Source organism: Macrosteles quadrilineatus, unplaced genomic scaffold, assembly GCF_028750875.1.
Source record: "Macrosteles quadrilineatus isolate MER2022 unplaced genomic scaffold, UCM_ALF_1.0 Scaffold_8__2_contigs__length_117827958, whole genome shotgun sequence".
NCBI lineage: Eukaryota > Metazoa > Arthropoda > Insecta > Hemiptera > Cicadellidae > Macrosteles > Macrosteles quadrilineatus.
Window position 1 is genome coordinate 77,361,935 of NW_026542601.1, and position 62,801 is coordinate 77,424,735.

The window sequence follows — 62,801 nt, forward strand, 5'->3', positions numbered from 1 at the left end:
GTACATACAGTATTTTTTTTAAATAAAATCCAACAGAATAAATTATTTATAACATTCATAGCCATAAATTAGCTTTTACACACTTTTTCTACACAAACCACATTTTACTCAATTGTTTACTCGTTAATTTTATCTGCTAATCACCAAGTGTTTATACATCTCGAGAAACAAGACGGTACACAAGGTAGAGCTCCAAGGAGCGGTGCAGCACGCTCCCCCCCCACCAAGGGGGAGGGGCCGGCCCGCCCGCCAATAAAAAACCCCTCATCAACCACCAATACGAGGCGCGCTTTCCAATAGCCGGCCGCGGCGGTCAAGCCGAAATCAAGGAGGAAATTAACAATAGCGTTGTCATAAAGTCTTCGGTGAGTGTGGCGGAAGGATTTGATCGCGAAGCTCCTCCCTACCTCCCCCCCTGTCATCGGATTGATCCCCCCTCGCGATCCCGTAACTTTTCTAATCCGAGCGGAGTGTGGAAAAATGGCAGCAGTTTGCCGCCGAGCGTGGCCGCGTGTGTGAGTGGCGTGTGGAGACATGGAAGGATGATGGACGAGTGTTCTCTGAGGCCAGGAGCCACAGACTTCTCCATCGCCGCGATCATGGCAAGACAGGACAGACCGAGGACCAAGAGGAGTTCCAGGAAGGAGGACTCGTCTCCAGGTAAACTATGAATAAGTTACCTGGGAAATCATCGGGAAGATGCTTTAGAAATGTGATAAGTATTCTAAAAGGAATGACAATCATAATACCATAGAAGTGATAAATCAACATGCTAAGTAATTATCAGGTAATTAGGAAGTGAGAAAGGATATTCAAAGACTTCTTAAATTAAATTAAACTAATATTAACCACAGAAGTGATAAGATCAACATGTGTAATTGATAAGAAGTGAGGACAGAGATTCATAAAGACTTCTTAAATTTAATTAAATTAAACTAGTAAGAACTTCTTGAATATTGTACAACTAGGCTATCAAAGTGAGGAAGGATATTCGTTAACCACAGAAGTGATAAGATAAACATGTTAAGTCAAGTATAATTGATAAGAAGTGAGGAAGGATAAAGAAATTAAACTAGTAAGACCTTCTTGAACATTGTACGTCTGAAACTAAATTATACTAGTGTTAACCATAGAAGTGATAAGATCAACATGTTAAGTCAAGGGTAATTGATAAGAAGTGATGAAGGATATTCATAAAGACGTCTTAAATTAAATTAATCTAGTAAGAACCTCTTGAATATCCATTACACAACAATGAAAGTGAACATTTTTTTTTTACAGCACAGTACCTAGAAGATGTCAAAACAATATACCATAGTTTGACACTCGTCAGACCACGTGTAGAGAGCATGTTATATGTTATTCTGTTGTATACATAGGATAGGCTTTATGTTATTGTATACATAACAGTATTGTCAATGGATCTCTTGCAACTCATTGGAGTAAGTTACTAATTCTAAATGTATACGTTTGGTTAAGTAAATAAAACTCTCACGATGAGATGGATAAAGCTGGAATCTTGTCGTTGTTAATTTTAACTCATAATTTACGTACTTATATACATTTAATAATAATTGTTATATACATTTAATAATAATTGTTATATACATTTAATAATTGAGTTTATACATTTAATAAACACGTGTGTGTCTATGAAAAACTATTAGGCAAAATTAAAAAAAGGTTAACTAGTGCCATAGCACATACACTGTTAATGTCATCATACCAGGTAAAGCCTACCGGGAATTCATAGAAGCATAAACCTTAAAATGTTGACAACTTTTAAATTTAGAAAACTTGATCATAAATATTCGTTTTAACTGTATATAAATCACATTGTCTTTTAACATCATCGTTTCAAATGATATGGGGCATGGCCATAATATTCATTAAAAAAGTGCAACAACATCCATTTATAATAATAATAAAAAAAAAAAAAACAATAAAGATAATAAAGATAATGCAGCAATATTTTTATTTCCAAAGAGTTCCGCTGCATATTGTATAATAGTATAACCACGATACTTTAAATAGACAAACGCATTTAAACCACTCCAGTAATTGTATTGCTTGCAAGTAGTTTGAATTTTAACTAAAATTGTAATCTAAAGATAAATCAATAATCTTTAAATTTACACGATTGATCATTATTATTAAATTTGAGTTTATAAATTAATGCTCTCATTATCCAATATGGCATATATGATTAAGATAATTGCAATTTAATACCCATAGGTCTACGTGGATACATTTTATCACTGTACAAATTGTATACATGTAACTCACTTGCGGCCTTTACACTATATGTTTGATAAAAAAATACAATGCACACAATATTCCAACAATTATTGTATGAATATTAAGCTAAAATACATCACTTCTGGCATAAAACTAAATAAGATACAGTCCTTAGTCTGTAGATGTAATGATGTTATCATTACATTTAAACCACAAAAACCAAGCTCTACATAGTGTATTGCTCAATGTGGCCAAAAGTTTTTTACAATCAAGTGTAAGATAAAAAGTGTATATAATTATTCTTAGTCATGTACTTACAGTACTGCAAAACTAAGCTATAACTATTTATGAAAAAACTATCAGTTTAAAACTAATATCATATGCACCAGTATGTTGTCATATTTGTTTATCAAGGAATTTCCAAAAGTAAAACATTAAAATAGTAAATTCAAACAAGAAAGTACGAATATTTACAAATTTCCACATATACTGTATATATAAAAAACCAATCTTTTGAAACCAGACAAGTAGTTCAGCAGAGTTGCCACACGCGTACAGTGCTGCGCTCGCGGTAGCTGCGGCGGCGAGCGGAACTACGATGTTTGTTGTCAGAAGCCCGGCTCTACCACAGATCACAGAACCTGCACAAACAACATATGTTTGTTGAACAATGTGAAACCTGAAAATGTCAAAGCTAATCTTCTAAAATAATACAAAAATTGGGCGGTCGATTGACTAAACTAAATTTTGCTCGATTTCGAGTGACAAACATAGGCCTACTAATTGTTATATCGTTATAATACTATTGTTATAAAGTTGTAGTTTACTAAATCTTTCACAAAATATTCGGTCATTGTATAATTCTTTGAAATGTAGCGGTACATTTTTGAAAAAGTAATATTTGCAATGGAATGTAAGGAATTTTGAACGAATGCTAAACAAAATGTTTTAATCAGCCTTCTTAGATGAACCAAAAGAATACCGTTTTTTTTAATTCTTTATCATTGTATTATTATTCATAGTATCAATTTTCATTATAATTGATGAGATCGATATGCCACATAGGTGTGTATTTTAACCCAAATATGAGTGAAGGATGAGTGTAGAATGGTGTGAGATGATCTGTGTAGATTTGTTACTGCCTAAGATCAGCTGTTTCATTAGTCAGGATCATTTATTCAAAGCCCAATGATCAGGGAAATATTCATAGTTACAGCTTTTTCAGTATTTTTTTTTTCATATATTCACTCTATCATCATTATTAAACACCAATTTATTCAAATTACTGTTTCACTTTCTGTATTTAATTGTTTAAGTACATTTTGAATTTTTAGCAGCATATGTATTGTGTACAAATAAATCAACGTACTTACTCTCTTGGTTTGTTGGTTTATTTGAATCGTTACTACCAGTATTTTATGATATATATAAACCTCTTCTGTCTACAGTAGGCTACTAGAATCTACCATTTAAAAACTAAAATACAGTAATCTCTTAAATACAAATTTAAAAAAATTAAAAATTAATTAAGCTTTTTAAGTATGAGGTACATGATACATATTCAAGTTTTCTATTCATAAACAGCTGAATCTTAAATAAAAAAGGTTAACGCGTATCTAATTTCTTATCGGTCCGGAGCCGTCGATGTTTAAAGGTTCATAATAAATCTACAGCTATGTCTATAATAAAACGTCATTTCATTTACACAATTCAAAATTTTCCAATATACAAGTTAAAAGGTTTTATAGAACGGGCACTCCCTTCTACAAAAATAATAAACTATCGCATACAGTACAGAATTTTTTTTTTCATTTAAAAATGTAGTTTGATCATTTAAACATATACTTTAACCCCTATCTCAAACTAAAGCAATGGAATAGGAAATGCCAAGTCGAACCTTGACAAATAACATTTAAACTTTTAATTTATGCGACCCACTTTTCAACAGAGTAAATAAGAAAAGTCGCCTCGCAAGAAGTTTGTTCATAAACATCTGATCTTGTGTTCGTTCTGTTCCACTTCCTTTATGACCACCTGATAAGAAAACATGCAAGAGCTTAATGAATCTAATGAAGCATTTATTCTGCCCCGAATAAGTGGGTAAAGTGCAATATATCACTTCTTTGCTTTTTATGGATCTTAGCCTGCCTGTTTTAGCCTTGTGGTCTAGTGTTTGTTATATACGCATTGAAAAAGTAAAAAAAAATATATTGAAAAAAAGTAAAAAAACCCGTAAAGTTTATGAAATGTAATAAGTCATACCATTTTGGAAGTTACAATTTTTTTGTAATTTTATTTAAATTTTTATAAGGTGAAATACAATGAAAATAATAACATTCTGTCACTACAGTATTTTTAGCATACATATTTCCATCGATGTATATAGATACAGTAGAATAGCCACCAAATGTTAGACAATATATCAATGTACACCCTATTACTGTTATAAAAGTTATTACTGGTTTATGTGAATTTTCCATATATGAAATAAATTGTAGATGCATGAATACATATATAAATTCAATTGGGCTGATTTTAGTAGGGATAGTATTACTGGAAAGGAAAGTTCGTCTAAAATTAATTATTAGAACAGCAATTAATTATGTTTCAGGCCTTCAACATATTTATTCTTTATTCATTTTTAACATAATTATTTTATTTTATTTTCAACATAACGTGCCAACGCACCAAATAAAATAGTCTACACCTAATCATTATGAAAAAAAAACCATAAGTATAAAAAAAGTATAAGTTGTAGTATTTTAGAGCTAGCACACTATTTGTATAGTATTCCGATTATAAGACCACTATAAAAATTACATAATTTTATTAATTCAGTTGTTCAATATTAAAAATAAATTACACTTGTAAAATTCACTACATGGCTTTGATGATAATCCATCTGTAATATAAAATATATATATATATGCATACATTTAGAACACTAAATAAAAATGTATTATGCGCCGATATTTTTTTAAGGTAATTTTGCTAGATGGAAGTCTAAATTAGTTGTTCAATCTAAAATTAAATTCAACAACAGAAGCTGTAACGCTGAGTATAATATAAGTTGTTATACTGTATAGTTGTGGGTTATATTTATTTGTGGACGCTGGAAAGCCTAAATGATTAAAGGAAATAATATATATAATATACCTATATTACACATACGAGACGCTTAAATTATTAAGTACGGCATGTTAAGCTTTGATTAACAATTAACTTACGGAGAATATTCCAAATATTGCAAATTAAAATTTGTCATGATATTCTCATAGAAAGTATTGTAAAATGTTGTAGTTTTTTTTATGAAACTTGGCGAATCTATTTATTTTATACTGAGCTATTAATATTTTACTAAAACACTCCTTATTCGCCTCCCTGTAACAGCAAACATAAATAGATAAATTAAATAGATTTAATTGTAAATCAATTCAGGAAATATTCTTAGTCTGCAGGTTTGCTGCAGCACGGGCATTATTGAATTTTACGGCGATGCACTCAGATAAAAAAAATCAATTGCATTACTAAGCCCACTAGACGGATAGATCCTTTGATAATTTGAATGTAATGTATAGATAGATATTTTGCTTAATTTACTAAGGGTCCTATATTTTTTAAGGAAAATAGATGAATGTAAACTTGTGTATTATTTTATAATTTTAAGTCTTACACCGTAGTCGATTTCATGTAGCTTAACAAATTAAGTTAATAATTTTGTGTAAACAATAGATTTTTAATTGAATAACTAACTTCACTTGTTTCTTAAATTTGTGTAGCACATTTGGTCGTGTCCCATCCTATAATTTGTACCCCCTTGTAATAGACCTCTTCATTTATCTGTATATTTTTTACCTAATCCTTCCTGCATACAGGGGGAACTACGCTGAGACTGCTATAAGAAATAAATATCACTAAGTTGTACAGCTAAGATCATTAAATTTTACGTATTTATAACAAATAAACAGGATCAAAATATTAGCTTATATTATGTATGTTTTTGTAAAATCCTGCATGTTAGATATTCCAAGTTTTTATCTCAATACTTTGTCCACGCCACTGCGAGTTCTATGTTTCACATTCAAATAAAAATCTTGTAAAAAAACCTAACAAGGTCCTTTTTTGTTTTTTAAATTTTCATATTCATTCTCACCCACTGCAGTTGGCTATTGATAGTGTGGGTGGTCTACTAGTAGCTGTTGTTGGGTGGCCTACTACTAGTAGCTGCTGGTAGCACATTCTATATCCCACGTCTATAATCACCGTGCTCCAATAATGAAGCTTATGCAATCTTGAAGATTAGAGCGAGCTGGTCGATCGTGTACTTAGTTACCTGTGTCTAGAGAAACTAAGATATCAAAGTGAGTGCTCAAAGTTAGAGAAATATTACTGTTGTGACAGCTGATTAAATAATACTAGCTGATACACACCATCGTTATACCATACTGTAATTAATTGTTGGGTGAAAGATTATTTAGACAAGGCAGTAGAAACGGTTTAGAGTATTTTTTAAATAACACATTAGTAACTAATCATAAGTTTACACATAAGTTTTTTTATCTATTCAAACTCTTAATGTCCCAAATACATTTAACAAGAATAAACCTAAGATGTAAGAAGAGTTTTATAACACATGAATTATTTTAAGTTTGATTATCTATATATTAATAGGCAAGCATGTTTCTTTAAAACCTTTTTTCTCAGCTCGTGTGCATCGTAGGGAAAATCTACGCATACCGTTGGAAAGCTATTTTCCTGTAGGTGTGCAGAATCCCTTTATAAATTTAAATAGGCTCAAAGATAAGCACAAAAAATGAGTTTAAAAATTTGAAAAAATTAACATGGATCTTATGCGTTGCTATGCTGGTTACGAAATAACAACGAAATATAAACAGAAAATCAAAACAAAAATGGAGGAAACTCCAATCACATGTTTTATTTACAGTGTGGGGTGAAAATAGATAAGTGAGTACATTAGATATTTTTGGTCGAGTTTCGACCACTGGACGACCTCTCGTTTAGTTTAAACCGTGCTGAACAAAGTAATGAAGTAATGTATTGAATAATACATTATATTTATAGTTTTTATTGTCTTATCTAGTAAATGTATATAAACTAGGAAACAATGCTAATTTTGTAGTTTTGCAAAAGATAAAACACCGTTAAACTATATCTACCTGATCAATATGAAACTATAGTCTAAAATACATTTGTCTGAGAAACATTATCAAACCGCAAAGTATTTAAATTATTATCTTTCCATGCCAAAGCTGTACTGAAGCCACGTTTAGAAGGGAAATTTTCTATTGATACTTCACTGATGGAAGTTGTTGAAAAAGTTTTAACTTTTCACCACGCCGAACCGAAAAGGGAAATCGTTGTAAACCATAGCATACCTACCAACTATCGTAGTGCGAAAACCCAAAAGAGAAAATACACATTAACATTGTTTAAGACAGTCTCATCCATACAAGTTCTCTTGAAAAAAAGCTGGCTACAGATGGTAATATAGATGGAGTACTTCAACTTCAAGTCAACAATACAAAGTAGAACTAGTGGAAACTTTATGGTTTGAATATCAGCAAAAGGTTAGAAAAAGTTGGATAACCTTTCAGTGTATTCTGATTGGCTGCCGAGTTGCCTGATATGTGCGGATGATTGCAAATAACAATAATTTACTATTATACTGTGGAAATGGTTATTTGGAAGAGCGAATGATGCCATTAATAGGTTCACTATCAAACAAAAGGTTTTTTAACGCTTTAGATGCTCTTGCTCTACAAAGCCTTCTTGATTATTCTAATGCGTCAAGATGTTTTGTAATGAATTCTGTCAAAAATACCTAATGTAAAATCCATTATTTGATTTATGATTCCTTTCACCATGTCCGATACCATTGACGGATTCAATATCAATGGCTATATTTCAAATTGCTGTTTAAATCCTTAATGCAGTATTGATCAAGCAACGGTACTTTATCTCAAATAAAAGATAACCTTTTAATGTTTATGATTAGAGATTTTGTACTGTCAAATTCATTAAATTATGATTGGGATTTATTCCACTAGTAGGCCTACCGATGCCTTAGGTCCAATATGCATAACGTGTCATTTTTGAACCACTAAAAACTGTCCCGATATTTATTTTACATATAGTGTTTTAATTATGATATGGTACTTAACTTAAAAAATTCTAAAACCCTGTTAAAATTATTTCATTTGATCTAAGGTTTTTTGCTAATATTGGCAACATAATTAGTCTCAACATTCATCACCGTATTTTTTATGTGGGAAAACTTTATGGTTTTTAAATCTTTAAAGCAGCCTTAATCCTGATATGGTTCTTTTCTTCGTTTGAAAAGAGAACACTAAACAAATTTACGGTGAAACATTCTTACGAAATCTTAACTCCAATTGCGATTATTATTACCAATACTAATACCATAGTTAAAATCAATATCCAACACAAGTAATATTTTAACCTGCATAAAAATCCCTCTCTTTAATATTAAAAACCGTCTAAATCAGGACGTGATACTTAATTTCAAAGACAAAATAAATTTTTCGTCATACTGCAGCAAAAATAGCCGTTTTTAAAGCATGCGTTGCGGGTCCAAAGTAGCATTTTACTCTCTAGGGAGTAAAAATGATTTTAGTCTCTAGGGAGTAAAAATCAGCTGTTGTAAAGAGTTGTAAATTTCGGTTGTGACAATCTTATCGATCGAAATAATTTATCGATTGATTTATTAGGTAAGGCTTAGCCTATTGTTGTCCGTCGCTCTACATTATATAAAAGATTATTGAATAAAAATATAACGTTCACACTTTCATACTGCACAAAAACCTTTCTCGATCTCCAATCTTCAAACCCTTCTTGATCTAGATTTTAATGCGCCTTTACAAAGATGATGCTTCATGGTAAACGATCAGAAATATTGTCAAAATATAATTTCGTTACGGTTCCCCAACACGAGTTCTACGTGTTGTCGCCAGTGACACGACCGTGCGATGGTATCCGCCGTGTTGCCGTGTTGCCGTGTCGGTGTCGGTAGTGAAGACTATAATTATCCCTGGTTTATCGACAGTGTACGTTATAATCGTGCCGCTCGCCGCACCTCACTGTATAAACGCTAAATACCGCCGCCATCTTGGGGACGGACCTATTTAACTTATAGCTGGGCAATGATACTGAACTGTTAGTAGTTAATGTAGTCCGTGGGAAAATACGGGGCTGTAAAGATCAATGGTTAAAAGAAATTATGAGGAAGTCGGTTGGTTGTGGAGTAAAATAGTAGGTATACTGTGTTATTAAATGTTAGACTATTTGTGTGAATAAGTTTTACAACTTTTTTTGACTACCATGGATTAAGCGTACTGTGTAGATATACATTTTTAATTTTAGTTTATGACCAGTAATACCTAGATGAGTTGGTAACTGCTTTTTTATTTCTTCGTATTTATCCAGAGTTAAAATATTTAGCGTGTACTACCACTGTCCTATGGTATGACCGGAAAATAGAATACATACTGTATGACAGACAAGTATAGCAATATGTAATTCTTTTGTCTATGGTACAATTCACAAAAAAGATTAAAACAATTATTCTTCATCAACGTTCTCGGTCATCAATCACGAAACATACTGTAAATGTTTATTTTACAATAGAAAAGACATCCACTTTTATAATTAAGAATAAACAATTAAGCTAAACTAAATATTTTGTATTCAAATAAGTTTATCTGGAAGTTTTAGATACAAATGCTGAGGTACTTGAATGTGTTTATGTTAACATTTTTAAGAGTCAGGAAAAGCTTCAAACCCTGATCTTGTTATATAATGTTAAAATTTTGTCAGGAAAAACATAATGATTGTTATCTAATTAATTTCACCCTAGAACTCATCATCCTTAGTTGTCAGATGTGTTCATTTATGTAAATGCAGCAGCCCGTTGAATTTAACTAAATCCAGACACACCTCTGGCACGGATCCCACTAGGTAATTGCTTAGAAATATCCCAAGCTCTAAATAATTGGGAAAAACTAACTGTGTCTATCACTCAAATCATTTGTGACCCCTTAGACGTATTTTGGTAGTTTGGTAGATATGCGTAATTAGAAGGATGCCGGTTCGATCCTGAGAAAAGCCAGTATCTTTTTGTTAGTTCGAAACTGTTGCACTTTGGACTTTTAAAAATGTCGCTGGGTATAATTGGTTGTTCTTAGTCAGTAACATCCACAGATCATCTCACTCCACTCTACACTAATATTTCACTCATATTTGGGTTACACACCTAGGTGGCGTCCCCATCTCAATTGATAATGATAGTTAGAAACCGAGATATTATATAGTTAACTTGACACAAATTGACTTCATCGTAAAAATCCAATCCAGTCCAAATCTAAATAACCTTGCTTTCTCTCCTCCTGAAGACAAACTAAACTGCAAAAAAACCCAAAATACACATTATTCTTCACAAAGCTCTCACACTCTCCTTCATGTTGCAGACGACAGCCGGCGGAGGGACCGCGACACTCCACCGGAGATCTCGTCGTCGACGGGTGGCCTGGGGGACGACTCTGGTGCGGGAGGTGCAGGACCAGGCTGCCCAGGAGGATTCCCCAACCCTGCTCTTCAGGAGCGCTGCAACTGTGAGGAGTTGAGGCACGTCACGTGTCACTTGGAGACCAAGGAATTATGGGACAAGTTCAACGAGCTGGGGACCGAGATGATCATCACCAAGACTGGCCGGTTAGTGTTGTTTGAGAGTCCTTAGGGTAAAGTGGCTGGGAAATAGGGCAAACGCGCTATTTAGGATCCCTATCTGAACTTTTGAGTTGTTCCCCTGACCTTAAGGGGCATTTAAAGAAACATCCGAGTTGTTCCCCTGACCTAAAGGGGTATCCAAAGAAACGTCCTAGTTGTTCCCCTGACCTAAAGGGGCATCCAAAGAAACGTCCTAGTTGTTCCCCTGACCTAAAGGGGTATCCAAAGAAACACCCAAGGGATGTACGATTTTAAGTGGTTTAAAATAGATGATGGAGTTTACGTTTGAAGGAGGAGGCAATATGTGTAAAGGATAGTATAAAGGGTTAAAGGATAGTTTTGAAGAAGATAGAAGATGTCTTATGTATGGATTGGAGATGGAACGGGGACTGTATATGGTGTACTGCAGGAGTGTACTGCTAAGAGAAGCAGTAGGTATGGTAGCATACATTGGGGGTGTAACACTTTATCCATGATAGTAGCATTTTAAACATCGGACGTTTACCTGATAATCAGAAGGTCAAAATTTCGCTCCTGGGAATTGTCAATAGCTTTTTAGATTTGAAATTTGATAAGATGTAATTGATTATTGCATTTTTAATAATTCTCCCTAAAACAATGTGATTTTTGTTAGTATAAATTTTATCGCCTTTACATTCAGCACTTACCCTCTATCTTCATCTTAAAATACCCAGATGTGTCGTCATCGTAAGAAAGCTGGAAAACAGGAAATTGTGTATTGGAAAAATGGAAGAAATGTGCGAATTTAATTGGTATTTAAGTGCAGAAATGGTGGTGACCGTGTTTGGGTTAAGGGTGGAGGGAATGTGAGATATTGACAAAGGTGTATGAGAAGGGATGTTGATAGAATGAAGGGTTGTGATGATCTTAGGGAGGGTACAAAATCTCAGATGTATGGAGGGATGGGGAAGGGAAGAAGGGTGAATATTGTGTTGAGAAACAGGTTTAGTAGCATACATCAAGATGGATAACTAAATCTCTACCAATTTAATAGATATAGTAATTCGATGACGTATTTGCTTTGTAAGACAATTTTATTTTTCTTTTGGCGAAAATATTAGTACTACTTACTTAAGTTTTGTTTCGACAGATAAAAATAGGCCTACCCATTACTAAACAACGTATTTTGCGTTACAGTATATTCTAGCTAATGCACAGATTACTTATACTATTAAGGGTGTTTCCAAATTGTCTGGACATATTTTGTGGACTTGTTCCTTGGGCTAAGACAAACATAAAATGCCATATAAATATAGGTCTAAAATGCCTAGATTTCTGTTTGTCGGCCTGTTTGTGATTTTTAACAATTATTTTATATCTTGGCAATTTTTCAAGATAGAAATTTCAAAATTAGTAAAAATGTGTATTTTAGTAGGTAAAAAGAGCTTACAAAGTTTCGTTCCAAAATCTGAAGCCATTTCAATATGGCGGCCATTTTTAAATTCTCTAACTTTTTGATCTGAAAATACAATTGTCTTAATATTTACGGTTTTCATGAAATTTGCATTAAAGATTTTAAATGGCCGCCATATTGAAATGGCTCGATATATTGGAACGAAAATTTGTAAGCCCTTTTTTTACTTACTAAAATACACATTTATACCAATTTTGAAATTTCTATCTTAAAAATGACCAAGATATAAAAAGTTCTTTAAAATCACAAACAGACCGACAAACAGAAATCTAGTCATTTTAGACCCATACTTATATGGCATTTTTGTTTGTCTTAGCCAAAGGAACAAGTTCACAAAATATGTCCAGAAATTTGGAGCCACCCTGTATACTTGTTCACATATACTTTTCTACAGTCTAAACTTACAAAATTCCAATCAAACCCTCTATGTTACAATATTAAATCAACTTTTAAAGCCTAACAAATCGCAACATACATTCTCGGCTGTATGTGAATGTTGTTAAACCTCGGCCTGCGAACCGAGCAGCGAAGCTGGGATCTCGAAAATATTCATTAAAAGCAGTCCAAAAATATGGACTCCATTGCGGGATAATCCTGCTATTAGTCCCCGTTGTTTAACACGTCCACTGTGCGTTCTCATCGTGGAATTATCACTGTCGATAACTTGTTCTGGCTAATTATAGTGGTTGGAATTGCGTATTATTTGAATTCGTCCTTTATATTGATCTAATTAATTTTATTTTCTATAAATAATGTAAACAAAGCGTGGTAGTAGTATAATATGGACAATAATTACTTTTAGATACTAATGAACATTTGATTTTTTGGAGTGTAAAAGATACTAAAAAACTGAAACTGGGAAGAACTATAGTTATTTCGTGTCTATATACCAAACTAAAAACTAAGGAAACTTTTATCGGTAGTGTTGTGTAAAAAAATATAAACTAGAAATACCTTGATATATCTCGTGTTGGGAAAAATATTATGTACTCTACTCTATCGATGGTTTAGGAAAAATATACTAAATATGTCTTCAACCTATACCTTGATTACGTGGTGACAGTGGTGCATACATTTAAATTTTTTAAACTAACTTATACAATAAATAGTTTTATAAGAATTATTTAACCATTCATCTTTGGATAGTGATACAAATTTGTTTATGTGCCTCTACTTCAAATGGACACTAACAGATATTTTTAATTTACTAGAAATACCCTCTTTGCCATAAAAAAAATAATAATTAAGAAAAACATAAGTGCGAGGAGAGAAAATAACGATAACATGTATATTTAAGGAAATTTTTGTACAATTTGCATTGAAGATATTTAAGTAACCAACATATCATTAATCTTAAACGATCAGTAAAACGGATGTACAACTATAATTTTAATCCCAATGCTACATTTTGTAAAAACTAATTAGTCACATCAGCTTGTGAAAAACACGTAAAGCGATCTTCCTCCACCGTGTCTACTTTACTAAATACACCGGATTAAAAACAAAACAAGCACATGACGCCCGGGGCGTAATATATTCTGGAGGGGGTCTTGCTGAACACCCTGTATACACAACAGATGTGGCGGATAAATAAACATAGCGACAGACGGGACCCTGTTAGGATGGAAATGCGTTGTGATTGACAACAGGGGCTGGTTGCCGGGCAACCCCCTCTACTCCCTCCAGCCACTCCAGAGAGCGGAACGTTCGGATTATTTACAGAAGCGGCGTTAAAAAAACGTGCGAGTAACAAACTAGACTTGCGTGTCTGACGTCACGGTGGGCAACGGACGAGGATTGACGGATGAACGGGGGTAATGTAAATCGAAAAATGCTCAAGGTATGTTGACAATATGAGAGATTACTGTACATTTTTCAAAAAAATGATCGGTTCTTAGTTTATGTGTCACTATAACTATTTCTGAGTGGACTGCAAAAAGGCATCAGGATGACCAAAAACTCTACATTATGCAAAGTATGTAAGATTTCAATGGTTGATCATCCTAAAGAAATATGCAAGTCTACTTTGTATGGAGGGATTCCTATGGTAGAACCATTCTCTCTAAAAAAAGTGATCAATTGAACATCAGTATCAAAATTCCATAGCAATCTAACTATTATAAAATTGAGGTGGTGTCTGTCTGTCTGGGCAGCTGTCACGACTGAAAATACTAAACCGATACAGGCAAAATAAAGCACAAAGATGGTCCACATATCTAGGAATGTCATAGGCCTATTCACTTCCCTGAGATCCTCTCGGGCTACGCCTCTTGGATGTGCAAAGTTTTGAGGTGAGGTTTTCAAAATTAAATATTAATTGGTCTCCATGGAAGCATGAGAATATTCAAAATGTTTACCTTTGCGTTGACATTTTAATGTAAACAGTCAGAACTGTCAAATGATCATTTCACAATTTCAGACAGCTGATCCAAAGAAATTAAATACCATATTTTACACAACTATGTGGTAAGACTATTTAATCTAAACCTTTATGATGGATTATTTATTCTAAATCTATTTCAATGATAAGGAAATAGTTCTTCCCGTTGCGAAGCTCGAGTACAGCAGCTCGTCCTGTATACAAAAGGTTGACAATTTCCCAACAGCACTGTTTACTGTTTGACATGTTTACATCACAGACGTTGAAGGTGAGCACGTGACGTCACTATTGCAGGAAGCCACGGTGATCTATTGCCGAAATTGTTGATATTAAGCTATCAAGCGATGCGTATTCACTGCAAATCAAAGTGAAACTTCCGTCCGGTGTTTTGTACTCGTGTCCAACGTCAGCGATGTGTGGTGGACAGGTTGGCGAAGGAAACAGCTGTCACTGGACACGGCACGCGACTGAGGGTGTCCACGGGTAATGTAGGAAGTCGTGGTCTGGACATCCTAGAGTCTCTGGAGCGAGGAGGTTTAAGACGGTGACACACTATCGATCTTTCCCCGGATCAAGACCCTGATCCGAGCAGGGAGAAGGGAGCATCTTCGATAGTGTGTCAGGGGTCCGTACACCGATCCAGACGGCGAACCAAACATCAGGACGAGCAGGGAGACGAGCGCTCTGGAGGCGGGTTTTTGGTGAAAGGATCGTTACGATCGTAAAGATCGTTACGATGTGCTGACTTCGAAGTGATGTACGATAGTGTGTCACGGTATATTTGTGCCCCGTACGCCGTCGCGAGCGCCGCACCTAGCGGCTGCCTGCGCTAGGTTGATAGTTCTAATTTAATATGGCAATTAAACTCTTTAATTTATAAAATGATTAAATGTTGGGTAATGTTTTGCCATTATATATAATTAGCATTTTTGTTGTAATTTTGTGGTTTGTTTGGTCAAGGTTGAAATATTTTATAAGTTGAAACCGTTAAATCAATGATGTCAATAATGTTAAACTTGGATTAAGTAATTGATGTTATACTTAAATTCTTTCAAAATTAATATAAACTATTATTAAAATGATTACTCTGTAACATGTTTTTCCATGTTTTATTACTGTTTTATTATTACTGAGGGCTCTCACTCACACACGTTCTTAATCTCTATCTAAACTCCCTTTTGCCGCGCTCGGTAGAATTCGTCTTGGTCTTGTTCGGGGAAATGTTCGGATTTAAATTTTGGTGATACAGTACCTCCCTTCTCCTTTCTCATTCCTCCCTGCTCTGTTCGGGGTCTTAATCGGGGAAAAGATCGATAGTTTGTCACCGCCTTTAGTGTGGAAGACGAGTCAATGGGTACAGAAGTCGTGCTGTCTTGGCATCCTAGAGTCCAATAGCCTATAGACTCGGGATCAATAGTCAAGCGACTGGCGAGAAGTTTTATCGTCCAAAATAGACGAAATCCATTTAGACTTCCGACTGCGATGCGATCCAATTTGAATAATAGTTCTCGTAATGGAAAGATTGCGTCGAATACAGCGAACGTGAAATGCTCAGCCTTCTGTGGAAAATGATTTCCCCGAGGAAATTACTCCGCTTTTGATTATGGTTTTATTGTTGATCACGTGGCGAAACTAATCATAACCTGTGAGAATTGTGATTTCCATGTTGTAAGGTGAGTTAAATATCGGCTGGATTGTAAGTTTTGTTGCTAGAGGTTTATTTAAATAAAATCTAACTGGCTGAATGTATTATCCCTTTGCAACATTTAAATAGTATCTCATAAGTATAGCCTATGAGGATGTTTAAACTGTTTTAAAAATAAAAAATAAAAGTGCTATTACAATATCTAAAATTTGTATTTTAAGAATCTTGATAAAGAGCTTGTGGGTAAGTGTTGAATTGGGAAATATTACCGAATTGTTTCATCGAACCTGCTAATGTTATATGTATTTGGAAGCATACAATTTTATTCGAGATCAAGCATAATTAAATTTTTGGGACTGTTGTGTAAACAATCTCATAATCTTATACAAAATAAGTTGTATTTTCCAAATAGGCCACACTTTACTAGCACAGTGTCTATTGTAATACTATTATTTTATTTGACTAGTTTAATCAGCGCAATCAGTTAAAGAAAACCAAATGGTGAACATTTATAGGCATGCACTGTGGATGCGATACTCCCTGGTGTGGATTAACGCACTAGTGAGTACTACGACTATCCGCAGTACTATCCTGATAATTAGACCAATTCGTTAATACCAAGGCGAAAATGTGGTTTGGATTCCGCTATAAATAGTAGGTCCCTTGTGGGCTATTAGTTAACAGCTGTGTCTAAGGAATATGTCGGCCTTAAACAAGACTACAAGATTAGAAATAATCAACGTTTGCAGTAAACACAAAAAGTGGAATAATAACTTTGTATTAATAGTCAGTAAAAACTTCTAGTACAAAACTGAACAAATGATTAACCAGTGTAAATAAAACTTTGAAACCACGCACTTTATTATTCACATAACCATTTTTTTACAACCTCATCTAATTTTACTCCATAGCAACTTATATAATATTTTTCGATAAATGGAATTACAACTTACCACATTTGTCTCCGCAGTAATAGTGTTAGGGTTGTGCTGTGGTGCTAGTGGGTGGGGGGGTGATTAAGCCCAATATTGCCGCCGCTCGATTCGTTATCAATCGTAAACAATTTGCCGGTCTTTGTCATTAGCCGATGGCGCAATAATTCCATTGTTAATACGAACGCCGCCGCGCCTTCGGCTAAATCGGTTAGGCGCTATTTTCCAATTTGAAAGTGTTATGCCGCTTGTGATATATTTTTTCAATTTACCAGGGTCATTATTTTTGGGGTTGCATTTAAGAAACTGTAGCACGATATGATTCAAGTAATCCTACATTGTAGTACGAGCTATGTGTGTCTGTCTGTAATATCGTAGACAAATATTCCATTTGTCTATGGTAATGTATATCTCGAAATCTAGCGGAAGGATTTTGACTAAATTTAGGAAATTTTTATGGGATAGCCCTAAAAACGTGATTGGCGACAGCCAATCCCTCAGGAAAATTCGTATTTCGCTACACAACTCATTTGTAAAAGTAAAAATTTAACATTGGCCTTATAAATTGCCAAGTAACTATGTTGGTAGAATAAAATAACAATAGTAAACAAAAGAGTTGAAACGTGTGTTTATAACAAGCCATCTACAGTATACTATCAAGTCAAAGATACTAGCAAATTATAAAATACAGTACAAAGTGATAATACTAAAGATGATTACTCAATATAGGAGAAAATAGAGCAAGTCAGTGTTGAAGAGTGTTTCGTGTTGGTGCTGTTTGAGTGCACTGGCGTCAATTCAATGTTTCACTCTTGTAAAGTAGATTTTACAATTTGTATACACTCTTTTTGATATTTTACATAACTTGGACGGGTGCTGTATTGATAATGAAATGAAATTCCACCGGAACTTAAATAATAAAATCCAAAATTTAAAAACGTGAGTTTCCTTTATATTGTTTTTACTACAGAAATAAACCATAACGAGCCATGGCTCAGTCCCCAGGTACTATAGAAACCAATTAACATTGACTATTAAATAGTTATCAACAGTCATGCTCTATCCGACTGGTTTTAATGGACTACTACTTGTATGTCATTAGGTATGATAAATTTTATTGTAGCTTAACTTGATTATTTGAGACACCTTGTCTTAACCATAATATGTACCTATAAAAGTTGTATCTAAAGAAATTTACTACACATTGTGTTGGATGGTTGATAAGGATATTATTCTATCCAAATAAATTTATCTAAGTCGGTTGTTCTTTACTTTTAAAGCCATTGACACAAGCCAAGATGTTGTCATATTACGGTAGGTCAAATGTAAACCTATTAAGTGGACGCTAACAAAATATCATGTTTTTTACATTAAAGAACAAGTAACATTTATTTTCTTACAGTTTAAAATTAGATTTAACTTTAGTTTTTACACTTTAGGATTTTAAAAATATCCCATGTTGCATAAACAAACAAGTACTAAATCATAAATGTACTAAATGTGAAAAGTGTTAAATTTATTTAATAAATAACTTACAAGGATATAAAGTAAATTTAGGGATAAAGTTAATTTTCTTATACGTATATCTCATTATCTGCAAAATCATTATTTGCTTATAGATTTATTAGGTATAAACGTTTACACTGTAGAATAAACGTATAAATAAATGTATACGTATTAATAAATGTATAATTTGTCTTAAAATTATACGGGGTGTCCATAAAAAAAACCTTTCAGGACTTTGGTATATGATTCCATATACCAAAGAAAGAGACAGGCCAATTTATTTGTTTTCTTAACATAGATCTCTTCAAATTTAATATACATACCACGTATTTTAAACATCAATTAGAAAGTTTTGGAAGATAACAATTTATATGTAGCCTATAAAAGTCAAAATGGCTGATATCTGGGTAAATATGTGTTTTCGGACATACCTTCGTAATTATGTATTTTTTTTCTTTCTTTTAGAATGAGGAATCATATTCTCCTGTATGCAAAACATTATCAGAGAAGACATTGATTTGATGTAGTATAGCATAGATGTTGTTAAACAATAATATTGAAAAAGGTAAAACCAAAAATTTAGTATTTTTATCCTACCAGCTTGTCATAATTAAACTTTAACACCCTTACATATTTTGCAAACTTTAATACATCCAGCCATCTAAATAAAACACTTAATTTACTACTCCTATAAAATATAACAGGAAAAACATAGAAATCGTGCACGCTTGACATTCATTCCAATTTTTACTTTTGGTGAACATCATACAAAACATGATTGGATAAGAAATTAATTTCATTAATAACATAGACTAGGTGAAACCCGTCGAAATCGACGGTTACTTTCAAGGCTTACGCTAATTCAACTAACTGCGATAAATTGATTGATATTATACATATTTTGAGCATTTAGCATTGTTTAAAGAGTAATAAGTGTAAAAATAATAATGATATTAATTGCGATAGTTTCCAAATATGGTTGATAATTCAATGAATAAAATATTTCCCATACCGTACGTCATCGGAGTTATTATTAGTATGTTATCTGCTATCTCTTCCTTTAGAAGAACCTTAAAATAATATTAAAATCGTATTGGTGGATCTTTTGTTTAAAGACTTCCGTGATTTCACCAGTGTAATGCAGATTAATGTATGATTTTATTTGAAAAAAAAGCAATAATTGTAAAAGTAACTGTGGATTTACCACTGATTTCGTAATAGAATGTTATATTGCAAAACATGACGTAAATACAGAAGTAAATCAATATCAGAAAATAACATTGCAAATACCTCTTTTGAACAATTCAGTAACTCCCAATAAATGTGTGTTGTTTAAAACACAATTTTAAAATTAACAGCTGTTTCATAAAAAAGTATTATCCACATGGCCATGATGTAAACAAATCTGTGGAGGGATCTTTAAAGGCTTCTGGGGCAGAGCCCTAAGCGAATTTACTTCGTTTTTCTTTTGATAACTCATCTACAGACCAATACCTTTCTTTGGACACCTCTATCAAGTTTTTACGCCCAGCCGTTCTCTTAAATTAGTGGAGACAAAGTTTCCAATTAAATATTTAGATTCCCCCATGTTAATCTTATGGGAGAAAACCCAACTTTCATGGAAGATCCTGCCCGAACTAATAAAGATATCAAAAAACGAAAAACACTTTGAAAAACTACAGATCAGGGCCATTGTTTTGACATTTTAATCATAAAAATCGGTCAAAAAATGAGGGAGGAGTTCTGTTTACAAAAGTCGGCTTAGCGTATTATATATATAGACTAGTGGCCTGTAGGGGCCATAGCCCTTAATTTAGACTACAATAAAAAACCATATATAAAAAGACAAATATCCTAAATATGTTTCTAAAATTATCAATTTTATGTTACTTAGAATTAACAGTGTTTCTTGTTTTATATCTTGGTTTTCCTTCCGTTGGAGTCGTATATTAGTTGCTTCTAATGTGTCAATGAAATAGCCTACAATTGTTAAATAATGATTAAATCAATAACACAACATATTACAAATGGAAACGTGCACACGGTTGGCCTGAGCCCGGAGAGCGACGAATCAGAGCTGAAATCATACAGCGAAACATTGCACTTCTTTTCTAATTTAAAATTGAAGATTTGTTTTGTAATCTTACGAATTCTGTTATAGTTTCCATTTTGAAAACCAAATGTAAAGGTTAAAACTATTATTAATTATTATGAAGGCAACTCCCCATTTGGCGGTGGTAAGTCAGAAATAAATCTAAGAATTTGTCCCTCAATTTTAAGACAGTAAGGCCCATTTCCCGGAATCTCTTTTTGTGTAGCGGAAAGCAACGCAATAGCCATTGCACTGTTGTACTGACTTATGGTTTTTATGAAGTTCGAATCATGTAAAAACAATTAGTTCGTCATTTACTTGTGCTTGTGGCATGTCCATTGTGGCAACATGCGTTGTAATGTCCATCTGGGGCCTCCTCTGCAAAGTGAAATGCGCCACAATGCATAGATTGTGAGAAACAACTCAACTCATTTTCCAGCGTTCTTCTAATTAATACAGGTTGTAAAACAGCTTTTAGATTTCTTTCACAGTTAGGCCCTACATGACGTTCTCTCTTGCATTTCTTAAGTCTGTTGAATTCCTGGACACTCTTCCACGGCTTGCAGGTCTTCCCCTACCCTGTCTAGTTACTTCACTCATTATAATACCCCCGCCGCAGCAAACCTGCAGACTAAGCGAATTTCCATTTGCCTGATTGGATTTAGACTAAAATGTCTCCTTAAAAATATCACATTTATTCCCTATTTAAATAGAATCAGTTTAACACATACTTAGGTTTGCTGCAACAGGGAGGGTAAAATTTTTTTTTATGTAGGCCTAAAATGTTAATAGTTGGTAAGAAATAAAAACATTTTCCAAATTTGGGCAAAATATGTTAATAAACAAGCACACTACAACGGTTTACTTATTCTCCATAAGAATAACATGGGAATTTTAAATTAACAATTTTTTGGAATTTTCTCCGTAACCATTAGGCGCATTATAACGCTTCAATATACTAAATTATTTGTTTTTTTAAGCTCTACAAAATAGTTTGGAAAGAAATTTCAAAATTTTATGTTTTTTGGGTCAAAAATAGGGAAAACCCATTTTTACCCCATAAAAGCCCCCATAAACCCCTGTTCCCATGGTCCGATCATGCTGGTTCACGAACTCATTCGAACAAACGTAGGTTTACACGTTTGTACCAAATTTCATCAAAATCGGATCATTTTTGCTCGAGTTATCGCGCTAACGGACACATATATATATAAATATATATATATATATATATAAATATATATATATATATATGTGAATTTGAACGGATGGTGTTTTTGGCCTCTAGGGACCTCAAAACGAAAAAAAAATCGGTTCCGGGTCCAGGTCTTACCATGAGTACTACGGTAATAGCTTATTCCCTATATGGGAAATTCGCTAATATAAAAACGGAAAACAAAAAAATTAAACACAATTCATTTTAAAACATTATTTACCAACATTGACTTTCGGAATAAATGTAAACATTGCAAATAAATAAGTAACAGCTGATAGAATGCAGACGTTTTTCATTCCCCATGCATTTCTTATGGTGGATATTTTACGTTATATCTCGTTTTCTGGTAACTTTATGGGAATTCTGCTATTTTTCCCGAGTCCCTGGGGTTAAGACCTTTAATTTAAGACCTTAACCACTTTTCTGCGACTTACCAGACGTCCACAATTTTCTGGTAAAAATTTGGTCTTACAGAATTATATATATAGATGTCCAACAATATTGAAAAAGGTAAAACTGATAATTTAGTACAACAGTGATCACATAAAAACGATATTTATCCAACTTCGGCAAAATTAAACTTTGACAGAGATTTTTTGCACCAGTCTAAATAAAACACTTAATTTACTACTCCAATAAAATATAACAGGAAAAACATAAAAATCGTGCATGTTTGACATTCAATTTTTTACTTCTACCTCTATTCGCTATAATTGATTCCAACGATGTGTACGTAGTTAATTAGTAATTCCCTATGTACAATTATCACCGGTAATTGCTGGCCAATTAGTCTCAACAATGCGATAATTAATTAACAAGCCAGAAGGACAGTAAAGTCGCAAGGTTTATCTGACATCGGCGTTTTTGCCCCAAAGCAATTCCACAGCTTGATCACGATAAATGGCGCGCTGATATTCCACCCCTAAAAATGGCGGGTTTTCGCGCCCGCGCTTTTTACAAGGGTGTAATCGCTCCCGCATCGACCGCCGTATCAATTAGGCTTGTTATCCGAGACATAAATACTTGTGCCTGCCAATACCTGAGATTGGCGTGTCGTGTCTGACGGCGATATCGTTACAAATTGTTTCCCCAAATCCGGCCCAGTGATGGACACCTTTACAAGCCGATGTGTTTGAGTTGGGATTTGGCTGTGATTTATCTCTTCGGGCTTTTTAAGTTGAGAGTTTTCAAATGTTTAGCTGACCCGGCGAACTTCGTAACTTCCCAAGCTAAAATGCGTTACTAGCTGACGTGATTTGTTGAGTGATAAAATTAATTGTAAATGTTATGTTTACTACAAAAATGGTAAAAAAATTGGGTTGGCCTTTAGTGTTAAACTCAAATAACATGCATTTGATATAGGAAAATTAGGTTTTTTGTTATTTACACAAAACCTAAAAGAGATACGAAGTAAGTGTAAATTACAAAGTTTTTAAGAATAAAAAAACCTATAAAATGATGTACCACTTGACATATGTTGCTATTTGAAAATTTTGAACGATGGGCATTTGCAAATTTTCAAAAATATTTTTTTTTTAATTTTTATTATAAAAACCGTTACTTGTAGCATATCACAGTAAAGCTGATTTCATAACGAGTAAGAAAGTTCAACCGGAGAAGGGCTAAGTGCATTGGTATAGGAAACACTTATAAATATTGTAAAATGATAAATTTTATATTATTTAATGGCATGCAAGTTTTAAAATTTGCAAACACTTATGTATACTTGTTTGAAATTGCCACTTTCATATCATAAGGAAATTCTGTAAATTGTATGTTATTAATAGTAACACTACTCGGGTAAACTGAATGTTTTGACTAATGGTAAAGACCTAAGGTAGCACCACATTTATATCTTTTAAAGACTATAAACAACAAATACTCATATTAAAGAAACTCTAATTTACAAATTTACTTTTTTGGTCTCACAAAAGTTCAACTATCGCCAATCTATAGCCATATTTTTTTTTAAATAGATGAGTAATAAATTAGACAGCTCCACGATAAGGTCCATCCCTTGTCTGTTTATCAGCCATTTAAATGTACGCGTGTGTGCCAGGGGTGGGTGATTGTAATGGGCCATTTACTCGGCTAATCCCCTCTCGTCACGGGCCGAATAAAGGGTTGTTTAAGATGTTTAACCGTGTCAAATATTTTGACTTATCCCCCTCCCCTGACGAATGGGATTGCGACGAACTGCGGTGTCTAGACTAGGGGATCAAAATGATAAAGGCTCTTTGTAGCTTGATTTCACAGTTAAACTATCTATAAATCGTTTGGGGTGATTTGTGTCGTGTGAAATTTAAGGGATTTGTTTAAACTACTGTATATAGATAGTAGATGTTTGAGTATACAAATAATTCTGTACAGTTTAATAAATGCTGTAATATAATATTACAATTTAATGGTGTGCAATGCTAAGTATGTAGGGAAAAAAGTTTTTCATTCTGCGAATTTTAGATGATTGTCACAAATTAATCAAGACCTCAATAAAGAGTTTCGGTAGTTTGTTTTTATATAATCGTTGAAACGTACATTGGTTTTAAGAGTTGCATTGCTTGGAAAACCTTTGGTTAACATGTCCTACAGTATTTAGGCAAGTACCTTTGATTGAAATAAGTAATAGGGCAAATAATCTGTGCCGATAAAAGATACTATATTTAATAAATTCTGGAAAATTTTGCATATGGACCGTTAAATCCAATTTTAATTTTTCCTTATGGTAAAACTCTTGGATATTTCTCTGTGTAGGCCTAATAGCATCCTAGTATGGTAAATTATGTTTAGAGAATATTTAAATTGATACTAAACTAACATTTTAAGATTATTTTGGATTAAATTGTTAAACTTATTTTTAAAGGATAAGACAGGAAACTCTTGTCTTGTTCAGCCCCGCTGTAGACCATAGAAAAGTAATAAAAGGCGTTTTTAGTTAGAAGGCTGAAGGAGGACTCTCCAAGACCTGGGATTTGATTTATGTCATTAATATTAGTTGTCGAAATTGATTGTAACGTATGTAATTCAATGGTGAATAGATAATTAATTTACACTACGTAGGAGTGCGTATATTAACGCTAAGGGGACTGAATGTTGAGTGTTGCATGAATAATAGCTTTGCTGATTATGATCAGCTTAACACCTTAAAATAACACCTGATTCAGTTTAGAGCCATCATAAAATATCTCGACTTTGCTCAGGATCGAGCCTGCAATCTTCCAATACTAATTGTAATATTGGTTAGCACTAAAACCACAGGGCTACAATCATAGTATAAGTTTTGCTTTTTCTGCCTGGATTCCAAATCTTAGCTTAGCCGGTATGCTAAGAAAATGATAACCTATTTGAGTAAAACATTTGTTGGGCAAACCATCATGAATTGTTTACGCCTTTATATTGTTTATGTATCAATAGTTCGTGGCCTTTGTTGGATTGTTGTATTGTGTTGTTTTGTTGTATGTTGGTAACGCATTAATGTCCTTATTTCTCAGTGTTTCACGGAATGGACAAGAGCACCTTTGATACTGAAAATGTCAACCGGAATAAAGTGTTAAATGGTGAGGTTGAGGTAGTACTTTAAATACGTTTAAGTTAACCAATGTGGAAAGTAACTTTCAATTATATGCCTACTTTAGGGCTACGCTTCATGGATATATAAAACATTTTTAAGTTTAATCATTGGACATATGGACCAACACGATCCGGGCGACATTTAATTGCGAAGCATTTATTTTGGCTTGAACTGTCAGATACTGTATTTGCGAAGGTTTATATATAATAGTTTTGCCAGCATATCTGCAAATATGTAAACTAATTGCTGCTCTTAATCTTAATATAAGAAGGTTTCAACTGACTACTATAAGATCCCCGTGCGTAGAACGGTTACACAGCTAGTCATAAGTATATTTCGATCCTGAGGAAAGTCAGTTGAATTTTAATGGTTCGAAACTGTACCCAGCTGTTCTGATCATTGGGCTTCAAATAAATGATCCTGACTAATGAAACAGCTGATCTTAGTCGGCAACAAAGCTGAACGCTGAACAGATCATCTCACATACCACACTCATCCTTCGCCCATTTTAGGGTTATAATACACACCTATAAAAAATAGGTGGCGTCCCCATCTCAATGATTGATTATTGATAATACACTGTTTTTGTCAGCACTTACTGTGGGCGGGCATTAATTGCGCCAACTGACCTGAGTCAGGTAGTCGGGTATTCCTGAATTGCGGCAACTACTTCTGGGCACAGAAGACATGTCCTGAGAACCTCCCGATACGTTCCTTGACTGCGCCAAGTGCCCCTCTTTGACTTATTTAATTTAGTATGGTTAGGTTAGGTTAAATTAGGTTAGGTTTGATTAGTTTAGGTTAGGATGAAACGTAAGCTAGGACATTCCTTCCGCCGGTAACCTCACCCCGACCTGGCTACCGAACCTTACTGAGTGTTTTGTTACATTTTGATTTGTAAAAGTACAAGTGAACTTTTAAAAACCCCTCGAAGTACCGACCCCTAGCCGGGCCTACCCCTCTTCCCTGAGGATACTCTCGCTTCGTTCCACCCACTGACCACAGATTGCATGTTCTCCCCTCTATATTTAATTGATCTATTCATTACCATCTAAATGTCCCGCCATTGTAGTACTGTCACTGCTGCAGGATTATTTTACTGCCTAATCTGTCTAAGCTCTGTTTCAAAGTCAACACCGCCAGCTTGTCCATGATGTGTGGTCCAAGTTGTTGCAGACAGAATTTCTTTCAGCTTTTGTTTCTAAAACGAAATAGGATATTTGACTAGTTATGTGAATTAAATATCGGAATTGACGAATTTTTCTAAAGGTACGCACGATAACTCACTAAAAAATGGCCCAAAGAGTTTCCTTCAATCATGGACATGCATTTACTTATTCAATTCAATTAAAATTCGCCAACTTTGCAGATTTGTCCAATCTCGCTTTTTTAAGTAAATCTGTCCCGCTAAGGTAGCCTAGCCTAAAGAACTTTGGTTAGGTGTGTTGGTCTGCAGTTAGCGTCGGGGACTTCGGAATGAAAAGGAGTCCGATCACAACATAATATCCACAGAAATATTGATCTGGTTGAACTGCTTTCCCTCCAAAGCTTTTAATTTTTACAATTAATTACAGAGCGTTACTAGTGCTGAAACAACAAAAGTGTGACTGTAAACTGTAAACTATTTAGTCCTTTTAAATCAAGATTCTGTTCTATGGTACCCCTTGAGTCCTAAATTTGCTAATTCACAAATATCAAACTGATTTATTCATGAGACATTTCAAAGTTTTTTTTTATTCCTGAGGTTCTGTTCAAAAAATATCTACACACTCTGAAAATCCCATAATTTTCAGATGTTGTAATAAGCAGAGGTAAAGTCTTTGGTGTTTTACTTTATACTACTTCTGTAAATATGAATGAGCTAGCTTTTACATTACTCCTTCGTGACCAGTCAAGTGATTCCAATTTCACAGTTGTTTCGTGCACACCTTTGGTTGTTCTGTCCTGAAGACGATCCTACACTCCAGAAACTCCATAAACTACATGATAATGTGGTAGACGTATCCCTACAGTGTTCTTCGGCTACAATGAATGAACCTCCTACCCAGCACATTACTCAGTGACCAGCGGTGCCCGGAAGCCCGCGCCCGTGAGTGTGTGTGCGCGTGTGGATGCCACCCCAGGGTGTCCGCAGCCGAGGATCCGCAGGGGGTCGGTTAGTCCACGGGTTATCCGCATTCATCACAATTAGTCATGTTTTTTGTGTTCAGCTTAATCCGGCCGATTTGAATGACGGTTCATTTTCATAAGTCCACACTGGGCGTGTTTGATTCACGATTGGTCACATTTAAAAGGTTTTGAGGCTTTTGGGAATGGAGAGTGCCGGATAATGGGTGGGATTTTATAATCAATTATTGCCCTTGGGTCGTGGGTACGGGTGATATGGGTGTGCGTTAGGATCAAGCAATGTTTTGGGTCTTGACTTTTGGGTTACTCGTCACCTTTTTGGAGTTTGAGGAGTAATTATATCGTTGATGTATGTGTGTCCTGGCTAAGTGCGTTTTCCAGGAGGAAATAAAACTTAACACCATATTTACTTCACGGAGAAACCTTTCCTTTACTACTTGGTGTAATAAAAACTTAGACTCAAAGGATAGCCGATAGGTCGATAGTTCTTGAATGAAATTGAGACTTGCAGATTTTAAGACATAGGATTTTCTAAGGTTGTGTTAATTTTTATGGTGTGACTGTTGAAATGAAATGTTAAAATAAAATAGTAAGCAGTCCACATTTTACTACTTTGCAGACGTTTCGACACAAAATCGATTCGTCCAATTAAACTGTTGCATTACTATCCGAATGTTTAAAGCCAAGTATTAGCTGTAAAACTTCTACATCGTGAATCCCATCAGACGTATCTCCACCCAGGACTATTTCGACTGGAGATTATTTCGTGTACGAAGCCTACTATTTGTTTTGAACAATGTTTTCGTGTCAAATAAAACGTCAGTCGGTGCTTACATCGTAATCTTGCTGTCAGGGTGACGACGTGGCCTCGGGCTCGCCTCGTAATTAATGTGCACTCGCCGACTGACCTGATGATGGCCGGCGTTCCTTGTAATTCGAAACGTTCCGAGTGATGCGGACATAATGTGTTTTGGGCCTAAATGAAATCTTAATGATGCTATCATGGAGGAAGTTAACAAAGCTTCCGTCAAACTGAGGTTGTAGGTGTTTAGTTTGGGATGTCAAATTCATTGTATTTGCATTTTTAATTTTGTATTTATTTGGTTTACAGTATGCATAGTGATAACTTGGTGACGTTCTTTATGAAGTTATTTGGACGATGATGAATAATTTTTCTAGCTCACATAGTGGTTGTATATTTTAATCAGCAATGGTATAGTTCACAATGTTATCATTTCCGTTCAGATTGATTAGGTTGTATGTAAATTAATTTAAACTTCACATTCAGCTTATGGATGTAGAAAGAGTCCTGTACTTGGCGAGGTAGAATTACACTCATTAATCAAAATCAAATCAAATCAAAATCATTTTTATTTCAGTAAGTAATACATTGTTACAATACTTTGTCAGTATCAATTTTATAGTAATGCAATTAGTTAGTTATGTTAAAATAATATACTGACTTAGTAATTAAATATGAAATGCCTCTCACATAGGCTACTGTCCGTGCGTGAGAGATTTCCGCTATCAGGAAATATCAAACATCTATAAATACATTGGTTAGATGAAAAGGTCCAACTCTAGAATTCCATTCTTTGAACACATTCAACTATTTGTAAAAACTGGAACGCAGTTACTGAATCATCTCAAAGATAACAGACCATGTATTTATAATACATGTAAACATTTTTTGCAGTAACTGCGACACTTATTTTTTTAAATTTGTATTTCTATGAGTAGCCTATTACTAATAACACTCAACTCACAATCCTACCCCTGGTAAAGATTTTCACAATTTCATTCACACTATGACTTGAGGAATCTTCAAACGAAGCGGTTTTGTTGCCACCTAACTGTTACAGCATATAAATGTGAAATAGGACAAACATTGCTCAGAAAACTCAAGGACTGAAGGACTGACGTTACAAGAACTTTCCAATTCACAAGAACATCTGTTATTTAAAGAGTTGAGACGTCAGACAAGCGACAGACGAAGGAAACATTGTCGACGCGACTTGCAGAACTTTCAACTCAGCCCTCGAGGCGTATTAAATAAATCAGCAAGAGCAGGTAATGCGGCTCGTCAGTTATTCAAAAAGTTTCCAACTTGCTGGATAAGGAACGACGGATCCTGAACTGCTGGTTGACACGGGAACGACGGACGCGTGAATCGACGATGAGGGTTGTTCGATATGCAAGTTGCCGCTCCGAAGACTACTGCCTTTTACGGCGTTTCCAGCTTTTGCTATTTTGTGACAGGTTATGTTTTATGCCTTGGTGAACTTTTGCAAACATGCGTTAAATATGTAACAGTATACGCATTCGTCTAAATCAAGCATAGCTCTTTAGTTTACTACCTAAAAATTCTTCGCCTCATCCTCGGGAATTATTGCCTTTAAACGTCCAAACACATAAGCTAAAGGGTAATTCTTACTGCTATTATGTAATTTTTCTTTATACACGATTAAAATGAAAATCTCCTAATATTTTATTGCGGGGAATTAAACACTTTAGAGAAACCCGTGTCATTCATAAGTTATTAGGATGTTATAGAAACTTTGGAAGATACAATTCCAACTTCAAGTACTATCCAACCAGGAGAAAATCACAAGGTTACTTCGTCACCAATTTATTGATTCTTTAGTTAGTCCAAAATAGTATAAGGTAGCTTGCCAGAAGCGACTGTAATCAAAGTACTTGTAAGGTTAATCTTTTGATTATACTATAACGCAAGTAAAACCTCCAATTTGACTACAGCTACAACCGCATAAAAACACATTTTTAAGAAAAACAATATTTACTATCTGTGTTCTTTGACTATCCAATTTCCTAAGTGCCATAGACTGATTAAAAGACTCAAAGGTCGACTGAGGACTCATCAATAGTCTCATTCAGACAGAGGTTGTACAGAAGCCGCCCGAACACGCGATATTCCCGCCGGAATTGAATTTTAGCGGGAATCGTCACGCGAACGCCGATTAAAACGGAGCCATAAACACAAACGATAATCATCCTCGTGTCGTTTACTGTTTTTGTTATGCCACGACCGTGTGAAAGGTGGAATCGAACTCGAACTCGAGGGGAAAAATCCAGCTGAGAATGAGCGAAACTAGCAATTGTTTGAGGATGTGCTTTCCTTTGAAAATAAATAGGATTGCGTTTGGTAAACACTTTTTTGTAGGTTTTGATGTTATTTACGTAAAGGTTCTACTCATTCGGTTTAAGATTGTTTCGATAATACCATAATCACATGAGTAGTATTTTTTTTTACCCTTTTGTTCGAAAAAAAAAACTCCTTTAAAACGGGTTTGTGAATGTCAACTTGAGGATGCTTACTTTAAAGTAATGAAAATAACTGAAATCCAAACACTTAAATTTTCAAAAGCAACTACTTTTTTTAGGGCTTTACTTAGGATAATGTAGAATAGAATTTTCACTTGAAAACGGAAGGAGTTAATCCACCTCCAGAAACGTTGTGTAGTTTAAACACACAAGAAATGTTGGAAAAGTCTTATAGTAAGTATAATTCCACGAATAAAAATGTCACTTTTCATCAATTGATTTGACAATTCACAATCTCTACGAATATTCTTTGTGTGGACTAGGATGTAGATAATCATCTATATAACTAAAATGATCATGTTTCTGGAATCCGCAATACTCCATACATTTTCCCTTTATATATAAATATACTCCACGCCACATCCACATCAACCAGATTTGATTCCTCCATAAACTCATCTCTACCACAAGCTAGAAACGCCGGGAGAGCGCGATATAACTCAGTAGGAAGGAGGCGGCAACTCGTTGCGGTAGCCGGGTCGTTGGTTCTCCCGGTTAAATGAGGCTTTCACAAGTGTCAAACAGCCGGTTGGACAAAGGTAATTAGATGAGTGTAATAGAGGAGGCAGTACTAATAGCGTCTCAATTAGAGAGAAGCGTCGTTGTGCCAAGAGAGGCAGGCGTCCCGACGCGGTGACGATTTGTCAAAGTCCACCGCCACGCCGCGCTGCGACGCCTCTGAGTTATGGGGTATTGATGAGTCGATGGGCCTGGACGCGAATGTGATGTTCAGATTGATGAGTTAAGGATTAAAGAGTTATTGGCGTATCTAGGTGTTCTTGGCTTTGTGTAGTGCTCCTGATGCAACTGAAGATTGGTTGACGTTCAAGTTTACAGATCCATTAGTACTTGTGAATGAAAAGTGAGGCGAAAATCTTTATTAAGATTGTGACACGATGTATACGGAAAGCCTGCAGCACAATAACTCATGCAAATCGTATCCATTTAATTAGGAATGATACTCAAACCCGATAAAACTATAAAGGCATATTATTTATGTACTGTATAGGCCTACGCTACAATCATTTTAGACGAATTTGAGCGACGAGTCTTTTGAAATTTAAAAACAACCCATTACCCAGGGAGATTTGTTCAAGGTTATTTCGGAACAAGTTATCCAGTAGGTCACCTCTGGGATCAGAGTGTCTTTGAGAACAGGTGCAATTTGTAAATACCTTCTTTGTAAAACAGTGTGACATTCTCAACACTAATAGATCCCTCTGTAGGAAAATCCTATTCCAGACGGAAGATCAGGTGAAACTTGTTGTTAAACCAACTCAACTTCTTCAGCAAAACTTCGTGCTTATCCTGTCTCCCTGTTGCAGACGGATGTTCCCCACGCTGAGAGTATCCTTCACGGGTCTGAGGCCGGACCAGAGGTACGCCGTGCTGATGGACGTAGTCCCCGTGGACAACAAGAGGTACAGGTACACCTACCATCGGTCCTCGTGGTTGGTAGCAGGCAAAGCTGATCCTCCGGCGCCTTGCCGCCTCTACATGCATCCTGACTCTCCCTTCACCGGGGAACAGCTGAGGAAGCAGGTCGTGTCCTTCGAGAAGGTCAAACTCACCAACAACGAGATGGACAAGAACGGCCATGTGAGTATGTTTGATAGCTTTAGGAAAGCTCAAGGCACTTTCAAGGGATGGGTTTTGGTGCTGCTGAGTTGATCTTTTGAGATTACATAGTTTGAAAATGGTTGAATGGTTGATACCTTATACAAATTATGGTAAAGTTGACCTTTCTTGATCACTTTGGCAATCATGCAAGTCTACTTCTAGTCACTTGACTCGAAACTAAATCCACCTTCCAAAATTAGGCTTTGATTAAATCTAAATGACACACACAAAATTCTATGTAATACTTTTAAACATGCAGGAACTTCGAAGCATATTATATTTTTAAAGCAATCTTTGAATGGGAATAATTCATTTGATATGTAGCACGGTAACTACATTTCAGATTAGAGTTTCCAGCTCAGCAAATAGATTCCTTGTTTGAGAATTTGTTATTTGGTCAGTTACCAAGATAATCAACCAACAAATCGCCTTACCAATTTAAACAGACTACTTTTCTTGCAAAATTATTTTGTTAGCTTCAGAAAAGACTCTTAACACCTAAAAGTAGTACCTACTGTAGTACTTTGGCAGAATACATCACCAATTAAAACCCTATATTGCCTAGTCAAGTTTCGATCCCCCGAAATATTTATGCCGCAAACAAATTCGCTTATATGGAGTTATGGTTTTCACCCCAGTCGTTTTTCAAATATCGGACCACATGTAGATATCCAAAATGCATCCGGAAACCCTAAGGTGAATCGTAACTCAAGTCAAAATACGGCAACTCCCAATCGTCCCCACAGGGCATAAAATTTTACGGGCCCTCCATATGTATGGCGGGGCCAATGCAATGCGGCGGGTAAGCTACGACTTGATGTGAATCTACTCGTTTTACTGATATCAATAAATGTTTGCCGGCCGACATTTTCAGACATCTGATTCAGAAGCGCATCGCCCGTCTTTATGCAATCGGCCTCGTCAAGTTTTACGATTATGCCTGTCGTTCTTTCTTCGATTCGGTGTTTACAAACGCTCGGTGATCATGTTGGCAAATCCACGATTATGGCTGATAGGTTTTATGATTCAATCCTAATTGTTACCGGAATATATTGATTAAATGTACAGTAATTAGAACTAGGGGTTGTCTAGTGGTCGAAAACTCTACCAAATATATGCAATGTTTCTTCTTCACACTATTTCCATTTTCACCCGACTCTCTAAATAAAACATGTGATTGGAATTTCTTCCATTTGTGTTAATTTTCTGTTTAAATTTCGTCACCAGCATGGGAACCCATAAGGCCCATGTTAATTAAAAAAAAACAATTTTAATTATTTTGTTGTGGTTATTTTGAGCATATTTTAATTCATAAAGAGATTATGTAGATCTACAAAAAAAATGTTTCTAACATGCGTGGATTGTCGCTGCAATTCACACGAAAAAAGAGTTTGAGAAAAAAAATTTTCAAGAAACATGATTGCCTAGTATGAAGTTGTATTTTTAGAAAAAATATGTGTCAACTCAACAATTCCTGTACTGTATTTAAGCAATTTTATTAAAATTTTCCGTCTAAACTAGATATATTACGGACTTGTATTGACTTTATATACTCGTGTAAAAGTGTTCAAGTGTAAAATTGTTGCTACATATACTAGATTTATGTATGATTGTTTTTATTACAGTGTATTGTTCTACCATTTCTAATAATATAACGCCTTGCCCTACACACCGGGGGGTTTCCTATTCCGAAACTAAATTTATGGAAGAAATTTTGGTTTTTGAATTTGATAATATGTTTGTAAAGTGCTTTAGAAACAAATAATTGAATTACACTAAGACTAAAAGGGATATTTACTCTACTGTTTGTAGTGTATCGATAACACAAAGGATGATGGGAATATGACTAAAACTGCTCACACCATAACATTTTACAAATTTTGCTTGAATCTTAGAATACTATTTCAAAGTTATAATTTTTAATCACAAACTGGTAACGTTGTGTATTGTATTTTACTATTTGTGATGAAAATTTACCACAATAAACCTTTAAACAGCATAAACTGTTACTTACAATACAAAACTGATATGATCCACAACAGTTTAATATAAATTTCGTGAGATATAGAACTAAAGTGTATCTTTGGATGAAATTTGAAATGAATCTGTCATTCCATCGCTTAGGAAGATTAAATTACTGAATTTATCTAACGGACACAGTTTGCTATTTCAATCTCGAGTCCCTCTAGGTTTATAGGGGGACAGCCCACTTTTGTTCACTCAATCTTTGAATGATTTTTGGCATTACTATAGATAAAAAATACTCCCTTAGTAGATTTCCCATCCTTATGGAACAGCTGAACCAATTTTACTGTTAGCTCTGTCCGGTGTAGATGTCGTGTTTTTGTTTACTATTAGTTTCTTGTTATTTCAGTAATTTAAAATTAAATGAAATGCTTTATTTCCGTGAACATGACACATGTATGGCAAAAGTCAAATAAACTAATACTAAGTAAGAGTACTTAAAACTGCAACAATTACATGATTTGTTTGTTCCTGCAACACTCCGTGCATAAAAAACCCCTCGTTTAACCAAATAAAACTATCAAACATTACCAATAACTCGTCCATTAGCTATATAACCGAACAGTTAGGCACAAATAAAGAGAAACTAACCCTAAAATAATAGAAACAAATTGTAAACAAAACACGACATCTACAGAAAACCAGACAAAACTAACAATAAAATTGGCTTCAGCTGTTCCATGAGGATGGGAAATCTACTAAGGGAGTATGTTTTATCTATGTCATTACCTCCACTACTTGTTGTACACCCTCGTCCTCTGTCCACAGCTGGTGCTCAACTCCATGCACAAGTACCAACCCCGTATCCACCTCGTCAAGAGACACGAGGGGAGTGTCACCGCTGCCATCACAGACCTGGACACTGAGGAGTTCAAGACCTTCGTCTACCCGGAGTCTGTCTTCACCGCCGTCACAGCCTACCAGAACCAGCTGGTCAGTAACATGATAACAGACCTCAGTAAAGTGCAAACTATTACCTTTGACTATTCATATAACTAGGCATTCCCTCCTCGTGTTAAAGTTGTCACCAGTTTTTTTATCAAAATCATCGTAGTTGATGTGAGCCACCGACATATTGCGCTGATCTAATTTAATCGAATACACACACTTAACCAAGTCAAACTATTGGCAAGACTCATAGTGAGCTATAGCAACCATCAACTATCCAACCCATCAAATATGTTAGCAACAGCAAATAATATGGAAAAAATAATTTCAGACATTAGCGCATACTGTAACTGGCTCACACAACTAACTATGTTTTTTTTAATTAGCTACAGTTGGTACATATAGATGAGATGTCTACTATTATAGTATCCAAATCCTAATTAATATTTTCAAATATAGAAATGAAGCAGATGTGTTTAAGAAAAACGTTCCTGGCAATATATAATTATACGTTTAAGGTTATGTTTATTTTGCAGTCAATACGCACTATGCTGAAATACAGCAACACTAGCTATGTCTATATCATTTTCATTGTTGAACAGTAAAACAGCTGATTTAAATTATAAAAATATATGTTAAATCAACACTAGCGTACGTAGTGGGAAAATAATAGAGAACTGATTGAGAGCAAGGGAATAGCTACCGGTATGTGTGTATTAAGAGCGCAAAGTACGTCATTGCCGCTCGAGAACCGTAGATGACACGAAGCTTTTAGCTTGCTTATTAGTCTATTATGAAAATAATATTTTAATTTATTAATAAATTCACAAATAAAAAAGATGTTAATTTTCCACACTTCTACACTTACAAATGGAAGTTTTCCACAGCCATTGAATATGACTCCGCCTAGGAACTGTGCCGTAATTTAATTACTAGAAAGCTCGCGCAGCTCGTTTGGCAGTTTAAAAGAGTGTTTAAATCAATGTAGAAGTGAGAGAGAGCGAGAGAGAGGTACGTTAGTGTCGCCCAACGGCAGATTATAGAATACTTGATGTGAGCCTAATGGTGGCACGCATTAGCCCCAGTCGTGCAACATTACGCCACAAATAAATGTGTCGACTGATGTGGCTGGATAATTACCACTCGAAGTGTTGCCACCAACACGGTATTTCGGGAGTCAATAATTGACCTGGCATTCCCATATGATCAAAGGACACTGTTGATTGGTTGGGGGCTTTTACACTTTGCTTGTTGGCAACATTGCTGCCTTCAGTGTACTCTGTGGAGTACTAGTAACTTAAGTGTAAACAAGGAATATATATTTATCCATAATTATATTTAACATAAGTAAGTAGTAAATGAGTCTTCCTCCATACTTTTTATATATGTTAAATAGGGTATTAACTCTTGACCCCCACTAATTTGAACTGAAAATTTTTTCAAGCATTTTTTACGATAAAGCGTCGATTTTGATACTCTTTTTCAATGAAGCCTCCATATAATAAATATTAAGAAAAAAAACTGTCATGTGTTCGTGAATATCACTACTATCATTGACTATTTTGTATTAATAGTCAAAGCTACTATCCACACAAAATGAGCACAATATGGCGTTAAACATTTTCTTTCTAAATAATTTTTAAAATCCAGAAAATACCAATTCGTTTACAACTTTTCTATGCAAAGTGGCAACAAATAAATACATAGGTAAACTTAAAAATAATAAACATTCAAATGAAACTAACAAACAATTTGTGATTTACTGAAGGTTTTGCTTCCTTTGAAAATTACAGTCACATTTCGTTCTCACTCATTCCTTACGTCTTTTGGTTTAAAAACTACATAAACATATTTTTTGTAAATCGTCACAATCAGATCTTTGCATCTTACACAGAACTTTCCAACACAATCAACCCCCCCCCCCCCTCAACCAACTCCTGAATCTTAAACTCCTCCCAATAACATTTCTTGCAAGTTTGGAAGTGAGATCCGAGTGTTAATCCTTGCAAGTGACGTGTGACCTCCCCCTTGTGACTGTAGCGTGCTAGTCTGTACCACCAATGGTGGTCGTATATCGTGTGTCTGTCTGTCTGTCTGTCAGTGCAGCGTAGTAAATCAGTGCTACCAACACCAACACACCACAAGGTGTTACGTTGTCACTGTAATGATCACCACGTGGTGCCAACCGTCAACAGTTTTATACCGGGAAATAATCAGCTGTTAGGAGGTCCTGGGATTTGTGCATTTTTTCATATAATTTAGTAAGGATGGACGTGCTGTAATTTTTTTTTTTTCAGACTTATAAATGTAGCCATCTATTGCGTTTTTAAGCTTATTAGTTTTTTATTCATGTTTTGATGATTTTATCAGATCATTCACTAAATTCCTATGAAGGTGGTTCATGGTGGAATAAGTTGTCTGCAATGTTCATTTTAGCTTGGTATAGACATTTTAAAACCTGTAGATAGAGTGCATACTAATAATGTATCAGAAAATACAGTTATTCAACTATAAAAACAGTGTAAAATTGTTTTATTAAATGTTTTCATTTTACTGAGCATTTTGCTATTTGACGCAACAAAAGATAGTCCTTGTATCCAAATGTTAACGTCAATTGTTTGTGAAAGTTTCTTAAGTATAATGGGCTCGGTTAAAACAATATTAAATCGCACTGGTCATTTCTCAACACTCAACTATACTGTTCTGTAATATTTCAAGTCTAAACGTAGCACTATGGATGAATGAAAATTACTAAAATTCAAGTATATTGCAATATGATATATGCCAGTATCGCTCCAAGATTGAATTTTAACTGCTTTCGTAGAAAAAAATAACAGTAAGAATGTAGGCATTTTCTGTAGCGGACATTTAAACCACAGAAAACATAGGTACTATTATACTAGCGCCCTCCGCTATCCAACTTGCGGATTTCACCGATGTATCGAAAGTAACAGCCAACTTTGCGTTCTAGCTCTTAAAATTTAATTTTGTGACAATTATCTGTTTTATTGATGAATAAAAATATTGGATACCATGTTGAAACGGAGAAAATTTCCTAGACACACAAAATGAGGAAATACCTAATATCTTTTTCATGTAATTTAACTAAAAATCTTGTTTTTAGGGGATTTCGTTTAAAAATTAATTCCTCTAATAAGAAAAAAAACCAAAACTAAAAATGTCTATAAATCATTTTTTCCTAACTTAAACATAACATAGCCCCTAACCGACATAAAAAAATAATCTATATTCCTGATAGTCCGTTTCCACTTTTCACTCCACACATTTTGACCCTTCTAGCCATCATGATTGATCGACAGGAAAAGAGTTATAATTTGAGTCCAACAAGAGTTGCAAGTACAAACAGAAGTCAGCTGAGGGGCTATAAAACAAATACAAGCCGTGGGGAAGGCGTGAAGATTATTTGTAGGGGCCCTTGTCAATTAAGGGCGGGCGTTGGTGGTCCCCATAAATCTTTGAGTGCATTCCGAACATCATCTCGCGCCCCAGGCATCCGTAACACGACCTTTGGGAATAAAAGTTGTACTCTATGATGGATTGTGGTGTAACAGTTGGGAGAAGAAGAAGAAAATATACAGAGGCGTAGAGCACATTACTTGATCCACTATTCCTTTAATCTCTTGAAAAATACAAATTAAGATTACAGAGGTTAAAACATGCGATAAATTAATTACTTGTCAAGAAACTTCACTGTTTGGGTAAATACTCGCAACTAATTTTGATGAATATACTTCGTTATATTTTCTTGAAATGTTTTAAAGTTGGGGAAATTATGAATATAAATAGTAAAGAGAAAAACGTACACTACCCTACTGACCCCCCCCCCCCCAGATAGTCACCTTAATATTGCCTTCAGGAACAAAATAATGGTAAACATATTTAGTAGTGTTTTTGGATCAATGCTTTAGAACTGTTTTAGTATGGACAGTTTGCCATTGTCAGTTCATTCATACCGTGGTGCAAAGGGGCATTAATAAAATCTAGCAATTTCAATCTTCCAACAAATGTAGATAAAAAGTAGGGTTTTTGATCTATTTTCACACTTAGAGTGTTTATTAATGATTAATAACCTGATAGGTTTATCTTAATAGGTTCATAGTTCAAGTATTATCTGTTGCATGTATTTGGCACAGTTCAACCAGAAATACTGTGTATTTGTGTTAAGTAATGAAACCATCAGAAAGACGAACTTATACCAATGTACTAATTTCGTATATGCTATAGGGATTGTATTATTTGTCTATAGCTACGTATAATTATTCTCTATATTATGATGGAGTCAATCTAATTATTTTGGTAAAACAAAACTCAGAAAAATATAGGATCGTGCAGAAGAGAACAGAAAAGAACAGTTTTTACAAACGTATTAAAGAAAATTACAGTTTTAAAGAATTTACAGTTTTATGAAAAACTAAAACAGTATAGTACTTTTACTTAAAGGATTTCACTTTTAATATAAAATATCCAAACGACAAAATAGTTTCGTATAAATTTACAAGATACTAAAGATAAACTAATCTAATTAATCTAAAATAACTTAATTAATCTCGAAATCTTGTTCAAATGATTCAGATTGGTATTCTCTACAATATGTACTCTCATATTAAGGCAAATACCAATGAACTTCTTCATATTTCCTTGGTTTGCAGCTTAGGTACTCAAAACTCTGTTCATGGAAGAAAAAATATCATATACCATCTAACTTCAAATAAATTAAAAGATCTCTTGAAAAGACAATTATTTACGTTGCATACTTTCAAAGGGGAGAATAGGTTTCTTTTTCTCCGATACCAAAAGAAATCTTGACCTTATTCATGACAAGTACAAGAAAGAAAACGTGAATCCTTTAACCCTCTGAATTTACTAAATCCCCAAAATTTCGTGTCTCAACAATCAAACAGCTGACTAGCAGCCCCAGCAACAATGACCGTGTCATGTGATCTAGTCACTTACCTCACAGGTCCTAAGGGATGAACAGCTGATGTAGAAGGGTTGTATCTGTTGCGTGTACAGACAGACAGCGAAGGGATGGTCTACGCTCGTCCTCTGGGGAAATTAGTCTTGATTTGAATCTCGTTCCGTTTACAACTTCGAAATCGTTTAGCTCCAACACTCACGCGAGAGTTGAATCCGATTGAGAATTAAAGATTCTGTTATCTAAGTGTGGAATTCGGAGGTGGAGAAAACTGCAAGATGATATTTTGTAATTGGTTAAAATTTATTTGTCTTTTAAAACCATGACTGTTATGCTTAAAATGTTCAATTTGACGTACAAAAAATATGAGTAGAAAACATAGTATATCTTTTCGCTTGTGGAGATCTTGTACGACTTATAATCCAATACAATTTACATCGTAGTATATTTTCCCAATTTTGTTTTTGTAGTTTCTCTATTTTTTCACTTTCTGTCTGATTTTGTGTAGACATTTTTTTGACGATTTTCACTTTATATTTCATTGTTATGATAAACATTGGGGGGCCACCAGTTGACCGACAAGATACTTGGTCGTTTTGCCACTAGACCGTCTTTTTTAATTAAATAGATAAATACTGAAAACCAGTACGTCGATAAGTTATTTCATCGTCAGTCCAGTTGACCGGCCTGTAAAACTAAATTATTATATACGAGAAACCAACTTGTCGTCAATCGACCCGGCCGACATACCACTTGCTCGTCTTTTAGGTGGGGATGTGTTGAGCAGCAGTGCCAGCGGCGCGCGCAGCTGTGGAGGGCGCTGTAGGCGTACCAACTTCTGTATCTTGTAGCGGCGGTTTTTATTCCGACGATTTCCAGCTATCACAATGCAGCGGACTAGTGAGGTTTTTTATTACGTGTAATTGTTTGTTTCTCAATCGATATTTGTTTATATACAGTACAGTGAATATAAATATGCCTATATTAATTTACTTCAATTAAATACACGTTTTTTAGCTACTACATTTAAATTATTGAAGAATTACATGAAATCTAGAAAACTAGAGTACCGTTCAAATCATTTTCTGTATTTACTGGATTGAGAGTGTCTTTGGCTATAAAAACATGGCTTCGCTTCTTTGAAAACAAAATAACGAACTATCAAGAACACAATTTTGTTCGATTTTTGTCAAATTTTCTTTCAATGTTTACTATTACATTTTATGAAATAACGATCAGCTGTTTAAATTAGTTCCCACTTCTAGCTGTCACTGATATGTTTACATTAAATACTGTTTACAAATACAGTACCGCAACCATTTCCGATCAAGTTTTGTAAGCACATCCAAACTAAGTGAGATTAAAAACGTTGTGCCTTACTTAATCGGTTTAATTAATCGCAAGTGCAACGATTGTACTTGAGTTTTGATAACCAAGGAAAAGACCGTGAATCAGTGTTGTATAGTCCTGGGAAACTTATATTTTTTTTAAAAAATCGTCACCAATAGCTTACAAAAAGGTTTCCACTCATTGACTGCGTTTCAAGGACAGTTGTGTAAAATGCAAAGTATAAAAACACAACTGCAAGGGTGATCGTTGATGTTGCTGTGATCTTTCTGATTTCGCTGTGATCGTAACAGAGGTTTAACTTACAGATGTAGTTAAACTCGCTTTTCCAATGTGTCACTTTTAAATTCTTCTTACCTCTTTGTGCTGCAATCGCTGGACCATACCGCAAATCTTGGCCCATAGCCCATCTCTTGGGCAGGCCCTACGTAGGCCGAATTATTCACTACCAAATTTCGACAACGATATCGGTACTTTTAGAATACATAGCCTTCCTACTTAGGAAGTAAAACTACAAACGTCCAAAACCCCAGATTTGTGCGTTTTTTGTCACATCTCCTCCGAATGTTTCCTTGATATACCGATCTACGTTAGGTTTAAAGATTACGTAATCTTTTAAATAAGAAACCTTTGGTTGGATAAAGGTGGTTTCTTCAAACTGTCATTAATATGTTAACATTAAAAGTTGCTTACAAATAATGCTATTAATGGGAAATAACTTAGATTTTCGAAAACTTAAAAAAAACCAAGGGAGATTAATAACTTCGGTACTGATACCACATCAAGTGAAAGATTTTTTGAGCAAACCATCATGAAATTTAAAGCTTTACGTTGTTAAAGTATCAATGTTTTGTTCCCTGTGTATTTATTTATTACTAGTGTACCCTGTTGCTCGAAACCGAGCAATTGCTAAGTATTACAGGGGTTATTTTAAACGAATAACCGTCATAATGTTTGATGGCTTCAAAAGATTTGACTCAAAGATTATAGAATACTCAATATGTACATAACAGATCGATATAATCAACATTTCTTGTAAATATCTTATCATTTTTCAAAAGCTGATCTTGTTTTTTAGTATTTTCTACAAATAGCCTTACTCATACCCGCATTAGGTTGTCCTTAATAACGATTATAAGTATTAAATAAAAATACATTGTTTCTATTTCTTCTCCTTGGTGGTGTTCTATGACTTTCCTATGTTTCCATAGTTTGCAAATCAGCTCTTTCAATGATTACTAAGAAATGTTGCACAGTGTTAATTCAGTTTTTTTTTAGTATATCAATTTATCCAGGCTCTCTCGCTTTTTCCATTGTAATATTTACACCAACCCAAATTCAAATAGTAAATATTTCATTTCAACCAAGTCAACAAATGTTTGTAGCAAACTGTTAAATTAGCAAACTTATTGACTGTTTAAAATTAACATATGTTCTTCTTTTCGCTTTTCATTTCTGACATCAGCTGGAGTTTCATAACAATATTTGTTTCCCATGTTAATCTTATGGAGAAATACAAAACTTTAAAGGGCCCCAGGGCCTCACCCTCTAATTATTTCGCTAAAAATTAAGTTTCCTGCACAACTTCACGTTAAACTCTTTCCATTGACACCAAAAACATGTCAATCGGTTCAGTAGTTTAGGAGGAGTAATTGTCACAAAAAACCTGCTTGCGTATTAAATAAATACGAGAGGTCGTCCAGTGGTCGAAACTCGACCAAAAATATGTAATGTACTCACTTCTCTATTTTCACCCCACACTGTAAATAAAACATGTGATTGGAGATTCTTCCATTTGTTTTGATTTTCTGTTTATATTTCGTTGTTATTTCGTCACCAGCATGGCAACGCATACGATCCATGTTAATTTTTTCAAATTTTTAAACTCATTTTTCGTGCTTATCTTTGAGCCTATTTAAATTTATAAAGGGATTCTGCACACCTCGGGGAAAACAGCTTTCTAACGGTATGCGTAGATTTTACCTACGATGCACACGAGCTGAGAAAAAAGGTTTTAAAGAAACATGCTTGCCTATTAATATATAGATAGATAGATTTGCCAACGGATTAACACCAATAATACAGTTTGATTAGAAGGGCAGTTTGAATTGGTCGTAAGTACTAATAGTTCTTTTCTTAACTATAAACGTTGGTTTTTGGTACTGGTACTTTTTCTTCGAACCTGTGGTAGCAGTAAGAATAATTTTTACGTACAAACACTTCCCTATTTACAACTTTGTTATCTTTAGTGCTGCACCTTATTGCTTTTTAAGTTTAATTGATGTCTTACTGTATATTTTTTTGGATTTCTGTCTGGACTCAAAAATGTTAGTTCAGCTATGAAAGTAATAACACATTAGTGAAAGATTTTTTCATCATGAATTTTTAAAGCTTTACGTTGTTAACGTATCAATGTTTTGTGGACTGTGTATTTATTTACTTATTTATATATTTGCCAACGGATTTACAAAAATTTTACAGTTTGATTAGGCCGAAATACGATTATCATAAAATTTGATGACACTATCAAAACTTTCAAATAATTATTTTGTTTGTAATTTGCTTTGGCTAAAGCGTAGCAAATCACCTAATTCAATTCTGCATTTGTGTGTGTATGTCTGTTGGTAACGCATTAATGTCCTTATTTTTTTGTGTTTCGTGGAAAAGACAAGAGTGCCTTTGTTAATGAAAATTTCACCCCGAATAAAGTGTACAGTAGTGAGGTTGAGGTAGTATTTTAACTACTTTTAACTAGTGTGAAAAGTAACTTCCAATTACAGGCCTTCCTTAGGGCTATGCCTCATAGATCTATAAAGCAATTATTTTTATCATTAGATATAAAAATAAGGACTAACACGATGGGGTGCCTTTTTTTTGCGAAGCATTCATTTTGGCTTGAAACTGTCAGATATTGTATTTGCGAAGGTTTATATGTATTCCTATACAAAAATAGTTTTTCCAGCATATCTGGAAAAATGCACTCTAAATATGCAAACAAACTCCTGTTCTGAATATAAGAAGGTTTCAACTTACTACAAGATTCCTGTACGTAGAACGGTACTCTGCTAGTATAAAATAAAATCGCTGTTTGTATAAATAAATGACGTATACAACTGTAATAGATCGTTAATCAGAAATGTGTAAACCAGTTTAGAAGTATATTAAATAAATAGCAGAGCATATATACAATTCTAATAAATCACTTATCATTCATTAATTACAAACCAAAAACATACTATAGATTAAAGCAAATTAATTTGTCTCTATAATAATTAAATAGATATCCTTATATATAATACGTGAAGGCGATTTATACGAAACACTACTCCTCCGTTAATAATCGACGGAGTTTTACAAATGATGTGTCAAAATTAAGTATTTTTTATGTAGACGCCCCCTTTCATCAATTCCAGCAATAAAAGTCCTCGGGCTTTGCCCCACAGACCATCTAAATCCCAATGTATTTCTTATGAAGCAAGAATTTTGTTTACTTAAACATATTAATAACTAGCAGAGCACCCGTCCTTCGTAAGGGGTTGGTATATAAGTATAAAATGCTTATTGCAGCTATACTTAAGCTTTGAGTTTGCAATGGGGGGAGGACACAGTTTGATCAAATTTACGGTATGATATAACACATCTACCATTGCCATAATGTTCTACCACTGCACCTAAACAATAGAAAAGATAAATTATCAAACATTCGCACAATATCTCAAATTATTCATTAAATAAAAAAATCAAACCTAACTGTAAACAATCCTGTTTTGACTTGACAGTTCTCATTGTGTATCACAGCTTTTTGTTGCTGCTTAGTTCAAATTAGTTGTTGTCATATATGCAAAAACTAAATAATAATAGTGCTGCACCCAGTTGGGAAACCTTATAACTTTTTAATGCTCTTGCATATTAGAGAACCAACTTGTAAAGTTGAAACAGCTGACTGAATTCTTTAATTCCCTTTGAATATGAATACTCATAAAGTTAACATGGGGAACTACAGAGCCACTGGGGCGGAGCCCGAAATGATTTTTGAGATAAGAATATGCCTTAATGTTAATAGGAAATGTTAGCTATCATCATGCCAAATTTCAGACCAATCCGTCTAGTAGTTTATGCGTGATTGAGCAACACACAAACTCACAAACTTTCAAATTTATAATATTAGTAAGATTTGTATAAATTGCATACTAACACAGCTGTTCAAAGTAAACACATGATACACACAAGAGCGTTCGTTTTCAGAGTGAGTTCGTTTTGAGTTTCGATAACCGGAGTGGAGTGATTGATTACATTATCTTTGAGCTGACTCTTTTAAGTCATCGGGAAGTATGGATGTTATTAGTTTTGAAATATCGCCTGTAATACTTTACAATAATTGCTCTAATTCGAGCAACAGGTGCATTAGTATATAGTCATAGCAGTAACAATTTTACTAAAAGCATTATTAAGAGCCATAATTGTTAAAAAAAATGAAAAAATGTAATTTTAAAATTCCCATGTTATTCTTATGGAGAATAAGTAAACTGATGTAATTTCCTGTAAAAGGAAAATATTTTTGATAATATTTGGATGTGCATTTATTTTACACCTAACTACGAAGGGGCATTTCACAAAAACACTTTTTACCCTGCCTCTTGCAGCAAACCTATGTGTACTCGTTAAACTAATGCTATTTAAATAGGGAATAAATGTGATATTTTTATAGAGATATTTTATTTATTTTATCTTATTATTATTTAATTTATAATTTTATTTTATTTATAGAGATGGTTGTATTTATTTGGTTTGAATGGAAATATTTGCATTGTTTTGTTGGTTGAAAAACCGTGTTTTACAGCATAACACTTTTTTAAATCGTTAAATGAATTTACAAATCAACATTTGTGCACTATTTGTTGTGGTTCTTAATATCAGCGTTTACACACAACTAAATAACAGTAGGCCTATATTTTTCAATGTGTCCAGAATACGTGAAAGGTACGATTATTTTCACTAGAGTTTATCTAGTATTTTTAGGGAAGGTCATCTGCCTTCTTCACTTATGATTTTAATCACCTTATGATTATTTTATAATGCTTGCTCAAGAGAGAAGATCAGACGTAAGTTCGATCATCCCTACATCCTTACATAAAGGCTAAAAAGTCACAATCATGCACTTGCAGATGAGTTTGTTGCTTTATGTTTTTGGATTATATGTCAAGTATCAGCGGTTGTAGCGAATTACAAATTGCTTTTAGTGAGTTTCCCATACAAGGAATAAGTTATTTATGCTTTTTCGTAGTGAAATCTATGCATAATATCGAGGATTAATCATTCTTTTTTACTCGGTATTTCAAAAAAGCCACTTTTATTTATGTGTGTAAATTCCGCTTGGTGAAAATATTGTAGACAATGTTGACCCACCTGTTTAGGGCCAAAAAGAGAACCAAAAATAAAACATTTTGCTACACCCATTTGACAATAATTGTGATATTTTGAACGGGATAACCTCTGGGTTTGGTACATTCTGTATAAAAAACATTTAAAATATTTTGAAGTTATAGTTGAGTTTGTTTAGTGGGAAAATTTTTATTTCATGACTGTGGAACAAACGGTTTGTCTGAAATCAATAGTGGGCACCTGACGTGATTCACCCTGTATAGTAGCATTGAATATTGCGCTTTCTCACCGAGACTACTTTCACTTCCTACCCCATTCGGAACCATCGACTGATTGGCACCCCTAATGTGCCGGGGAGGGCCATAAATCAGGGAATTAGCTTTAACAATGCCCGGGTGATATTATAACAAAACTTCTGTCTACCTTCGACTGGTACGTTCTGAGTTGCATATTCACGTTAGAGGCTTTTCTTGCCACCATTGAAATTTTAGTTATATCGATCTGCAGGGTGAAGTTATTAATTTCATCCAAGATGGCTACTTTTTTAATTCCATCAATGTTTTTTAAAACACCAAAGAGCGGGTTTTCTGAACAAACCTAGATAATACAAAAAATGCTATTGTTGTATGGCAATAGGCCCTTTTGTTGTATTGCCCTTTTAAAACATGTTTAGTCTGATTAAACCAAAATACAAATTTCAACTTAATTGCGACGCTGCACTATAGCCAGTTTTTTTAAATTGACATGTTTACTTTAGGCAACTCACCTTTCAAGGTGTAGGATTATTGGTTTTCTTATTTGACTTTTGCAAATATTCCTTAATGCGTTTTGTTGTAAATTTATTTTTCCGAAATACAATTTTTATGTAATGAAACATAAACACATTCAATACATTTCAAGAAAAAAATACATGATATAGTCGTCTAAAAAACATTTAAATAAATACACAAACACAACGCACGCAAAACATTTAAAATTTAAAGTAGGCCAACTATTAACCGGTCACGGCACGGAGGCAGACTCACTCATTAGTGGAAGTTTGCAGATAAAGCGAAGTGTAAAGCACAAAATATAGCGAAACAATTTCAGCAGCATCCGTGAACATCCATGAAGATCACGATGACATCGTAAAATCTCCCGTGACCTTAGCTACATTTGTGAAACCCTCCACAATCATTATTTTTACTTGACGCGAAGACGTTAAAAAGAGAGCCGAAATAAACACCGTGTTATGAGTGGACGCATGATTGTAGGTTATTACAGCTGATTGTTCAAAATGTACAACTTTTTCAGTTATCTATCTATCTATCTATATATTAATAGGCAAGCATGTTTCTTTAAAACCTTTTTTCTCAACTCGTGTGCATCGCAGGGAAAATCCACGCATACTGTTGGAAAGATATTTTCCTGTAGATGTGCAGAATGCCTTTAAAAGTTAAAATAGGCTAACAAATAAGCACAAAAAATTAATTTGAAATCTTCAAAAAATTAACATGGGCCATATGGGTTGCCATGATGGTGACGAAATAACAACAAAATGTAAACAGAAAATCAAAACAAATGGAAGAAATTCCAATCACATGTTTTATTTACAGTATGGGGAGAAAATAGAGAAGTCTGTACATTAATTATTTTTGGTCGAGTTTCGACCACAGGACGATCACTAGTATTAATTAAACGAACGAATATTTATTTATTTAACCTTTAATCTTCATTTTTACATACCTACCAACTATTCTATATATATTTAACAAACCCATCTTCAAATAATATCACCTCTTATCTCTTCTTTACAACAGGTTTCAATGAATGGTTATGTTGGGTTGATTTCGTTACCGACAGGAAACGGCATTTATCAGTTTTGATTCGGTTATTTACCAAGGGACGTAGAACGCTCTGTTGTATGCATTCGAGTTTTTAAGCCCCTTAAGTTAGTTACCTCATTACACGCTAAAAAGAACTCTATTATCATGTTGATGAGAAACCTAAGCACTATATAAGATTGGTTGTAGCTCACTTAGGCCTACACTATCAAAGCGAAGTTGACCAACCTCGGTCAAATTCTCATACTACGCAATAGTCCGTATTATGAGAGTATGTCGAAACATATCAGGTATGCTGAGTTTAGTTTTCCTGCTATAACCTGTTAAAAAGTTAATAAGGGATATTTCAAAATGACTGCCATTTTGATTAGGGATGCGATATTGACCTCTAGTTTGCGCCATTTAATTTGTTTTGAGAAACCCTTTGAAATGAGGGGTCACATGATAGGTGTTTACATTTGAAAATTTGGTGCTGCCCCCAAAATACCCCATTTTGTGGGCCGGGTACAAGTTCTAACTTGAATGAAAAATCCCATTTTTATGTTTTAAACATGTGCCGAGTTTGATTTTCCCACTACCACGCGTTATAAAGTTAAGGGGGTGTCCAGGCTTTATCTTGGGCTGCCATTTTGATTACGGGTGCGATATTGACCTCTGGTTTGCGCCATTCGATTTGTCTTGATAAACCCTTTAAAATTATGGTTCACATGATAGGTGTTTACTTTTGAAAATTAGGGGCTGCATTGTAAAAACTGGGGCAAAGTTGTAACTTAGATAAAAAAGTGCCATTTCTTATGTTGTAAATATATGCCGAGTTTGGTTTTTCTACTGCAACGCGTTAAAAGATTAACTGGGGGGTTCCAGACTTTTGCCTAATCCTGTATTCGGCTATAGTTCTGTACGGTACTGCAGAGGCCGTGTTTTGTTTACAATTGGTTTCTTGTTATTTCAGTGATTTAAAACATCATTTAACCAAATAATACGATCTAATCATAAACAATAACTCGTCTCCTATTTATATAACTAAACAGGAAAGCACAAATCAAGATATGATAGAAACACAATTTTGTTGACACTAGCGCCCAGTGTCACCGTACATGAACTAGACACGAAAACGAGCTTCAAGATTTACAATGGGGTAAGAAGTCTACTTGTTTTACTCCTTATGAAGAAATTTGGAAAATATCAAATTCACTCAACCGGGGAGCGACCTAACATAACATAGCATATAACGTATATAACACAATGTGTACCCTATATCGATTCTTTATCAGCACATATGTTTAATACCCCCGCCGCAGCAAACCTGCACACTAAGCGAATTTCAACTTGTCTGTGCTGCTATGGGGAAGGTAAAAAGTGTGTTTGGACCATATATGTCAATAGTATAGGATGAAATAATTAATTTGCCAAATTTTATCAATATATACCCATAGACAAGTAAACTACAACAGTTTTCATTTTCTCCATAAGAATAACATGAGAATTTTAAATTATACTATTTTTAAATTTTCTCCGTAACCGTTAGGCATACAACAGCGCTTCAATATACTAAATTATTAATTTTTTAAGCTCTTCAAAACGGTTTAAAAAGAAATTGCAAATTTTTTTGTTTTTAGGGTCAAAAAATGGAAACCCCATTTGTACCCCATAAAGCCCCCCATAAACCCCCGTTCCCACGGTCAGATTATGCTGGATCGCGAACTCGTACGAATAAACGTAGGTTTACACGATTGTACAAAATTTCATCAAAATCGGATCATTTTTGCTCGAGTTATCGCGCTAACGGACACACACATATATATACATATGCATTTGAACGGATGGTGTTTTTGGCCTCTAGGGACCTCAAAACAAAAAATTAAATCCGTCCCGGGTCTAGGTCTTACCATGAGTACTACGGTAATAGCATATTCCCTATATGGTAAATTCACTAAAAACAAACTAACTTCGTTATAGTTTTAGCTGTTCTGACAAATACAGATCGTAGAAGTAGAACACACTTGCATGGCATGTCCCACGTATATACTCAATTCATTATAAAAATATAAACTAAACAGCACCACTGCAAAAAAAAACACCAGTTCAAACCACACACCCGTGCTGACGACGTACAGATATACGTCGGCAACCCCAGTGGTTGACCGGACTATAGTGTCTGGGCGTCCGTGTTTTGGCTCACGTAGCGCGATCCATTGTGTTACATATCGATGGGAGCGACATGCTGTCATTTTAGCAGCCTCTCAGTCCTCTCACACACTGCCGTAGCGGGCAGCGGCCGACACGACGTTGACTTACTACGGAAAGAAACTATTTCAGCGCTCCAAGCGCTCGGTGTCTGGAACTATCCGAGGCAAGATACACCAACGAGGAAAGAGAGAGGCTAAGATACAACAATGAGGAAAGAGGAGGTAAACTGAGGCAAGATACACCATCGAGGAAAGAGAGAGGCATCTGAGGCAAGATCCACCAATGGATCTTGGTGGATATCCACCAATGTGATATCCACATATCACATTGGATATCTACATATCACACATATCAGTGACAGCTAGAAAAAAATAATCCATCCAAACAGATGTTCGTTATTTCATAGATGTCGTATTCTCCAAATAGATGATTAGTATTTGATAAAGACGTATGTGGTAGACATGGGGAGAAAACTTGACAAAAATCCACAAAATTGGGTTTTGAACGTCATCAGTCAGGTTATTTCAAAAGTAGCGATGCATGTTTTAATGGCATACACTCTTGCCAATTCAGTGAACACAAAAAAACTATTTAAATCCCTATCGTATTTCGTATTCGTATTTCAGGAGATGAACTCTTGTTCATTTTTACATGCAAAGACTACGTAAAATGCCTTCTGGGCCATGACAAACAGACAGACAGAAAGTGAGATAACACATTAAAAGCTTTTTAAAGTATAAACTCAAACATAACCGAAAAATACATAATCCTGAACAATGCACAGAGAAAACTCTAATTTTATTTATAGATATTTTATATACACTTTCACTTCTATAAAAGATTTTCTTTATCATGACGCTTGATGAACGGCTTATACACGTAATAATAACTTTCTTAAATAGACAATCCTAACGATCTACTGTTGCAGTAAACTTGCGAATATTTCTTACTTTACTCTTACACATGTTTGAAATTTACATCTTGCATAATACACTACTTTGTGCCTGTTGGCTACTATGAATCGTTCGGATTAATTTAAGATATTAAACTTTGTTGATATACACGAGGTAAATTGACCTCCATGATACCCATAATTATACACAGGCACCATATTACAACACTACAAATTTGATTCAACAATATACGGTACGTAGTTTTATCCAAACAAACGATCAAAAACCCCGAATGAAATTGTTAATTGACTCAATAGTCAATGCATATAAGCGAGTCTTATCTTTCGATGCAGATTAAATAATACAGAGGCAGAGGAATGCGCGAGACCAAGGACAAGGTCACGGCACGGTTGCTATAGAAACGACGAAACTATCTATTAGAATTGCGCGCCAACGTCAACTAAACGCCAGACTGTACAATAAACACGCCGCGTGTGTAGTGTTCGACGGAGCTATAGTACTTTCAGTTGGCAATACTGGCTTCTAGCCTCGAGCGAGGTGGTTCAACCATGAGAAGCGCCTCAAACTCCTGGGTAATCCCCGGTTAGCTCCTCCCACTCTGCCCCCTATCCCCACCTAAAAGACGAGCAAGTGGTAAGTCGGTCGGGTCGATTGACGACAAGTTGGTTTCTCGTATATAATAATTTAGTTTTACAGGCCGGTCAACTGGAATGACGATGAAATAACTTGTCGACGTACTGGTTTTCAGTATTTATCTATTTAATTAAAAAAGACGGTCTAGTGGCCAGACGACCAAGTATCTTGTCGGTCTACTGGTAGGCTCCCATAAACATTACCGCATTATGTACAAAAGCTTCAAACATATTACAATTTTTCATTTTGCTCTCCTAAAAATAGATATATTTTAAACTTAACGTGTTTTTGCACTAGTTTTCATTACAGTATTCATAATTGTATTTTAACATACAGTATCCATATTTCTCATATTTTTCATTCCTCCATCATAAATAATCTATTTAATTTGATCCACCATAAATTGCTCATTTTAATATCTTGTGAATAATTGCTTGATGCCAAATGTTCCAAATAAAAAGGTTGACAGGCATATTGAAGCTATAACTGCTTGAAAACCCAACGCTTTGTAGTGATGATATCTTTGTCATCTTGATTTCTCTCCGAGCTGTGTAGCTTTGGAATGTTGCCCACCTTGCGATTCTGCCAACATGACGGCTGAAAACACCAATTAACGAGTTAAACGCAGACTGTGAAATAATTATGAAGCATTATATAGTGCTAATTTTAGATGGATTTTTTTAGAAACGAAATTTAAAAATGTATTGATTTAGTTTTCTTTGCCCCCATAAAATAATGTGAGGATCTTTTAAAGTGTTTCAATTTGCATATAATAACTAATTTATATACATTTTGGGTAAGAGGCACAAATATGAGTCAATAATTTGTACAGAATATATAATATTGCCAAATTCAATAGCATGCAAAGATATGGTTTGACTAGTATGAATTAAAATTATATTCAGTGCCATACTTTTAACAGTTGCATGACAACTAAAATAAACGGTATCAGCATTCTGGCACATACTTTCTCCCATAAGTTTGTCAACAACCTTTATCATGTGTAAGCGGTGAGAGTAAATATACGGAAATGGGATTTGTACAATTTTGTTTAGAATTAAAAGGACTATAACATACTAACTTTCCATTGTTAATGTTAACATCCTCGACGCATTTATGCCGTTACATTAACATAAAACATCGTGAAAGACACGAACTTGCACACATTTATTTTCACTTACAGCAGTGTCTGGCAAAGATAATAATTAAGTATGTAAATATGCTTGATATCACCGACAATGTGTAGTAGGCCGCACGCATACATGGGACAGTGTATAGTGTGTAAGCTATCTCCATGCAATCTTGCAAGAGACATGCAACTTGTTTAATTGTTTTGACAATTATCTTACAGAGCTATAAATGCCTCTTGGCTAATGAACTTGGATATTTTTACACTAGCTAAGTGAGGTTGGAAAACAAGCGGAAAGATTGTGCTATTTGAGGTACCTATTGGCGTAGTAGATAAAGCATTTCTCTATTAGCAGTAGAGTGGAAATTATAGTGCATTGTTTTCAACTATTAGAAATTATCACTGTAAAATAGTTATATGATTTTACAGTGTTACAATGTTTTCGTATTCTTATGATACATTTAGGATGTGCAACAAATACGAAAACGTTGTGGGTATTACAAAATTGCATGACAATAGTAGTAGGGTTAACTTAAGATATGTCTGCAGCTAAGTTAAGTTAAATTGACAAAAAAATATTTAGCTACGAAATCCAATTACAAACTTAACAGTAACTGAAACACACATATACTTTAATTATATTTATTTTAGGGAACCTGGTTCAGATTTTTGGATATTATGTTTATCTCAATACAACAAAGGTCTACGATTTCTAAACCTCAATTAATTGCATCAACAATAAAATTGTTAGGGTGTTCTAGGGCCAATTTATACTAAACTTTGTGCACGCATGAAGTGATTCAAAAGTAAACTGTATCACTCAATTTAATTAAAAATGAAATTTCTTTATTTTATTTCGTACTTTCATGTTTCAGATCACCAAGCTGAAGATCGACAGCAACCCGTTCGCCAAAGGGTTCAGGGACTCGTCGCGTCTCACGGACTTTGAAAGGTAATCACTACTCCCAGTCAGTCCAGTCTGTATCCCTCTGTTGTCACTACATGCTATAGTCTGATACCAGTCTGTATTGCAGAGAGACGATGGAGACGATGCTGAACGAGCAGCACTTCCTAAGGTCGCCTCTACTAGACAACGCCAACCTCACTCTGGAGGAGCGCGCCATGTTCGCCGCGAGGTTCCAACTGTCACTGCGGGCGGCGGCGGAGGCGGCGGGGGCGGTAGGAGCCGTGGGGGCGGCACCTTATCTATCACCTATGTACATGTACGGCGCCGGCAGCAGTCAGAACCCTCTGTGGAGCCAATGGGCGTGTTTGGGTCCTACATTGCTGGCGCAGCAACAACTCGCTGCTGCTAACCCGGCGCTGCTGAGGCCGCTGTATCCTCGGCTGGCTACCAACAGGTTCGCACCCTACACGGTCCCTCAGCACACCAAGCCGTCCCCAGGGTCTTCGCCCTCGCCGGACAGTGGTAGAGAGGACGCGAGTCCTAGGCATAGTCCGGCACAGCCGTCGCCGTCGTCACCCTTCGCATCAGCTTCCCCTAGCAGTCCGTGAACAGAGAGAGTTGGCTGAGTGTGGAGTGTGGGTCGCTAAACAATACAATTCATAGAGAAACAATCAACTTTACAATTAGACAATACACATTGAGATTAGGAAATTTATTACTACTTATTTCTTGGATCCTTCAGTAACTTCAGATATATACTACAATTTTAACATTATCTAACTCACAAAAAGGGTTAAAATATTAAGTGTTATATAGGAAATCTGTTAAAATGTATTTTAGATTCAAGACGAAAAAAAGGATAAATGGAACAAATTAAATTAAATTTGTTAACCAGAAAATTAGACGAGTACAAACCTATGCCTGAAATGAGCTATGTTTGAATCGCTTATTTCCATTCAGTGTGCTATCATTTATATTAACACGAAACACGATAATTTTAGACAGGATGTATCATATCAAATTCTTAAATTGTACATTATTAAATTAAATATTAACGGTTTTATCTAGCAAACATACCATGCATCCATCAAAATTATGTGATTTTTACCTTGAAACACTCGTCTTTAATAATTTAAAACATAATATAGAAATTTAAATAAAACTACGCGATAAAAAACAACATATACGAACCATGACAAAAGGAATTATTTGGTACAGCTAGTTCTACTTATTTGACCAAGAAAAAAAAACCGTGAAATCCTTAAATTGTTGTATTAGCGATCCACATTTCTACCACTTAAACCAATGTGAAACGTCTGTGAAAAACACTATAGCCGCGCAAAGTGTCGTCTTGTTAGCTTTCTTGGACAATTTAATTGTTGTGCATTCGTACAGCTGATCATTAAACAGCTGAGTAGAGATCGCTTGCTAGACCTGCAGTCAGCTTTCGAGTGAAAACGCGCTATGGACACCAGAACTCCGTGATATGGAGATGTTTAAATCTATGTACAGTCCTTGTAAATTGTGCTTACAACATTTGCAGCTTTGTTTGCAAGTGAACTACGATAATATGTGATATAATTAAAATATTTACCAATGTAAATTTAATATAGTGTAAATAGTCTATGTGGATCTATGATATTTAAGTTAAATCTATCACTTTATGTATTATGTTTTTTATGATTTTTAAAATCGCCAATTAAAATAAGTATTTTATTTGCTAAGGCCAAGTACTTACAGTTTGAGTTTTTCTAATTAGGCACAAGTTAATTTAAGAGTTGACAAAATTTACGGAATAAAATATTAAACGGAAGATAAGATAAAGTTCAGAGGGAGGTAACCAATAAGGGTTTCAAACAGGATTGTTAATTAAATAACTTTCAATCTTGTCAAAATGTCAATGGATTTGGTTTTATAAACCTGAGAGATAAAAATCCGTTTTCAAAATAAATTTTAAAGAAATGTTATTCATTGTGACCCTTGGTTGGAATATATTATTGATAAAATAAAAGGGTTACCTTATCCAATCACAGTTGCTGGTATGACAACTAGTTTCGTTCCTTAAAATTTCGTCAGGTCATTGTATGCAACCACATCATCAATGTGGTTAAGGTTTAAGGTGGTTAAGGTTTTAATGTTATTAATACATTATGGTATGTCAGAAGATTCTTTAAAATATTTTTAAAATCACAGTCAAAATTTGTCATGTTGATCAAATGATTAAAATGGAATAAAAAGTGATAAAACTGGTTAAAACTGTAAAGGCTAGCCAGCACTGACTGGAAAAAAACGAACTGAAATACTGGTGGCACTGGAGAGAAGAAAACACCTCACGATTCAGTCAGTTTTATCGTGGACGTACATGAACTAGACATGAAAAACAAGCTTCAAAATTTACAATGGGATGAACAGTCTACTTGTGTTGCTTAGTCTATGGTTTTATTTAGTCAGTGACAGTGATAAGACAGTGCTGGCCAGCCTTTACAGTTTTAACCAGTTTTATTACTTTTTATTCCATTTTAATCATTTGATCAACATGACTAATTTTGATTATTGTGATTCTGACAGTGTTTTAAAGAATCTTCTGACATACCACAATGTATTAATACATTGTTGATGTGGTTGCATACAATAACCTGACGAAGTCCTATTAAGGTACGAAACTAGTTGTCATACCAGCAACTGTGGTTGGATAAGGTAATCCTTTTATTTTATCAATAAACTTTAAATGAGTATGACCAGTTAAGACTACTTAATCAAATTTGCACTACCTGGTAAAAAACTATAATATTTATTTGCTATTAAAAATAGGAATATTTATGCTGTGAAAATGTGTATTAAGCTTTAATGATTATGTGTTCATTTGTAAATATTGTATATTTTTGGGTTTTGTATCGTTCCTTGTTCCTCATACATACAGTATTTTACAACTACTATTGCTTACAAACTACTGTATGTGTTTAGCAGCAATAAAAAACTGCTTAAAAACAATTTAAGCCTGTTCCAATAACCGAATCTAGTATTTTTTATTATTCACGCCATTAAAAAGTTATTATATTTATTTAATCAAATTAATTATGAAAACCTGTTGTTTGAGAACGTTTTATTTATATTTTGTTAAATGACTGTAAAATAACATTTTGTTTTGGAAAGTAAAGTTTAAAATCATTCTACCCACCATTTCCTTCAGTATTAAAATAATGTATTGTGAATAAACATATCTATTTATAAATGAGTTTATTTTGCCTTGGTTCCAATCTAGACATGGTTTAGGTAAGTTTGTTACTATTATTGATATTTCCTGGTTATCCTAGAGTAGAACTATTAAGAAGTAAACATTATTTTATAGTTTATGGTTCAAGTTTAACCAAGATTCAACTAAATTTCGAAAAGTTAGTGTTACTTTCTGTTAAAAAACCTGATGTAAAGAACCATATTATACATAGTGTAAAGTGATTAAACTAAATATAATGTCAAAGCTTATAAATTACTTTTATTAGTGTGGAAGTCCATAATCTCCAGAGATTTTGGGTTTCAAGTAGATTTAATGGACTGCAGTTAACTTACTAGGCATACTGCAATAACATTAATTTTAAGTGATAAATACATATCAACAGTGATACAACAGTTTATTCAAAGTAGGGTTATAAAGGTGGAAAATAAATTTATTTTCCTTTTGTCTTGGTTTTGCGTTTTATTAATTGTATTAAAGAATATGCCTACAAAAAGTGTGATCAATTAAATAGGTAACCTCAACTATTAATTGGTAAGTACTTAATAATATGCATTAGAGTTCGGTTACCAAACATTGTGTTTAATATTCAAGATTTATTGAGTCGTTCAGTACCAAGTCACTAAAACTAACAAAAACAGTGTTGCATTTCCTCTTGACTCACAAAGTCCAGAAAGCACATAAAAAAGTCCAAAAGCACACCATGCAAAATAAATAAAACTACTGGTATCGTGTAAATAACTTAATACATAAAACTACTGGTATCGTGTAACTAACTTAATACTTGTGATGGCAAAGCTTTAGGTGCATTTGGGTACAAAAGAAGAAAAAGTATAGGTTTTGAGGCAGAGAGCATTCCCACATCTATTTAAATCCATACGACGGATTAACTGACTTTTGGTATCTAATTAACGACTTATAATTAATCAAAATGTTTAATGTAAAAATGGTCTAAGTATCCAGATAAAAAAAAATCCACCGTTATACTTTAATTTTTTAGTTTAGACTTACGTACAGGACTTTAAATTCTACAAGAACTTAGATAAAAAACACATCTTAATTTTGGTTAGCGTATAGTTTGACAACGTTTTTATTTAGCTTAAACTCGTTTCACCATTATTGGTGCAAACCCTAAACCATAAAAATATTCTAAGGACAGTCTGCGAGACCGCGACCCTCCAGAAGGCGTTGCTAGGAGACCATCTACGAGGGGTTTCTTCTCCTACGCCGACGGGCGCGATGCATTATTAAGATAGTCGAGAAATACGAGGGCAATCCGACGATAAGAGGTAACGGTTGCGAGTTCGCACTCTATCGCGCCTCTGGACGCTAGGGACGCGTACTACGAGCGTCGCAACGCGCGGCGTCGAGCATTAGACGCCGATATCTACAGCAGATAGCGGGAATGGCCATTCCTCCAGTTGTTTGCAGTTTGGAGCTCTATCTCGTACATTTATCGTTTTTATTGCGCTTCAGAGAGTGTTATGTAAAGTTTAAGTTGGGACAAGGCGCTTGTGCATAATGGGGTTATGTATTGGTGTTAGACGAATTTAGTATTCGGTAGTTAATATTCGTGTTTGTATTTTTAAGTACCTATTGGCCAATATCACAAATCAATATATTTCTTTTAATTGATAGTTAGCTGTATGGGCTATTAATTAAAACATATGTATCCAAGCATTTTTGTCTATGGTCTAAGGAACATGTCGGCCTTTGAGAAGACTACAAGATCGCGCCACTTATCCTACACTCTTCTCCATCAATGAATACAATCCTTTTAAGAAGCAAAAATCTTATGAAGAATACTCCATTCATACTTCAACAACATTGTTTTAAAACACACCAAATAAACATACAAGCAGAAGTAGGGATATTTCCAAACAAAACTTCAATAATAATAATTTTAACATCAAACAACAGTTTCTGTTGACGTCTAGTGTTTTGGTTTTTCAAAAGCAACCTAACGGATTGGTATATTTGTAACTGTTCAAACAAATAAGTACTTTAAGATCTTCACTTAAATAGACAAGTTTTTCACGCTTAGAAAAGACATTTCCAAATATTTTGGCTAACTTAATTTAGAGGTAAGCCCTATGTATATTGAAAATACATAGGCATAATATACTTAAAACTCAACATATATCCTAGTAGTATGTTGACATTAATTTTTAAACACTCATTCAAAGAAACTGTATCGTCATCTAACAACATAGTAAAAAATCTTGATGTAAACATTACACCTATACAATTTATGTAAACGTTTGTAATCAGTTTGTGCACATGAGATCAAAACAAAGAGCACCACAAAACTTAAATCTTAATACAAAGGAAGTCATCTAGATTTATTAATGTTTTTAAAAATTAAAACACATCCTACCCCAAAAATCCCGAATATCAATTAAACCACTGAACACAGCCAACTAAATAAAATAAATATTGCAAAACCTAAAAATCAAACAGGCAGTGAACACCAACCATCAACGATCAGTTATCAAGAGAGTTCCACATTTCTCACGATGGAAATTGAGTTTTCCCACTGACCATAAACGGGATGTGAGCTCCGGGTTGGGTGGGAGGTGGGGGGAGTCAATGAAAATGATATCGCAACTAATTGAGGGCAAGCTCTCCCCCTCAATAAATAATGTCTTCTAATTTGATGGAGCTGTAAGAGCCTGGGAGATATTGAATACATTACAATGCTCGGGGGAGTGGCCCACTTCAATCATATCTCCCTAAACTGGCCATCATTTTTGAGTGTCACGCGGTATGTGTACCGGACCCGTAACCGCAAACCGGGAAGTCGGTGGTCCCTGGGGAACTGTGGAAAATTGTCATCCCTAGGGTGACTGTAGCAGTGGGGTAGTTATGTCGTAATCACATTTACAAATCGGCTTTCAGCTTCGTGACGGTGCGAGTTCAATCATTTGTTTGGATACATTCACCGCTGTCAAACATTCACTATATACCAATCTGAAGTAGTCTACCCTCGGTTTAACAAAATTGTATGATAAGTCTATTGAATGCAAATTGGACCAACAATCCAACAAGAAAGTTATAGCTTAGGCCCAAACCTAATGTTCTAATGATATGCATTATGCTCAATGAGTATACTTACGTTTGCTACTTGGAGGAAAACACATTATGGTCTTACAACAAAAATATAAAATGCAAAAAAATAAATACATTTGCTAAATTGCAGGAAAATTCATAAATAAATTAACAATCTATATTGATCAATTACTCGATTTTCCTTTGACAGTATTTTAGACGACGTACCCCCCAGTATTAAAAATAATGGATTCATGCCGGATGAAAAATGTTTGAATTTGGCATTTTCTCTCTCAAATCCCAAAACTTTTAGTGGGGACACAATTCTTCAATCGATTATCCTATTATTTATGTATAGGTGTAGTCTCTGAATATATACAAAAAAATAAACATATAAAACAACACTTAGCTTTTCACTGTTCAGAAACAAATGACACTTCACTCGTTGATTCTCCTCGTCAATACATAACCTTAGGAAAGTATTGAAGATTGGTTATCGCAAACCATGAGGCCAAGAGCCAGTAGGTTCGTTGGTTTGATAACTTAGGTTAGCGCCTAGGACTTCAGTGCGAGGGAACGGGTTCAATTCCCGACACATACAAAAAAACTTAAATGTGTTTGGAGTATTTTCCCCTGGAAAGCATTTAATCAAACTTTGACTTGAACCGAAATGCCACTGGCATAGAAAAGATCAATTCTTGGTAGCAGATACATCACATCAATTTCGATCGCCACCTCCAGTACAACCCATCTCGGTTCCCGGATTCCAGGATTCCCGTCAGGAGAGTATTACCGTCAAGCCCCGAGGGTTGAGTTCATTAAACAGGAGCGTTTTGTCACTTTACATCAATCTTATCCCAGGAGGGGGATGAGAAGCAGTTTTTGTTGACACGATCTAATGAGGCAAAGGAACTGCTATCAGCTGACGCCTGCCTGCCCAGGATTACCAACTTAATCGGATCAAACAGTCGTAGGACCACCCACGGTAGACAGGGCTGCCACTCTGATAACTTCGATTGATATTCCATTAAACCGAACGTAATGTTACGGTAACGCCCTGTTGTGCAGGAATGCGGGACTATTTGTGTTGCGCGAGCGCCAAAGATACGTTTCACCAGAGTTGGGGTTGATGGACGCCTTGATTTAATTTGTTTCGTTATTGGGAGGTTGATTAACTATGATGTGACACCTTGTACATACAATTTTGGTGCACATTTTTTTTTACTGAAATCAAAGACTTTGTGTGCATTTTTGGGGGCTTTCATAAAATTTCGTTACGCTTACCATTTTAATTATGTTGGAAGTTTAAGTTATTATTAAAATAAGTTTAGTTTAAAAAAAGTTTTGTTTATAGTGACTAGCTGAGTGGTTATAGTGGTCACCTAGCAATCATAAGTAATCAGGTCGTCGGTCGTCGATTCGATCCTGAGAAATGTATGACGGTATTGCTGGTTGGAAACTGGACATAGCTGTCCTTAACGAA

At 34.7% G+C, this 62,801-nt stretch overlaps 1 protein-coding gene across 1 annotated transcript; it reads left to right on the top strand.

Annotated features, from left to right (window-relative positions):
* Positions 1-542: 542 nt before the first annotated feature.
* On the top strand, positions 543-55,647 carry LOC129000929 (T-box transcription factor TBX20-like). The gene is made up of 6 exons (XM_054428014.1): positions 543-660; positions 10,743-10,986; positions 32,570-32,843; positions 35,658-35,822; positions 55,007-55,083; positions 55,166-55,647. The coding sequence occupies exons 1-6, from the start codon at positions 543-545 to the stop codon at positions 55,644-55,646; spliced, it is 1,359 nt and encodes a 452-aa protein (XP_054283989.1). The 3' UTR covers position 55,647.
* Positions 55,648-62,801: the final 7,154 nt, after the last annotated feature.

Bases quoted from the DNA above. Each gene is read 5' to 3' on its own strand.
- LOC129000929 (XM_054428014.1), top strand. From the start codon at position 543: ATGATGGACGAGTGTTCTCTGAGGCCAGGAGCCACAGACTTCTCCATC. The intron at 661-10,742 runs GTAAACTATGAA...TTCATGTTGCAG, and splicing joins GAAGGAGGACTCGTCTCCAG to ACGACAGCCGGCGGAGGGAC. The intron at 10,987-32,569 runs GTTAGTGTTGTT...TCCCTGTTGCAG, and splicing joins ATCATCACCAAGACTGGCCG to ACGGATGTTCCCCACGCTGA.